Source organism: Bubalus bubalis, chromosome 11 (genome assembly GCF_019923935.1).
Source record: "Bubalus bubalis isolate 160015118507 breed Murrah chromosome 11, NDDB_SH_1, whole genome shotgun sequence".
NCBI classification, from domain to species: Eukaryota; Metazoa; Chordata; class Mammalia; order Artiodactyla; family Bovidae; genus Bubalus; species Bubalus bubalis.
The window spans coordinates 81,055,979-81,123,171 of record NC_059167.1 but is presented as its reverse complement, the minus strand read 5'-3'; the positions used below and the strand labels follow the sequence as shown (position 1 = coordinate 81,123,171).

At 46.4% G+C, this 67,193-nt stretch overlaps 5 protein-coding genes and 1 non-coding gene across 25 annotated transcripts in view; 3 read left to right on the top strand and 3 right to left on the bottom strand.

Annotated features, from left to right (window-relative positions):
* Window positions 1-4,948, top strand: part of HAUS4 (HAUS augmin like complex subunit 4) — a 9,307-nt gene extending 4,359 nt beyond the window's left edge. For all 6 annotated transcript variants that reach the window (XM_006066496.3, XM_025296075.3, XM_006066493.4 and 3 more), the window contains exons 3-10: window positions 88-230; window positions 322-453; window positions 792-926; window positions 2,324-2,420; window positions 3,353-3,498; window positions 3,763-3,893; window positions 4,251-4,319; window positions 4,461-4,948. In XM_006066496.3, the coding sequence (XP_006066558.2) occupies window positions 88-230; window positions 322-453; window positions 792-926; window positions 2,324-2,420; window positions 3,353-3,498; window positions 3,763-3,893; window positions 4,251-4,319; window positions 4,461-4,644 (1,037 nt within the window). In that variant the 3' untranslated portion in view covers window positions 4,645-4,948. The remainder of the gene's footprint in view (window positions 1-87; window positions 231-321; window positions 454-791; window positions 927-2,323; window positions 2,421-3,352; window positions 3,499-3,762; window positions 3,894-4,250; window positions 4,320-4,460) is intronic.
* Window positions 4,949-24,543: 19,595 nt separating this feature from the next.
* TRNAR-ACG lies at window positions 24,544-24,616 on the bottom strand. The gene has a single exon. It is a non-coding gene; the product is annotated as a tRNA-Arg (tRNA).
* A 308-nt stretch (window positions 24,617-24,924) lies between these two features.
* Window positions 24,925-32,638, top strand: PRMT5 (protein arginine methyltransferase 5). 3 transcript variants are annotated; one of them, XM_006066497.4, is made up of 17 exons: window positions 24,925-25,080; window positions 25,745-25,863; window positions 26,174-26,259; window positions 26,417-26,551; window positions 26,904-27,016; window positions 27,349-27,398; window positions 27,588-27,751; window positions 28,197-28,358; window positions 28,534-28,611; window positions 28,704-28,762; window positions 28,850-28,972; window positions 29,054-29,229; window positions 30,068-30,177; window positions 30,425-30,518; window positions 30,700-30,816; window positions 31,118-31,182; window positions 32,089-32,638. In XM_006066497.4, exons 1-17 carry the CDS (start codon window positions 24,971-24,973, stop codon window positions 32,239-32,241), a joined length of 1,914 nt encoding a protein of 637 aa, XP_006066559.1. In that variant the 5' UTR covers window positions 24,925-24,970; the 3' UTR covers window positions 32,242-32,638. The 3 variants fall into 3 exon arrangements, with proteins under 3 accessions (XP_006066559.1, XP_025151850.1, XP_006066560.1); XM_006066498.4 differs by having other exon boundaries at window positions 25,030-25,166; XM_025296065.3 differs by lacking the exon at window positions 25,745-25,863 and having other exon boundaries at window positions 24,951-25,080.
* Window positions 32,639-33,638: 1,000 nt separating this feature from the next.
* On the top strand, window positions 33,639-48,999 carry RBM23 (RNA binding motif protein 23). 7 transcript variants are annotated; one of them, XM_006066504.4, is made up of 14 exons: window positions 33,813-34,067; window positions 37,252-37,327; window positions 37,894-38,051; window positions 38,524-38,571; window positions 38,701-38,874; window positions 39,120-39,173; window positions 39,324-39,441; window positions 39,538-39,690; window positions 39,775-39,912; window positions 40,443-40,508; window positions 41,988-42,183; window positions 42,270-42,401; window positions 42,488-42,572; window positions 48,763-48,999. In XM_006066504.4, the coding sequence occupies exons 2-14, from the start codon at window positions 37,262-37,264 to the stop codon at window positions 48,794-48,796; spliced, it is 1,422 nt and encodes a 473-aa protein (XP_006066566.3). In that variant the 5' UTR covers window positions 33,813-34,067; window positions 37,252-37,261; the 3' UTR covers window positions 48,797-48,999. The 7 variants fall into 7 exon arrangements, with proteins under 7 accessions (XP_006066570.3, XP_025151853.3, XP_025151855.3 ...); XM_006066506.4 differs by lacking the exon at window positions 48,763-48,999 and adding an exon at window positions 42,657-43,688 and having other exon boundaries at window positions 33,835-34,067; XM_025296068.3 differs by lacking the exon at window positions 38,524-38,571 and having other exon boundaries at window positions 33,671-34,067.
* A 285-nt stretch (window positions 49,000-49,284) lies between these two features.
* On the bottom strand, window positions 49,285-58,735 carry REM2 (RRAD and GEM like GTPase 2). Of its 4 annotated transcripts, none has more exons than XM_044925290.2 (6): window positions 55,115-58,735; window positions 53,551-53,892; window positions 53,261-53,334; window positions 52,339-52,476; window positions 50,207-50,492; window positions 49,285-49,529 (listed from the first exon to the last, which is right to left on the bottom strand). In XM_044925290.2, exons 1-5 carry the CDS (start codon window positions 55,215-55,217, stop codon window positions 50,241-50,243), a joined length of 909 nt encoding a protein of 302 aa, XP_044781225.2. In that variant the 5' UTR covers window positions 55,218-58,735; the 3' UTR covers window positions 49,285-49,529; window positions 50,207-50,240. The 4 variants fall into 4 exon arrangements, with proteins under 4 accessions (XP_044781225.2, XP_025151857.1, XP_006066565.3 ...); XM_025296072.3 differs by lacking the exons at window positions 49,285-49,529; window positions 50,207-50,492 and adding exons at window positions 51,653-51,948; window positions 54,028-54,113 and having other exon boundaries at window positions 52,339-52,546; XM_006066503.4 differs by lacking the exons at window positions 49,285-49,529; window positions 50,207-50,492 and adding an exon at window positions 51,653-51,948 and having other exon boundaries at window positions 52,339-52,546.
* Window positions 58,736-58,889: 154 nt separating this feature from the next.
* Window positions 58,890-64,693, bottom strand: LRP10 (LDL receptor related protein 10). Of its 4 annotated transcripts, XM_025296062.3 has the most exons (8): window positions 64,110-64,693; window positions 63,664-63,708; window positions 63,498-63,533; window positions 63,019-63,154; window positions 61,714-61,904; window positions 60,581-61,598; window positions 60,102-60,231; window positions 58,890-60,005 (listed from the first exon to the last, which is right to left on the bottom strand). In XM_025296062.3, exons 1-8 carry the CDS (start codon window positions 64,138-64,140, stop codon window positions 59,418-59,420), a joined length of 2,175 nt encoding a protein of 724 aa, XP_025151847.1. In that variant the 5' UTR covers window positions 64,141-64,693; the 3' UTR covers window positions 58,890-59,417. The 4 variants fall into 4 exon arrangements, with proteins under 4 accessions (XP_025151847.1, XP_006066571.1, XP_025151848.1 ...); XM_006066509.4 differs by lacking the exon at window positions 63,498-63,533 and having other exon boundaries at window positions 64,110-64,692; XM_025296063.3 differs by lacking the exon at window positions 64,110-64,693 and having other exon boundaries at window positions 63,628-63,667.
* Between the last annotated feature and the right edge of the window lie 2,500 nt (window positions 64,694-67,193).

Sequence of the window (67,193 nt, the reverse complement as noted above, 5' to 3'; positions counted from 1 at the left end):
CCTTCCCATATCTTATGCTCAATTATATAAATTGAATCCATACTACTATCTTTGCTTTTTGGTCCCTATGGGGGACATCTCATTAAGTGTGCAGCAAACAGCTTCCTCCTTGTAACCTGAGTGAAGAGGACCTGTTACAGAACCCACACTTCAGCCAACTACTGCTGAGTCTCTCACAACACGTGGACGAGAGTGGTTTAAGCCTCACCCTGGCAAAGGAGCAGGCTCAGGTAAGGGCACTGGGAGAAGGGCTGACTGGGAGGAAGAAAAAAATCTTCTGAGAGAGAGGGGCTCCCACCTGGGATTTTTTCGGTTTTCCAGGCGTGGAAGGATGTTCGACTGCATAAGACAACATGGTTAAGGTCTGAGATTTTACAGAGAGTCATTCAAGAGCTACTTGTGGACTACTATGTGAAGATACAAGATGCAGATTTAACTTCTGAGGACAGAAAGGTGAGGCAGGAAGCAGGAAGTGAGCGCTGGGAGCAGCTGTAGGAATGACGGGGACAGCTGTGGCTTCCTTTGATTCTGTGATATGGGGGAAATGGGAGTTTTGAGTAACGGGTATCAAGAAAGACAGGGACTGTAGTTACGGGGAAAGAGGGGAGTGTGTTGTCAGGGTTTTGAAAAGGAGGATTGACAGGAGAAAGCACTGGCAGCTAGAAAGTTGCCAAAAGGGATGACATGTTTGAGGACTTTGAAGATGTGAAGAACTGCTCATGAGGATGGAGGAGGTAGAATGGGGAAAGTTTTATAGTAAATTCTTTTTTACTTTTTATTCTCTCTCCCAGTTTCACGAGACCCTTGAACAGCGGCTACTCGTGACCGAGCTGACACGGCTCTTAGGTCCCAGCCAGGAGAGGGAGGTGCCCCCACTGCTAGGGCTGGAGAAGGCGGACCTTCTGGAGCTCATGCCACCCTCAGAGGTCAGGGGCTGGGGGGACAGATGTTGGCACCAAAGAAGGGAAATGGCTTAAATTCTCCCATGTATTGAAACATTTCGTGGTTAAACTTTCTGTGAGAACGACACTTGTTCATGGTGGTAGAACTTAAGTAAATAAGAAAGAAAAACATTACAAGGAAGAAAGTAAGAGCTGAAATACTAAGTCTAGAAATAAATGCAGTATTAGTATATATAACTTGAAATATTGGGTTGGCCAAAAAGTTCATTTGGGTTTCTCCATGAGATGTTGCGGAAAAACGTGAACAAACTTTTTGGCTAACCCAATAAGTGGTATTATACCTCCTGTGCATATATAGAATATAATCTGTTTTCACTCAATATATTTTGGACTTATTTTCAAGTATATGGTTATTTTCAAATATATATTACTTTTCAAATTACTGTAAACAAGATGATATCCTCTAAGGCACTCTTATTTTTTCTTTTTAATTGAAGTATAGTTGATTTATAATGTGCAGAAAAGTGATTCAGTTAAGCCATATATATCAATTCTTTCTCAGATTCTTTTCCTTTAAGGGTTATTATAAAATATTGGAGTTCCCTGGGCCATATGTAGGTCCTTGTTGGTAATGTATTTTATATATAGTAGTATGTATATGATAGTCCCAAGATCCTAATTTATTCCTCTCCCCTTCCTAAAGCACTCTCTGCACAGTATCCAGGCATATAGTTAGTGCTCAGTGTCCTTATTATATATCACCAGTTTTAATCACAGATGGATTTCATTGTATAGATGTAGCATAATTTGCTCACCCTTATTGATGGATATTAATTTAAGGTTGTCTCCACATTTTTGCTAGTAGAAACACCATGATAGGAATGTACTAGTTCATACGTGTCTTTGTATGATTATTTCTCAAGTGTTAGTCCTTAAAGTGGGATCACCAGGTCACAGGCCACACACATGGTACACACTGGTACATATTGGCACACTTGCCGAGAGGCACTTCCAGTGCCCTAGGTCCCCACATTTTCATCAGCATGGGATCTTGACAGCCACTGTAGTCTTTGCTAACATTAATCTCCCTGGTGACTTGAAATTAAATTTCCCTGATGACTCTCGATGCATTTTCTTTTTTTTTTTTTTTTGCTAATTTTATTTATTTGACTATGCCCGTTCTTAGTTGAGGCATGCAAGATCTTTAGTTGCAGCATGTGGGATCTAGTTCCCTGACCAGGGATTGAACCCAGACCCCCTGCACTGGGAGCACGGAGTCTTAGCCACTGGACCACCAGGGAAGTCCCTTGATGCATTTTCTTTGGTTATCACTGAGATTGTTATCATCACGTATTCATTGACTGGATCTTCCAAGTTCCGGCTGTCTGTCTGCATCTCCCCCTTCTCTTCTGTGGCTGCAGGATTTTGTGTGTATGAGAGCCCGGCTCCCACTGGAAGTGGAGGAGCAGCTCAAGAAGAAATGCTTCACTGTGCTCTGCTACCACAATCCCAGTTCAGGTGCGTGCCGGCTGTGTCCTGTTCACAGCTGGCCTTCAGGGTTCCTGGGCTGCTCTTTTGAGAATAATGTGTTTGAGTTCTAGATTTGGGACAGAAGCTGGGAAGCATTGGAAATGTTTACTTTTTTGTTCCCTTGCTGGTAGAATAAGAGTGAGGAATTTTTTTATTTTTTTATTTTTTTTATCCCCACCCCCAGCCCCCGCAAGAGTGAGGAATTTTGTGTGGATTCCCTTCGTTTGGCCAGTGCTGAGTGGCAGTGTCCTCTTGCTACACAGAAGGATGAGTTCTTTAGAGAATCAGAATGAAGCAGGGAGGAAAGTTCAGGCTAATAGGTGTCCACCTTGTCTTTGTTGTTAAGTTGCTAAGTCGTGTCTGACTCTTTGCAACCCCACGGACTGTTGCCCACCAGGCTCCTCTGTCCACTTCTCAGGCAAGAATACTGGAGTGGGTTGCCATTTCCTTCTCCAGGGGACCTTCCCCACCCAGGGGTGGAACCCACATCTCCTGCATTGGCAGGCAGATTCTTTACCACTGAGCCACCAGGGAAGCCTCTTGTTTTGTCTTTATTTCTGTGATTTAAGAATCAAGGGCCACATCTGGAATTCAGAGTAAGAGTGAAAGTGAAGTCACTCAGTTGTGTGCGGCTCTTTGTGACTGCCAGGCTCCTCTGTCCATGGAATTCTTCAGGCAAGAATACCCTTCTCCAGGGGATCTTCCTGACCCAAGGATTGAACCCCGGTCTCCTGCATTGCAGACAGATGGAGAGAACTTAATTATGAGAACTGGGCTGTTTTTATCAGGCCATCAGAAGAAAATCTGTAAGGAAGACAGTATCTGTAGGGCTGGATGTAGGAGAGGGGTACTGAGACATGGCTTTCAAAAGGCAGGAGCAGTTAGGGTTTTCCCATCCAGCATTCTGTTTCTTTGCCCAGATTTGGACAGTGAAACCCTGAAAGCAGCAAAGGTGTGGAACCTCGCTGAGGTTCTGGCAGGTGAGAAGCAGCAGTGCCAGGCTGCCAAGAGCCAGCAGAAGGAGCAGATGGTGCTGCTGGAGAAGAAGAGTGCCACCTACTCCCAGGTCTGGCAGGGCAGTGGGGTAGCCTCCCTTCTCTTTTACCCTGACCCCAGGGGCCCCTCTAGGGAAGCCAGGGATTTTTTTTGGTCATGCCGAGTGGCATATGGATCTTCCTCAACCAGGCATCGAACCCGTGTCCTCTGCAGTGGGAGCACAGAGTCTTAATCACTGGACATCAGGGAATTCCTAAGCCAGGGATTTCTGATCTGCCTTCTTTTCTGCTGTCTTTTGTGGCTGCCCCCTTCCTCCTGCCTCCTGGGGGCTCAGGTGCTACTCCGCTGCCTGGCCTTGCTGCAGAGGCTTCTTCAGGAGCACCGGCTGAAGACTCAGTCTGAGCTGGACCGCATCAATGCCCAGTACCTGGAGATCAAGTGCAGTGCCATGATCCTTAAGCTGCGGTGAGCTGTGACCCCTGTGGATCTGAGAGACTCCGTCTTACACCCCACCCCTCCAGCCCTCTCCCTCATCGCTTTCCTCCCTGCCGTGCCTGACACCCTGTGGGTGTGCTGCAGTCAATGTCACATAGCCCTGTTAGCCTTTGGATTACTCTAAAGCTGTCAGCATTCTTGGGTCTTTCATTTTAAAGCCTTCTGAAATAGGTGCTTTGCTGTGAGCTAAATTGCTCAGGAATTTGGAATGACTTTGCTTGTCACTGCTCAACCCATACGTTGACCATGGGCAGGTCCTGTGTCCCATTCCTAAGTCTGCTGCTGTCCAGGATCCTCAGCTTGACATTTCTTTCCTCCCCTGGTCAGGATGGAAGAGCTAAAGATTTTGTCTGACACTTACACTGCTGAGAAAGTGGAAGTTCATCGTCTCATTAGGTGAGAACTCCCAAAAGCCTGATACGGCTCTTCCACACACCCCGCACCCTCCAGACTCATTCATTTTTGTGCCTTCCCATTTTTGTGTATTTTCTGAGGAGCCAGATCCTTCTATTGTATCTCTTGTGCCTGGGTTCTTAGGGACCGTTTGGAGGGAGCCATTCGCCTACAAGAGCAGGACATGGAGAAGTCCCGACAGGTCCTGAACACCTATGAGGTCCTCGGGGAGGAGTTTGACAAACTGGTGAAAGAGTACACCCAACTCAAGCAGGCGACTGAGAACAAGCGCTGGACCCTCCAGGAGTTCAACAAGGCCTGCCGCTGAGGGTGGGTGGGGCCAGGAGGCTTGGCTTCTGCAGAGGAACCATCTGCTTGTCTTCCTGTTGAAAGGACCACCTCCACCAGAGGCCACCTTCACTCAAGGGCGTGTGGGGACCCTTGTCCAAAACACTATCCAAAACTCTGTCCAAAACAGAGTCCTTTAGGCACTCTTCTGGTTTTTCTTCCTTGTTTATAAGGACTGAGTCTCTTCTAGAAAATGTAACAGATTTGTATCATTTTATGTACAGTGATTTGTGTCAGCCCTGTATCCTATTTGATTATCTCCTAAATAAAGTGGTGATGTTGTACCTTAGGACTTAAGTCATTTTTGTTTGGACAAAGATAGAAAAAGAACATCAAAGTCTATATGGATAAAGAGGGAGACTTGAGTGCATGCAGAGATGGCTCCCTAATGCTTACTGGAAGGGTGAGGGGTAAAAGGGCCAGCCTGGCATGTGGGGTTTTAGAGGCTTCATTCTTAGATAGCAGAAGTGGACTAAAACTGGGCTTGCTCTTGAAGAATTAGTCTCCAGACTAGTACTAGATACTCAGATGGATAGGAAACTATTCTGTCACTATGGCTCTAAGTGGGGCAGGAATGATAAAGCTGCTGGGCACCCAGCTAGGTTACAGGAAGGGACACAAGGCATTTGTGTTCTCTCTTCCCTCTGACGTGGTTTGAGGGTTACTTCTTTCTCTGAGAGCAGAGGGTGGGAGAAGATTACCCTGAGGAACCAAGTTCCCTGGTCTGTTTAGCTTAGAAAAAGGCAGGGCCCTGACTGGTGGGGACTACAGGGGACTTCCCTGGTGGTCCAGTGGTTAAGACTCCATGCTTCCACTCTAAGGGGCATGGGTTCAATCCCTGGTGGGGGAACCCACTTCAAAAAAAATCTGAACAGGAAATAAAGATGTCAGCTTTAAAAAAATGCTGAGGTTGGGGGTTGCTGCAAGCAGAAGCCCAAGACCACCCTCATTGAGAAGGCCCGACTCAGCTTCTCAAACCACTTTCCAGGGAGACTGTCTCAAGATGCTCTTTTGCTAAGATCATATAATGATGGTTTTGGATTGATCATAGGTAAAATTAAGGTCTTTGACTCAGCTTTAAATTTTTCTGTACATTGTGCTTGCTTCCATTTATCTGTAAGTGCTGGCCCACACAAAATGAACAAGCATTTAGGTTGTATGGTCAGGCCATTCAAGATAGCCGTTCTCTTGCTTTCTGTACCTCCCCTGCTTGACCAGTCCCTGCTTCACCGGCACCCGACTCACATGAACCTGCTTACCCCTTAGATCAGAAGGGCTCCGCCTGCTAGCTTATTAAAGAAAAACATCTGCCTTTCTAGGTTGTTAACCTGAGGGGCTGGGAGGGATGTGGCCCAGCTACTGGTTTCCCTGGTAACTGATGAGCCAGCCTGACTTAATTCCCCCTATAAATGGTAACCTCCTCCTCCCCCTAGTGAAGACTGCTGTCATGTCCGGCCTGCCCTCTGCCGTTGCAGGGGTGGGGGGTGTTTCTCTGGCACCCTTGGCTGTGGATATGTAAAATTCCCTGTCCAAGAAGCCTGTCTCTGTCACTGTCTCTGGGCTCTTTCTTTGGTTTCAAGGCTGAGCTACTATGAGGCTTGCAGGCCTGTGAGGTCAGCCCAGTATCGATTAATGTAAAAACTCTAAAACAGTCCACATTGCTTAGTTATATGTATAATTTTTAACCTATTTCAGGGAAATGTTTTCAAACCTACAGAAAAGTTGAAAGAATAGTATGATAAGCACCAGGATACTTTTTATTCTTCAATTTTTATTTTTAACTTTCAAAATGTTTTTATTTTTTGGTTGCTCCACGTGGCATGTGGGATCTTAGTTCGAACCTGTGCCCCCTCCATTGGAAACACAGGGTCTTACCTGGACCACCAAGGAAGTTTCTTTCTTCAATTTTTAAGTTATTGTTGATTTACAATGTTGTGTTAGTTTCAAGTGTACAGCAAAAAGTGATTCAGCCTTCCTGTTCTATACAGTTGGTCCTTGTTTTTTATCTATTTTACACATATCTGTTAATCCCAAACTCCTAATTTATCTCCCCCCACTTTCCCTTTGATAACCATATGACTGTTTTCTACATCTTTGAGTCTGTCTCTGTTTTGTAAATAAGTTCATTTGGATCATTGTTTTAGATTTCACAAATAAGTGATATCATGGTATTTATCTTTCTCTTTCCAACTTACTTCACTTAGCATGATAATCTCTAGGTCCATCCATGTTGCGACAAATGTCATTTTTCATTCTTTTTTTATGGCTGAGAGATATTTATATGTATATATATATGTCACATCTTTATTCATCTGTCGATAGACATTTACTTTGCTTCTACATGTTGGGTACTGTAAACAGAGCGCCTATGAACATTGGGGTACATGTATCTTTTCTTTTTTTTTTTTTTAATTTATTTGACTGCACTGGATCTTAGTTGCGGCACATGGGGTCTAGTTCCCTGACCAGGGATTGAACCCAGGCCCCCTGCATTGGGAGTGTGGAGTCTTAGCCACTGGACCACCAGGGAAGTCCCACATGTATCTTTTTTAATTAGAGTTTTCATCTTTTCCAGATACATGCACAGGAATGGGATTGATGGATCATATGGTAACTCTATTAGTTTTTAAAGGAATTTCCATACTCGTCTCCACAGTGGCTGGTATCAATCTACGTTCCTACCAATAGCACAAGAAGGTTCCCTTTTCTCCACACCCTCTCCAGCATTTATTGTTTGTAGATTTTTTGATAGTGGCCATTCTGACCGTGTGAGATGATACCTCATTGTACTTGTGGTTTGTATTTCTCTAATAATTAGCAATATTGAGCATCTTTCATGGCACCAGGATACTCTTAATCTATATTCAACAATGACTAACATTTTGCTTTTCTTTCTCTCTCTCCCTCTTTTGTCTCCTCCCTCCTCTCTTTTTATGGTGGTTTAGTTGCTAAGTTGTGTCTGACTTTTTGCAACCCCATGGACTGTAGCCCACCAGGCTCCTCTGTCCATGGGATTCTCCAGGCAAGAGTGCTGGAGTAGGTTGCGGGTTCCTTCTCCAGGGGATCTTCCCCACCCAGGGACTGAACCTGGGTCAACTGCATTTCAAGCAGGATTCTTTATCAACTGAGCCACCAGGGAAGCCCACTCTCTCTTTATAGAGTTATGTAGACTTTTTTTTTTTCCCTGAACCATTTTGTAATAAGTTGAAGACATCCTGACATTTCATTCTGTAAACACTTAAGCAGGCAACTCCTAAAAATAAGGGGACTCCCTGTATAACTAATAAAATGGTGGTCCAGTGGTTAAGACGCTGCACTTGCACTATAGGGGGCTTGGGTTCGATCCCTAGTTTGGGAATTAAGATCTTGAGCACTGCAGCCAAAAACTAGGGAAAAAAATCAATAATTTCATAATAGTTATTATTCAGTCATATTCAGATTTCTCTAGGTTTTTTTCTTGGTCTAGGTTCTAATAAAGATTCATACATAACATTTGGATATTCAGTTCAGTTCAGGTGCTCAGTCGTGTCCAACTCTTTGAGACCCCATGAACTGCAGCACGCCAGGCCTCACTGTCCATCACCAGCTCCCTGAGCCTATCCAAACTCATGTCCACTGAGTCAGTGATGCCATCCAACCATCTCATCCTCTGTCGTCCCCTTCTCCTCCTGCCTTCAATCTTTCCCAGCATCAGGGTCTTTTCAAATGAGTCAGCTCTTCTCATCAGGTGGCCAAAGTATTGGAGTTTCAGCTTCAACATCAGTCCTTCCAATGAACACCCAGGACTGATCTCCTTTAGGATGGACTGGTTGGATCTCCTTGCAGTCCAAGGGACTCTCAAGAGTCTTCTCCAATACCACAGTTCCAAAGCATCAATTCTTCCGTGCTCAGCTTTCTTTATAGTCCAACTCTCACATCCATACAGGACCACTGGAAAAACCATAGCCTTGACTAGACAGACCTTTGTTGGCAAAGTAATGTCTCTGCTTTTTAATATGCTGTCTAGGTTGGCCATAACTTTCCTTCCAAGAAGTAAGCGTCTTTTAATTTCATGGCTGCAGTCACCATCTGCAGTGATTTTGGAGCCCCCAAAAATAAAGTCAGCCACTGTTTCCACTGTTTCCCCATCTATTTCCCATGAAGTGATGGGACCAGATGCCATGATCTTCGTTGTCTGAATGTTGAGTTTTAAGCCAACTTTTTCACTCTCTTCTTTCACTTTCATCAAGAGGCTCTTTAGTTCTTTACTTTCTGCCATAAGGGTGGTGTCATCTGCATATCTGAGGTTATTGATATTTCTCCCGGCAATCTTGATTCCAGCTTATGCTTCTTCCAGCCCAGTGTTTCTTATGACGCACTTTGCATATAAGTTAAATATGCAGGGTGACAATATACAGTCTTGATGTACTCCTTTTCCTATTTGGAACCAGTTTGTTGTTCCATGTCCAGTTCTAACTGTTTGACCCGCATATAGGTTTCTCAGGAGGCAGGTCAGGTGGTCTGGTATTCCCATCTCTTTCAGAGTTTTCCACAGTTTATTGTGATCCACACAGTCAAAGGCTTTGGCATAGCCAATAAAGCAGAAATAGATGCTTTTCTGGAACTCTCTTGCTTTCTCCATGATCCAGCGGATGTTGGCAATTTGATCTCTGGTTCCTCTGCCTTTTCTAAAACCAGCTTGAACATCTGGAAGTTCACAGTTCAAGTATTGCTGAAGCCTGGCTTGGAGAATTTTGAGCATTACTTTACTAGCGTGTGAGATGAGTGCAATTGTGCAGTAGTTTGAGCATTCTTTGGCATTGCCTTTCTTTGGGATTGGAATGAAAACTGATCTTTTCCAGTCCTGTGGGCACAGCTGAGTTTTCCAAATTTGCTGGCATATTGAGTGCAGCACTTTTACAGCATCATCTTTCAGGATTTGAAATAGCTCAACTGGAATTCCATCACCTCCACTTGCTTTGTTCGTAGTGATGCTTCCTAAGGCCCACTTGACTTCACATTCCAGGATGTCTGGCTCTAGGTCAGTGATCACACCATCGTGATTATCTTGGTCATGAAGATCTTTTTTGTACAGTTCTTCTGTGTATTCTTGCCACCTCTTCTTAATATCTTCTGCTTCTGTCAGGTCCATACCATTTCTGTCCTTTATTGAGCTCATTTTTGCATGAAATGTTCCCTTGGTATCTCTAATTTTCTTGAAGAGATCTCCAGTCTTTCCCATTCTATTGTTTTCCTCTATTTCTTTGCTTTGATCACTGAGGAAGGCTTTTCTTATCTCTCCTTGCTATTCTTTGAAACTCTGCACTCAAATGGGTATATCTTTCCTTTTCTCCTTTGCTTTTCGCTTCTCTTCTTTTCACAGCTATTTGTAAGTCCTCCTCAGACAGCCATTTTGCTTTTTTGCATTTCTTTTTCTTGGGGATGGTCTTGATCCCTGTCTCTTGTACAATGTTAGGTTTCTTTAATTTTTTTTTAAAATAGATCATTCCTCCCACTTTTTTTTTTTAATAAAATTAACTTTCTGAAAAATCCAAGCCAGTTACCTTATAGAATGTCCCATTGTCTATTTCCTGTGGTGGCAAAGTTGTTCCTTTCCTGTCCAATATAGTAGCCACTAGCCATAAGTAGCTATTTAAATTTAATTAAAATGAAATAAAATGAAACTTTCAGCAGGTTGGTGGTTACTATATTAGTGCAGACAGATAACATTTACATCATTGCAGAAAATTCTATTGGACATAGCGCTATAAGCCTACATTTCCTGTAAACTGGAAGTAGGTCTTCAGGCTTTATTAGATTCACTTTAAACATTCTTGCAAAGAATACTTAATAGATGATATTACGTACTTCACATTACATCACCCTAGAGCCACATCAGGTCAGAATATCTCACTATTACTGACGCTGAGTTTGATTCTTGGTTAAGGTGGCAACTGCTGTATCTCATAAATAAAAGCACATTTTCCTTTTGTAGCTAGCATCTGGAAATGAATATCAATCATCTCAAGACAGTTCTTCATGATAATTTACTATGGCATTCAGCATTTCCTCATTTAATTAGATGTTCATCTTGAACCATACTAGATTTAGGTATTTGAAATAATAAAGATAATAATGAAAAAAGAAATGGACCCTGTCCTCAATATTCATAACCTATAGACAATAGTAGACACACAAAAAACACCTAAGGATATCAAGTAACAGAAAGTGCAAATAAATGTCACTAAAAACCAAGAGAATTGAATCAGGAATCATAAGGTAGAGCCGTGGTAGGGAAAGGCAGATTTGATTCGGATTTATACAGGCAAGTTTGGGATAGAATTTTGGAAAAACTGACAAAGATGAAGAAAAGGGAAGGAGTAGTATGTGAAGGTATGGAGTTAGGAAGAAGCAAATCACGTACCAAAGAAAGCCTTGTTTGTCATCTTAAGTTAATAAAATTCTAGAAACATGTTCCATGGCTTCAATCAAAACTCTGGAAAGCTGGTGTTGGAGAAATGTTTAGATACCCAACCTCCTGAGAAAGCAAACTGGCTTCTAAGGCAGTTGTTCCCAGCCTAAGCTCCCTAAATGGCATGGGGATGGACAGTCAGGTGTTTCTTCTGTTTCTAAAAGCCTGATGAAAATTGAACATTTGCCTGCCACAGGGGTGCATAAGCTACTTACAAAAAATCTTCATAGGCTGAAAAACAAAAATACTGTGCTTTGAAAAAATTTTTTTAAAAATTCAAAACAAAAGTATATAGGGACTTCCCTGGTGGTCCAGTGGTCAAGAATCTGCCTTGCAACAGAGAGCTGTGGGTTTGATCTCTGGTCTGGAAATCAAGATTCCCACATGCCCCAGAGCTGCTGCTGCTGCTGCTAAGTCGCTTCAGTCGTGTCCGACTCCGGTTTAGCTAAACCTGGGCACTGTAACTATTGAGCCCTCAAGGATCTCACGTGCTGCAACTAAGATCCTACACAGCCAAACAAATAAAAGAAGTGTACAGCGTAAAAGACTGAACCACACCCCCCCCCAACACACACACACCCCATTACTCCTATCCACCTCCTTAGAGCAACCAGTTTGGTGCATATAGCACCAGACTTTTTCTAAAAATATGCAAACAAACATACAGAATTATCAGCTCATATTACTGTTAAAGTATGGCTGTATCATAATTTAACTTCCCTTCATGATGGATATTTAGATTGTTCCCAATTTGCTCTATTACAAAAATGTTTCACTGGATATCATTGCATATGTATCTTGCTCAAGCACCTTTGCTTTTTTTGGTATTATAGTAAATTGGTATATTAATTCTAGCTATTTCATGAAAAAGTGAATTAATTCCTGAGCTTATGAAGGTAATTTGGCAGAAAAAGTCTTTCAAAACAGTTGCACAATTTGAAGGGACACAAAGTGGCAAAGGGGCACAAAGAGTGTTCAGTGCTCCTGAAGGGAGCCCTCTATGGTTTGTCTTGGCCCTTTCCTTCTTCACAGTGACTGATGGTTAGTAGGCAGAAACTTCTCTGTTGTGGAGGTGAGAGGGGAGGGCAAGCAAAGGAGCTGAGTGAGAGCTGAGGGTTAGCATCTTGGACCTTCTTTGCACCTCTCCCCCTCACACTTTTCGGAAAAGATTTGCCTTTACAGTCTCTCCTTCATTCTCCCACACCTCTGTCTCTCTTGACTTGTCTCTCTTCCATCTGATCAAGAACCAAGGAGTCAACTTATCATGAATGAGGTTAGTGAAAGTGAAGTCGCTCAGTTGTGTCCGACTCTTAGCGACCCCATGGACTGCAGCCCACCAGGTTCCTCCATCCATGGGATTTTCCAGGCAAGAGTACTGGAGTGGGGTGCCATTGCCTTCTCCGATTTTACATGCAAATTACTCAACAAAGATTTTTAAAGCACATCCTATATTAACAGAACAGGTCCTACAAACCTGTAAAAAGAATTTACCCTAAAGAATCTTTTATATTCAAGTGGCCAAGGTCCAGCCACAAAGTGGCTAAGGCCTGGTCTCAGAAAAGTACAAGTGAAATGTAGAGAAACCTAAACGTACTATGCCTGTTGAAGAGAGAATGTAAAGCAAACGTAAATGATTAACCCAGAGTTTAGAAGAGGGTTATCCAAAGAACAAGATCAGGGCTCTCCAGAGACTCCAGACCACCCAGCTGGAGCCAGGCCCTGAACCAGAAGATCTCCCCAGAATCCTGCCACCTTGTGAGACCTGTCGGCATGCTAACAGGCACCCTTCCCCTGCCCCTGCCCTCCCGCCCCGACTCAGGTCCTCATTCTGTGTCCCTGCAAATTGTTCTAACTCTTCCTCCTCTCATACAACACTGCCAAGTTAATGTTTATGATTCTGATTAGCTATTCACAGGTAGTTTGTGATTTGCACTTCATGTTGTCATTTCTCTCTTGAAACTATATCAGGTCACCCTACTGTGTACCAAACATAGCACACATGGCTGAGCTGGGGATTCAAGCCCTCACGATGCAGCTTGACTTTGCAAACTTTTCCCACCACACACGTTTTCTGCTCACCCTAAGTCACCTCCCCAGTGGGCTTACTCATCCTTCCATGCCTTTCTGTGCTTGCTATGGTTCTACCTACCTGGCTGGCTCTGCTGGAAAAATCCTATCATTTTGGAGGCCCACCTCTAGTTCTGTTTCCCCATTATCATTCCAACTAGAAAAGGTCTCCGTGTCATTTTACATCCACTTCTTTAAGGTGCCTGTCGTCCAGACCTTGAATTTCATCACCTATTGGGCAGCATGTTTAATCTTATCTACAACATCAGAGGGCCGCTGGTTGTAAAGCATGTGTCCTCAGTCTTTGTGGACTCCTTTACTCTCTATGATTTTTAAGGACACCAAAAGAGATTTTATTTATGTTAAGCCTTATGTATAGATATTTATGATATTAAAAATTAAAACTGAGAGACTATCATCAGTCTTTTCCTGAAGGATATCAGGGAAAAAAAATTATTCGGTTTTACTAAACACAGAGGTTTTTTCAATATAATTCTTTGCCGAGATGGAGTTAGGCAGTATCTGAGCTCTAGTTAGTCACAACTGCTTTGATATTTAAATATGATCTTGATTAGATCTCGGTTTTATAAAAGCAGAACTCAATCCCTAGTGGCAAACATAGAACTGAAAGTGCTCTATAAAAAAATTTTTTTATTGAAGTATATGTTGTATTAGTTTCAGGGATATACCACAGTGATTCATATATATATATATAATATATGAATATATATATACTCATGTAATATATGAGTATATATATAAAAAGAATGTATATATACATTCATATATTGTATATATATGTACATACACATTCTTTTTCAGAGTCTTTTTCCTTATAGATTATTACAAAATACTAATATTTTGTAATATTACAAAACAGTTCTCTGTACTATACAGTAGGTTCTTGTTATCTGTTTTATATATGGTAGTGTATATATGTTAATCCCAAAGTCCTAATTTATCTCCAACCCCCTTCCCCACCATAAGTTTATTTTCTATGTCTGTAGGTCTATTTCTGTTTTGTAAGTAAGTTCATCTGTATCTTTTTTTTAGATTCCACATAAAATGATATCATATGATATTTGTCTTTCCAAAAGAGCTTTATGAACATGTCACACGTAAGGAGGCAGCAAAGAGGAAGGCTTAAATGGTTTTCTAATATTCCTTGAAATTTTATTTTCCTCCTCCTACTACAGATAAAATGCCACTGAGTAATATCAAGTAAATGAATTAAAAGCCTGTCTTTTAAAAATATATATATTTATTTATTTGGCTGCACTGGGTCTTAGCTGTGGCATGTGCGATCTAGTTCCCCGACTAGAGATCAAACCCTTGCCCGCTGCATTGAGAGTGTGAGTCTTAGCCACTGGACCACCAGGCCTTAAGAATGGGAACTCTTTATTCAGAAAACATTGAAGATAATTGCTGGAAGTTTACTTGAACATTATTTTAAAAACTATTTAAAGACTGAAGAGATGAATACAATATAGAATGGTTTTAGTTGTCCTAGAGAAAAGCAAAGAAAAAAATCCAGGTAAATTACATTTGGCTTTGAAATATGGTTTGACATTTACATGTTGAGATGATGTATCTGACAGTCCAGACATTCACAATATTTAAGAAGCTGAATATTTTCCTGATCAAAAAAGGTTTCAAAAACTGAGAAAACATGCACCCCAGTGTTCATTACAGTACTGTTTACGAAAGGTTTCAAAAACTGAGAAAACATGCACCCCAGTGTTCATTACAGTACTGTTTACGTAAACAGTACTGTTTACATGGAAGCAACCTAAATGCCCATCAACAGAGTAATGGATAAAGAAGATGTGGTACTTTCCAATATCCAGTAATATTAAATGGAAATATTACTCAGCCATTAAGAAGAATGAAATAAATGAAATTATTACTCAGCCATTAAAAAGAATGCAATAATGCCATTTGCAGCAACAGTGGACCTAGAGAGCGTCATACTGAGTGAAGTAAGCCAGAGAGGGAAGGAGACTATCCTATGACATCCCTTACATGTGGAATCTAAAAAGAAATTACACAAATGAATTTGCTTATAAAACAGAAACAGACTTCCAGACTTCCAGAAGGAGCTTATGGTTGCAGGGGTTGGGGTGGGGGAGAGGATGAGGGGCAGGGATAGTTAGGGAGTTTGGGATGAACGTGTACACACTGCTATATTTAAAATGATGACCAACAAGGACCTACTGTATAGCACATGGAACTCTGCTCATTGTTATGTAGCAGCCTGGATGGGAGGGGAGTTCAGGGGAGAGTGGATACATGTATATATGGCTGAGTCCCTTCACTGTTCACTTGGAAGTATCACAACATTATTTGTTAATTGGCTATACCTCAGTACAAATAAAAAATTTTTTAAAAATTAAAAATAAGTAAATAAATAAAAACTGAAAAAATTTTAAATATTAATTCATTAAAAAAATGTCCATTGCATGTTAACATTAAATAATACATTTTAATTAAAAAACTGTATTTTCCAAATCAAAAAGAATGTATGAGAAGAGTGATATTGTTTTATATTTTTGCAAATCTCCTTGGTATCTGACTTAATAGAAGACAGCTGGATTCTCATATCTGCTTTCTGTTACAATAAGTGGCTCTAACTGAATAAAGTAAGTCAAATCTGGTCTCACACAGACATGGAGGAGATCCTCATATACTTCCTAAAAGAGTCTAAGAGAGCCCCAGGGTCCTTATACCACATTTGGGGAAACATCATATTGTAAAAGAAAAAGCAATGGGTTGAGAATCAGAAGAAATGGATTCTTATTCTGGCTCTTCCTATATAGCTGAAGTATAACTTTGTTCAAAACACTTAACCTCAGTTTTCTATCTACAAAATGGGTATATTAATAAGTTCTAGTATGTCCTGAGCATTAGGTGAGATAATATATTAATATGTAAAGTACCCTGCATGTGGTAGAGCTTAATAAACATTAGTCTGTCCAGAGAAAGACAAATACTGTATAATCTCACTTATAGGTGAAATCTAAAAAGCAAACTCATAGGAAAAGAGATCAGACTTGTGGTTGCCAGAGGTGGAGAGTGGGAGAAGGCTGAGTTGGAGGAAGATGATCAAGAGGTACAAACTTCTAGGGGTTTCCCTGGTGGCTCAGTGGTAAAGAATCCAGCTATCAATGCAAGAGACAGGAACTCAATCCCTAATCCGGGAAAATCCCACATGCCTCGGAGCAACTAAGCCTGTGGGCAACAACTGTTGAGACTGGGCACCCTAGAGCCCATGGTCTGCAAGGAGAGAAGCCTCCCCAATGAGAAGCCTGCACACCACAACTAGAGAGTGGCCCCTGCTTATCACAACTAGGAAAAAGCCTTCGCAGTCACGAAGACCCAGCACACCCAAAAATACATAAATACGATTATATGTTAAATAAGAGAAAAAAAAAAGAGGTACAAACTTCCAGTTATAAGTTATTACTAAGGATGTAATGTATAACATGGTGACTATAGTTAACATTGCTGTATGATATATGCTATGCTATGCTAAGTCACTTCAGTCGTGTCCGACTCTGTGCGACCCCATAGACGGCAGCCCACCAGGCTCCCCCATCCCTGGGATTCTCCAGGCAAGAACACTGGAGTGGGCTGCCATTTCCTTCTCCAATGCATGAAAGTGAAAAGTGAAAGTGAAGTCGCTCAGTCGTGTCTGACTCTTAGCGACCCCATGGATTGCAGCCTAACAGGCTTCTCAGTCCATAGGAAAAGTTAAGGGAGTAAATTCTAAGAGTTCTCATCTGAAGGAGAAACATTTTTTCCTTTCTTGTTTCTTTTCTTTTTACTGTATCTATATAAAGTGATGTTAGCCCAACCTGCTGTGGTAATCATTTCACAATGTATGTAAATCAAACCGTCATGCTGTATGCCTTAAACTTATACAGTGAGGTTGTCAATTATTTCTCAATAAAACTGGAAAAAAAATGAAAAACAAACAACAAATCCAAAAATAGTAGCTTGTGGAGGAGGACTGTTAAGGCATTGCTATGAGTGAGAGTGACTGCTGAAGATCGGAGAGCTAGAGGGTCCTACAGAGGAGAGAGACCTTTCATAGGTCTTCAAAAGAAAGAAGACTAGAAACAAGCAGAAAGACCAAGGAAAGATCACAGATTTTATACATTTTGAAAAAAATGTTTCCCATATAGTAAAAACATGCTTACTATAGAAAACTTGGAAAATACATTTTCTCTGCACATACTGAAGTTATTCTGTATCATGAACATTTCTCCATATTATTAAATTTTCTCTGACAACACTGATTTCAATGGCTGCTTAAGATTTCATTGCATGGATGATTTATTTGACCATACCCCTATAAGATATCCAACTTGTTTTACATTTTTTGTAATCACAGAAAAATGTCGCACTAAGCATTTCTCTTAATGACTCTTTGTCCTCAGTTCAGTTCAGTTCAGTTGCTCAGTCGTGTCCTACTCTTTGCGACCCCATGAATCACAGCACGTCAGGCCTCCCGGTCCATCACCAACTCCCGGAGTTCACTCAAACTCATGTCCATCGAGTCGGTGATGCCATCTAGCCATCTCATCCTCTGTTGTCCCCTTCTCCTCCTGCCCCCAATCCCTCCCAGCATCAGAGTCTTTTCCAATGAGTCAAGTCTTCGCATGAGGTGGCCAAAGTATTGAAGTTTCAGCTTAGACATCAGTCCTTCCAATGAACAACCAGGACACCTTTAGAATGGACTGGTTGGATCTCCTTGCAGTCCAAGGACTCTCAAGAGTCTTCTCCAACACCACAGTTCAAAAGCATCAATTCTTTGGCGCTCAGCTTTCTTCACAGTCCAACTCTCACATCCATACATGACCACTGGAAAAACCATAGCCTTGACCAAACGGACCTTTGTTGGCAAAGTAATGTCTTTGCTTTTTAATGTGTTATCTATGTTGGTCATAACTTTCCTTTCAAGGAGTAAGTGTCTTTTAATTTCATGGCTGCAATCACCATCTGCAGTGATTTTGGAGCTCAAAAAAATAGTCTGACACAGTTTCCACTGTTTCCCCATCTATTTCCCATAAAGTGATGGGACCAGATGCCATGATCTTAGTTTTCTGAACGTTGAGCTTTAAGCCAACTTTTTCACTCTCCTCTTTCACTTTCTTTTTTTTTTTTTTTCTCTTTCACTTTCATCAAGAGGCTCTTTAGTTCCTCTTCAGTTTCTGCCATAAGGGTAGTGTCATCTGCATATCTGAGGTTATTGGTATTTCTCCCGGCAATCTTGATTCCAGCTTGTGCTTCTTCCAGCCCAGCGTTTCTCATGATGTACTCTGCATATAAGTTAAATAAGCAGGGTGACAATATACAGCCTTGATGTACTCCTTTTCCTATTTGGAACCAGTCTGTTGTTCCATGTCCGGTTCTAACTGTTGCTCCCTGACCTGCATACAGATTTCTCAAGAGGCAGGTCAGGTTGTCTGGTATTCCCATCTCTTTCAGAATTTTCCACAGTTTATTGTGATCCACACAGTCAAAGGCTTCGGCATAGTCAATAAAGCAGAAATAGATGTTTTTCTGGAACTCTCTTGCCTTTTCGATGATACAGCGGATGTTGGCAATTTGATCTCTGGTTCCTCTGCCTTTTCGAAAACCAGCTTGAACATCTGGAAGTTCACAGTTCACGTATTGCTGAAGCCTGGCTTGGAGAATTTTGAGCATTAGTTTACTAGCGCGTGAGATGAGTGCAATTGTGTGGTAGTTTGAGCATTCTTTGGCATTGCCTTTCTTTGGGATTGGAATGAAAACTGACCTTTTCCAGTCCTGTGGGCACTGCTTTTGCTGGCATATTGAGTGCAGCACTTTCATAGCATCATCCTTCAGGATTTGAAATAGCTCAACTGGAATTCCACCACCTCCACTAGCTTTGTTCGTAGTGATGCTTTCTAAGGCCCACTTGACTTCACATTCCAGGATGTCTGGCTCTCGGTGAGTGATCACACCATCGTGATTATCTTGGTCATGAAGATCTTTTTTGTACAGTTCTTCTGCATATTCTTGCCACTTCTTAATATCTTCTGCTTCTGTGAGGTCCACACCATGTCTGTCCTTGATCTAGTTTGTGAATATTGTCTAGGATAGCATTCTAGAAGGAAAATTAGAGATGGTATGTCTTAAAGTTAAGATCAAAGGCTCTGAGTCAGTTGACCTAGGTTTGTACCCCATTTAAACCCCTTCTTAGAGGCGCAAGTCACTTAACCTCTCTAAGACTTAGTTCCTTTACCTATAGATTAACATTTCCTACATCACCAGGTTCTTGTGAATGTAAAGTGCTTTTCATAGAATCTGACACAAAATAAGGGCTCAATAAATATTAGCTGTTATTATTATCATAAATTGAATTCATATATTTATCACACATATATACACAAGCAACTGGTCTGTTTCTAGACTATTAGTTTAGCCTTTTTACTCTGTCTCTTCTTGTACCCACTGCACATCGTGGCCTTTTATTTATTTATACAGTGCTTCTCTCATAAAGGGTTTGAAGTAATGGACTAAAAATGTCAACCAAATTCCCTCTCCTTCCTCTTCTTTATAAAAATTTTTCTTTGGTTTCTTGTCTGCTTTTTTTAAAAAACAAACAAACAAACAAAAAAACAAATGAATGTATGTATGCTAAGTCGCTTCAGTCGTGTTTTGACTCTTTGCAACCCCATGGACTATAGCCTTCCAGGCTCCTTTGTCCATGGAATTCTCCAGGCAAGAATACTGGAGTAGGTTGCTATTTCTTCCCAAACCAAGGATTGAGCCTGCGTCTCTTATATCTACTGCATTAGCAGGCAGGTTCTTTATCAGTAGCGCCACCTGGGAAACTCACCAGTGAATGGTAGAATCATTTAATAAAGTAACAAAAGATTCCATTAGACTTGTGATTAAATGTAGAAAAAGTGAGAAACTATTAAGAATTGACATCTTTATAAGATTCATTTTTTTCTAAGAACATGGCTTGTCTTTCCATTTTTTCAGTCTTTATATCTGTCAGCAAAATTTTAGGTTTTCTATATATAGTTTCTTCATATTTTCCACTAAGGTTATAGGTAAGTATTTTATGGTGATATTATTGTTACCTCTGTGAATGGTTAAGAAACTAATCACAATAGCTAATGTATATTGAAAGCTTCCTATGTGCAGAAAGGTTCTAAATGCTTTACAGTATTAACTAATTTAATGTTCATCATAGCTTTATGAGATAACTATAATTTACATTTTCATTTTGTGGATGAAGAAACTGAGGCCAGAGGGGTTAGTTCAAATGGTTAGTAAATGGATAAATAGGGCTTTAACCTCTTGTCACCTGGCTCTACTGTCTATGACCTTAACTACCATGTTATTGGAATATTTTTATTAGTTATGTCTTTTAACTGGTTGTTCTTAGTTTATAAGAAGGCTAAGATATGTTTTATATTTGTCTTGTATCAAGTGGTGTCTCTGAATGCCATTATTAATTCTTATCATTTTTGAATTGGTTCTCATGGATTTTCTATATACACAATCATATCATCTGCAAACAATGATAAATTTGCCTCTCTCTTTCTAAAAGTTATAACTCCTTTTTGAAAATTTCCAGGCTTATTGTATTGGATTTTTTTTAGAATAATATTAAATAACACAGTGATAAGACATTCTTGTATTATTTTATATTTACATGAATTGTTGACTTCATACACATATATATGTGTTTATATATAAAGAATATTAAGACTATTAAAAATGTTTTAGAGGGACTTCCCTGACTCCACATTCCCAATGCAGAGGGCTGGGGTTCAATCCCTAGTCGGAGAACTAGATCCTGCATGTGGCAACCAAGACCCAGCCCATCCAAATACATAAATCAATAAAAATAATTTTAAAAAAAGAATGTTTTAGAAAATGGATTTACTTACCATGTTCTCTTTGATGACTATTACAAATGATCAAATGTTTTTCTTGTTTGCTTTACTTTTGACTTATCATATAAATAAATTTCCTAATACCTAACCTGTGTTAATTCCTGGGATAAACCCTGTTTCTGGTATATTATTATTATGTTAATATACTATTGACATTTATTGTTAATCTCAAATATTATAGGATTTTTACATTTATATTCCTAAGTTAGGTAAGTCTATAGGTTTGCTCTTTTGGAAGGTCCTCCTTCTGACAGGTTTTGATATTAGGTATATTCTGGCCTCCTAAACAATTGGGTAGTTTTCCATCTTTTTCTATGTTCCAGAACAGTTTCTACTTTCTATTCATTTTGACAGATAAATACTGTATAATAGAGATGACAAGGAAGAGAATGCAAATTGGCACAGATTATTTTGCCTCAGTAACTCTGCCACTTTCATAGCTGGAGGACAGCCTTGATTGTGAAGAAGCAATTTGGAGCAGTAGGAGGGTCAAACGGGCCATTATTTTGGGGTTGAAGAGTGCGGCTGGCTGGGCAGGCACAGAGGTGAGTGAAGGTGGGCCTGGGGAGGGAGACCAGTGTTGAGGGAGGAGGAGAGCCCAAGAGAAAGTGAAAGGAGAGTTTACAATTCACTGGCAGTATTTAAACAAGGACAGAAAAACAGGAGCAGGTAGAAGGACTGGGCCTGAAGATGAGGAATGCTGGAGGATTATCTGGAAGTGGGTACTCCTTTCCTTCCAGAAACATTTCCAGAGCTCTGACCTGTTAGTCACTGGCTCCTGGAGAAAGCAACATTATTTCTCACCCACCAAATCCCTATCTTCATTCCAGTAAAGGCCTACATGCTATAGCGTAACAGTGACTCACATAGTTCTGAGCCCAAAAGTTCAGCATGGAGAGCAGAGGAGAGGGAAGCAGAGGATAAGACAGAACTGATTAACTCTGACTTTACGCCTAGGGCCAAGCCCTTTAAAAGGTTCTCTATTTCTTTTTCATTCATTCCCTTTTGTTCCTCTGTAGCTCATATAGACAGACCCACAGTCCGTGCTGTTCTTTAAGACAAAGCAAAGTGTTGTAGAAGAGGTGGAGAGCAATGTGGTGTGGAATTACCTGGAACCTTTGGCATCATGCTTGCCACACAGTAGAGATCATTTCGAATGAAAAAACAAAAACATCTCAGATGAATGAAATTCAGCCAATCTAAACTTACTTTAAGGTCAGTCAGAAATTCTAGGCTCTTTTTAACACAAAACCTTTTGAAAATTATTTTCACTGATGACAAAACTGACATTACGATTTCATAGATTTTCTTCTCTCCCTTTCACCCATGGATGGGTTAGTTAACAATCAACAGAACAGCCACCAGCCAGCTTGACATCAGGAGGAAGATGCTAGGAACACAGATGGTCCACAGCCCAGATAATTAACTTTTTCTGAAGACGAACATCTCATAAGTCTTCTGTGAATATAGAGTTTGGTTGGGCACAGCTGGGGCAGAGAACAACAAGCAGGCTTTCCCAACAACTCTTCTTCTTCTTCTAATGTCGGCAGAGAATCACCCACTTCCCGTCAACTCCCTACTCTTAAGATCTTCAGGGAAGAATTCAAAGAAATACTGTAGACACTTCACCTTAAAGGAGGGAAAGAATAACTCCCTTCTCCTTAAGTGTGGAATGCACATAGTGACTTCCTTCCAGAGTACAGGATGGAAGGGGTGGGGGGGAGGAGTGTAATTTTTCAGTGGAGAAACCTGATAAACACTAGTTCTACCAGGTCATAAAGGTCAATATTAACAGTCAAAAATTATGTTGATGGTATGTACTTTTGATATGATGTGATGAAAATGGCCACTCTACCTCTGTGATCTTCCTCCCCCAAACCCATAACCCCAGTCTAATGAAAAACCCCATCAGACAAATTCCAGTGGAGAGATGTCCTTCAGTATACCTAACCAGTATTCCTCAAAACTATCAAGGTCATCAAAAATAAGGAGCACCTGAGAAACTGTCACCGCCAAGAGGAGCCTAAGCAGACATGAGAACTATATGTAATATGGTATCCTGGATGGGATGGCGGGACAAAGAGAAGACATTAGGTAAAAACTAAGAAAATCTAAATACGGACTTTAGTTAATAATAATAATAATACATCAATTCTGGTCCACCAATAGTAATAAATGTATCACACTAATGTTAAGATGTTAATAATAGAGAAAGCTGTAGGAAGACATGAGAGAGCTGGCTGTGCTGTACTACCTGCTCAATATTTCTATAATTCTAAAACTGTTTTAAGAAATAACGTCTAGTAATAAGAAGAAGATAGGATAAAAGTACCTCCAATTCTTAAGCTTCATAGGCATTTTCTTATTTCTTTAGTTTTCTAAGCTTTATCTTTTTTTTTTTTTTTTAAGCTTTATCTTTTGGGGGCACGCACTAAATACATTGCACCCAGGACTCCTTATAGCTTATCCTATCCATACCCATTCCGTATTTCTCAGAACTCTGATCCCCCACGGGCTACGGTCATCTCATCCAGTCTCGTGGCTAGTCACTACCTCTCGTCTGGCGATTTCCAAATCTCGTCTGGTTCAGATCACTATTCATCCAACTCTCTATTACACAGCGCCCCCTAGGCGTCAAATTCAGCATTTCCAAACCGAAACCCTGATTCTCCCTAAAAGAGCTTCTCACTTCCTGTAGCACTCAAAGAGGCCAAAATCTTGGGCTTCACCCACAGACTTCCCTTTATCAGGCTTCCTGTCAGTCGGTCACTAAGTGATCTCCTGCCTCGGGCCTTTCGTATTGTGTTCTCTATCCATCCTCGCTGCCAGGCCCTCAACACCGCTGGGCCCCTGCCTTCAGGTTCTCTTTCTCCTCCCTATATCTTTCTTGGCTTCATTCTTTTCCATCCCTGTAGCAGCTGTTCACAAAGGAAAATGTAGAGATTCTCTCAAAAGGAAAATGTTGAGATTCTCTCAGGTCTTCGCCAGGCTGTTCATAACTCCTCTCCACTGTAATTCCTCACCATGAGTTTGTTTGTTTGTTTTTTTCCTTCCTATCTTAGTGTGTGTTTAGATATTTATTTACTTTTTGTTTGTTTGAAATATAGAATAGAAAGGAATTGGTGGCTAAATTGCCACAATCTATTTAAAAATATACTAAGGCCCACACAAAGCCCAGTTTAGTCATTACTTTAATTTTCTCAGGATTTTGAAGGACCTAAGTAGAGACACAGGAACCACCTTTGAATTAGGCAATGGAAAAAGCTGACATAAAATGGCTGCAGAAAGCAATAAAATTATGAGCTAAAAATGAGGGTAAGAGGAGATTATAAGGAAATTTAGAAAGGGAAGAACGGGAGACTTCCAAAATACTGCTTATGACAGTATTGCATGGGATGCAACAAAAACGCACGCGTCCCACCGAGCCAGCCAGGAGTCGAACCTGGAATCTTCTGATCCGTAGTCAGACGCGTTATCCATTGCGCCACTGGCCCCGAGACGGCTGTGGTGGCCCCAATGATGACACTTCAAGCTTATACTGCAGGGCTTCATGGGACGTGTAGTCTCTGCACGGAGTTCTACGAGTACCCGAAGCATTATGGGAGATTAAATTCGTCAAGAACCAGACCCTGAGATTGGTGATTTTTCCGAAGCCTCGCCGTACGTCACTGTGCAGCCCGCGGATTGGCGAGAAGAGCCACTCCCCACCCCTCCTCCTCCAGCTCCAGAGCCGTGGGAGACGCTCTGGTTGTTAAGGTGAAACGTCCCGCCTTCTGGGGGCTTTTTTCCGGCTTTGTGATTGGCTGCTAGCTTCAGGGAATCTCGGCGTGGATTGCGCGAGGGAAAAGATGGCGGCGATGGCGGTCGGTGGTGCCGGTGGAAGCCGCGTGTCCAGCGGGAGGGACCTGAATTGCGTCCCCGAAATAGCTGACACACTGGGGGCTGTGGCCAAGCAGGGGTGAGGGCCTGGACCTCTGCGAGCTGAATGCGGGGTCCGAACTCGGGGACCGAGAGGGACAGACCAGTCATCCCCGAGAGGCAGGGGTGAGGGGGTCGAAGTGGATGAGACCAGGGCGGGAGAAACCATTTAGTCCTTCGGGAGGAGAAGCCTCGGGCCCTGGAGCTTGAGAGGAGGGCGGGAAACTTATTGGGGGCGTGTGGTCACTGAACCCCAAAGTCGGAGGAGTTATCAGGTAAACTCAAAAAGGGGGCGTAGAGACCTCCAGGGCCCTGGAGAGCGAGATTACCGTATGAGATTGGGAGACATAGGAGGTTAGGGAGAGGAGAGCTAAACCTTGACGGGGGATACTTGGGCAGTACTGCTGCCGATCTGGATGTGACAGTCTCGGAAAACCAGTGACAGCAGAGTAGAAAGTCCACGTGGTGTGGATATTCATCTTTTCTCTTAACTCATCTTTTCCATGGCTGTGTCCTGGCGAGAAATTGAGGCACAGTGCAGCGGAAGTGATATGCCCCAAGGTTGGCTGAATTCAGCAGTCTAGTCGGGTCGCTGGTGGCAGCTGAAAGGGTTGTGCAGAATCAAGAGAGCCAGTCCAATTACTTGGATCTCTGGGCACTGCTGCTGTCTTTACATGACGATTCTGGGTCTGTCGCGGTTGTAGGTTTGATTTCCTCTGCATGCCTGTGTTCCACCCGCGTTTCAAGAGGGAATTCACTCAGGAACCTGCTAAGAGTCGGCCGGGCCCCCAGACACGATCAGACCTACTGCTGTCAGGAAGGGGTAGGGAGCATCCCACATGCCCCTTAATTATTAGAGGCAGTAACAACTTATGCTTTATCAGTGCCTTCCTCCTCTTCCTTTCTTGACTTGGATATATTGGTTCACCCCACGGATATAGATAACTCGTGTTCTCTGCTTACCTACCTACTAAAAGCCTTAGTTCCCTATTCTGTCAGGCTCTCCTGTATCTGTGATAGAAAAAGACTTTGTCTTTCATCTCTAACTCTATTCCCTGTTAAGAACTAGAAATTGAATGAGTAAAGTGCTGAACCTTATTTAGTCTTTGTCTTTCTTGGGTGGGGGAGTGCAGACTGGAATACACTAATTGTGGGAAAGCTTTCTCCATGGATTCGTCCAGACTCAAAAGTGGAGAAGATACGCAGGAACTCTGAGGCGGTAAGACTGACCTCTTCACTGACTCTAAATATCTGTAAACAAGCTGGGTGGGGAGAGCACTTTTTCCCTACTCTGTAACTTAGTAAATTTGATATAATGCAATTAAAGCTATTTGAGCTGCTAGCTCTTAACTTTATCCTTTTAATCTCTATTCCAGGCTATGTTACAGGAGCTGAATTTTGGGGCATATTTGGGTCTTCCAGCTTTCCTGCTGCCCCTAAATCAGGAAGATAACACGAACTTGGCGAGAGTTTTGACCAATCACATCCATACTGGCCACCACTCCTCCATGGTATGGCGAGGGCTTCCTTTCCTGCTGCATATTATGATAGTCAGGCTGTGCTAAGTATCTTCTGGTTCCTAGCCATTCAGTAAAGGGTGCATTTGGGAGAATTGAAATGTCAGTACTGCCTACCCACAATAAGAGTGGTAAGCAAAGTATTATAAAACGTACAGAATATCAGTTATTTCCCGCAACTTCCAGAGATAAAAGACAACATATAATCACAACTTGGGAAAAGGATATAAGGGGATTAGCTTGAAATCTGGATCAAGATCTTTTTAATTGAAGGAAGCTTTCTGGACCCAATGGGTTCAAAACAGTTGTAAATAGGGTGTTGAACCTATTTATTATTCATGTGCAGTTCTGGATGCGGGTGCCATTGGTGGCACCAGAGGACCTGAGAGATGATATAATTGAGAACGCACCAACTTCACACACAGAGGAGTACAGTGGAGAGGAGAAGACATGGATGTGGTATGTTTCCTTTTGCCGCCATATCTAGGGTGGAGGGAAGTACAGAGTGGAACCTGTAGGAAGGTCTCCCTGAGGTGTGGTGATTGGTGGGCCATATGTATTTGATGGGCTTCCCTGGTGGCTCAGACAGTAAATGGTCTGCCTGCAATGCCGGAGACCTGGGTTCAATCCCTAGGTCAGGAAGATCCCCTGGAAAAGGAATTGGCAAACCACTCTAGTATTCTTGTCTGGAAAATTCCATGGACAGAGGAGCCTGGAGGGCTGCACTCCATGGGGTCATAAAGAGTTGAACATGACTGAGCCACTAACTTCTGTGTTTTGACTCTGCACAGGTGGCACAACTTCCGGACCTTGTGTGATTACAGCAAGAGGATTGCAGTGGGTAAGTCCACAAAGATCCTGGGATAGGTTATCTTTCTCTGAAGTCCTGTGACTAAAAATCAGGAGTCTCATGTATACTTGGCTGCTGGAGCATACTTTCTCCATGCTTTAGTCTGACTTGCTCTTAAGGAGGAGACAGATCTTGATTCTGGCCTGTGTGATTGACAGGTCTTTGTTTTCCCTTTTGTAGCTCTTGAAATTGGTGCTGACCTCCCATCTAATCATGTCATTGATCGTTGGCTTGGGGAGCCCATCAAAGCAGCCATTCTCCCCACTAGCATTTTCCTGACCAATAAGAAGGGATTTCCTGTTCTTTCTAAGATGCACCAGAGGCTGATCTTCCGACTTCTCAAGGTGTGTAGTGGAAGGGTTCTAAAGGTGTTCCAGCTAATCTTGTTTTACTCATATACGTGTGATGGGATTTTTTTTTTTTTGTTTTTTTTTCCTTTGTGGGGCTGACTCTTCCTCTCTAATTTCTGGAGTGCAGTTTCAGCAAAGTTGGGGGCCTTGAGAACAAAAGAACAAATAGCAGTAGAAGCCCCAGAAACATTTCAAAAGGAATCGGGTATCATGAGAACTTTGCAGAAAGTTTGATCTAAGAAGTTCCAGCAATGATTCATGGGGTCCCTTGTGCCAGGTGATGCTTATGTGGTATAGGAGGGCTCTTGGTGCTTTTGTTGGTATTCAGAGGTATTTGGTGATCTGGGCCTTATTTTATGCTGGAGCTCTTTGACCATAAGCTTCAATAATACCCTCTTGGTTCAAGGACTGTGTCTGATGGTCTTACTTATTCTCACAGTTGGAGGTACAGTTCATCATCACAGGCACCAACCACCACTCAGAGAAGGAGTTCTGCTCCTACCTCCAATACTTGGAATACCTGAGCCAGAACCGACCTCCACCCAATGCCTATGAACTCTTTGCCAAGGGCTATGAAGATTACCTGCAGTCCCCACTCCAGGTGGGTCTGAAGTGCACTAAGAGGATGGAGGTGGGGAGAGGAAATGTATCTTGAGAGCAGGTACCATAAAATCTCACTGGAGCTCAGGGGACAGTAGGAAGGTTTTGGTATTCTGGTGCACTGTCCTTGCCAAAAAGTGGCTAACTTACTCTGTCTTTTTCGTCTCATTCATCAGCCACTGATGGATAACCTGGAATCTCAGACATACGAAGTGTTTGAAAAGGACCCCATCAAATACTCTCAGTACCAGCAGGTACAGTGTGGGTCTCAGTATCAGGCAAAGGGCTGGGATGACCTGGGTGAAGATGGCATTATAGCCACAGGGTCTTCCCTCCTGCCCCCCAGGCCATCTATAAATGTCTGTTAGATCGAGTGCCAGAGGAAGAGAAGGACACCAACATCCAGTGAGTGCTCTCTGCCTGATTCCCAGAGATGTGTGTGCCTGCCTTTCTACATGTACAGTCAGCTTGACTGCTCCCTCTGTTTCTTAGAGTGCTGATGGTGCTGGGAGCAGGCCGGGGGCCCCTGGTGAATGCTTCCCTGCGGGCCGCCAAGCAGGCTGACCGGCGGATAAAGCTGTACGCTGTGGAGAAGAACCCAAATGCTGTGGTGACGTGAGTAGCAACCTTGATGCTGGGAAGTTTGGCCCCAGTGCCAGTTTTCTTTCTCCTCCTGACTCGTTTTATCTGTTTCAGGCTGGAGAACTGGCAGTTTGAAGAATGGGGAAGCCAGGTGACAGTAGTCTCATCGGACATGCGGGAGTGGGTGGCTCCAGAGAAAGCAGATATCATTGTCAGTGAGCTTCTGGGGTCCTTTGCTGATAATGAACTGTCACCTGAGTGCCTGGATGGAGCCCAGCACTTCCTAAAAGGTGCCTCCAGGCTGGGGTGTACTGAATAAGGGGATTGGATTATCAACTGGGAAGGCTCTGGGGTTGGGCAGGGGTGGGTGTGGCAGCAGCTTAGAAGAGGTTACAGAGTTTAGGGGAGGCAGGGCAGACTTGGGTCAGTGTCCTTAGCAAGTGACACAATCTCCCTGAACCTCAGGTGTGGGTGTTCACATCTGTAAAATGAGGGGAGTGGACCAGAGCAGAAACTTTTAAAAACTATTTAGTCATTTATGGCTGTGCTGGGTCTCCGTTGCTGCATGGACTTTTCTCTAGTCGGGGAGAGCGGGGGCTACTCTCTAGTTGCCATGCATGGGCTTCTCATTGCAGTGGCTTCTGCTGCAGTGCACAGGTTCTGGGGCGCGTGGGCTCAGTAGTTGTGGTGCATGGGCTTAGTTCCTCCTCTGCATGTGGGATCTTTCCAGATCAGGGATCGAACCCATGTCTTCTGCATTGGCAGATGGACTCTTTACCACTGAGCCACCAGGAAAGCCCCCAGAGCAGAGATTCTTAGTCTGAGATCTGTGGACTTCCTGAACTGCCATGATATGTACCTTGGATTTAGCTTTCATCACTAGCTCAAAGGAAAGAAAGTTAAGGACCATTAGATTAGAATACTTTGGGTTCCTTCCAGTTTTACTCTTATGTGACTCTAAATTAACCTGCAAGTAGAATGCTTTAGGGCATGAACACAGGGCAGGGTGGCCTGGGAATGTGACACATGGAGCTGCCTGGGTCTCTTTTGATGTGGGAGGTCTGGGCCTTCAGTACAGATGCACCATTTCCATCCCCTGGGAAGTAATGTGCCCCTTCTGCTCTGCAGATGATGGCGTGAGCATTCCTGGGGAGTACACCTCCTTTTTAGCTCCCATCTCCTCCTCCAAGCTATACAATGAGGTCCGAGCCTGTCGGGAAAAGGACCGTGACCCTGAGGTAAAGAGCCACTCTCTTCTGGTGGTCTCTTCTCTCTTTAATGCTTTTCTTTTTCTCTGTCAGCATAACTGTTTTCTTCCACTGGAGGAGATAAAGAGGTGAAGGAGTTGGGGATGTGGGAAAGTAACTGAAGTGAAACTACGTTTTTATCTTTGTCCATGTCGTTAGAGCTTGGGCTGCATTCCCTGAGGAATTAGGTAGCGCTCGCCTGTCTTCTTCAGATATCATTTTTTCTCTCTTGGGACAGGCCCAGTTTGAGATGCCTTATGTGGTACGACTGCACAATTTCCACCAGCTGTCTGCACCCCAGCCCTGTTTTACCTTCAGCCATCCTAACAGAGGTGGGTTCCTGCATGGCTGTCCTCTGACTGAATGGGGAGCTCACCTCCCTGGTTTCTTCCCTTGCTCTCCTGGGTCTATCTGGCCTCTTATCTAGGCTTCCTTTCCTGGTTCCTGCTTATGCTTTACCAAGTTGTCTACGGTTTCTGGTTCCTCATCACCCACACAGCTCTTCCCTGACAGATCCTATGATTGACAACAATCGCTACTGTACCTTGGAGTTTCCTGTGGAGGTGAACACAGTGCTGCATGGTTTTGCAGGCTACTTTGAGACTGTGCTTTATCAGGACATCACTCTGAGTGAGTGTCTGGGGCAGTGGATGGGGGTTTAAGAGTATGCTACCTGGGCAGCTTATGTATTTAATACATGTTGCATTTAGAGTCACAAGGTACTGAGCAATCAGTGAATGGAGATCTTTGATGACTTGTTTCCACGTTTACAGATGAGACTGTCCTCAACCTAGGCAAAAAACTGTCACGGAGACCTCATTTTGTTGTTGTTGTTAATTTTTATTGGAATATAGTTAAAACAATGTTGTGTTAGTTTCAGGTGTACAGCAATCAGTTATTCTCAATTTTTATCATTATTTTGTCCACTTAGGTATCCGTCCAGAGACTCACTCTCCTGGGATGTTTTCATGGTTTCCCATCCTCTTCCCCATTAAGGTAGGTCTCACCTTAAGGCTCCTCGGGTTAAAAAGTAACTTACGGCATTGATGTTCTGCCCCTTTCCTCCTCCCAGGATAACGCTTGGCTGTGACCCTTGTTCTGTGGCTCTCACGTGCAGTTGTAGATGTTGGGATATTTGCAGTGGCCTTCCACCTGGCTTCCCACACCTACTTAGGCTGTTCTTCTGTCCATTCTGTACCTGGAGCAAGAGTCTTCTTTTAAAAGCACAAATGTGATCCTGTCTCTCTCTCCTGCTTTTAAAACCCTTCAATATCTTTCCAGTTCCCTTAGGATAAAGTCTGTTTTGGCACATGGCATGTGGGATCTTAGTTCCCTGACCAGGGCTTGAACCCACGCTCCACACAGTGGAAGTGCAGAGTCTTAACCACTGGACCGCCAGAGAAGTCCCAGGATAAAGTCTTAAATCTTCCTTAGACTTGGTGTGATCTAGTTTTCACCTGCCTTTGCAGCTGCTGTCCTTTGTTTACATTGCTTCAGTCCTTGGACCTTCTTTTGGTTCCTCTAATACCCCATGTTCTTTCCTGCCTCAGGGTTTCACATCTTTGTCCTCTGCCTATAAAGTTCTTGACTCATTTTCTGACCCAGGTGACTTTATCTTCCAGGTCTTATTAGACATTCTTATTGTCAGATAATTTTCCCTGACCTCATAGACTAGGTTAGCATTACTTTTCATAGGTACTGTCCCTGTTCACAGCATTCATCCTACTTTTGATTATTTGTTCAGTGTCAGATTGTTCAGTTCTGATTATTTGTTCTGATAGATTTCAAACCTCATGAGGGTTGGAATGTTATGTTTGATCATTATCTCCACACTTAGCTTAGTACCTTGCCATGTAAAATTTATTAGCTCCACCCTGAACCTCCCTATCTTTCTTCTTATAGCAGCCCATTACTGTGCGTGAAGGCCAGACCATCTGTGTACGTTTCTGGCGATGCAGCAACTCTAAGAAGGTGTGGTATGAGTGGGCTGTGACGGCACCGGTCTGCTCTGCTATTCACAACCCCACAGGCCGCTCTTACACCATTGGCCTCTAGCCCTGCCTGCAAGTGTCTGGAGCCTTGGAAGCAGCTGCAGATTCTGTTCCTGTAGCACAGAAGGTGCAGTACACCATGGGCTCTGATTTGCCGTGCCCATCAGAGAGGAACATTTCAGTCTGCTTTCCTACCTTACGTCAAGATGGCAAAGGAGGAGAATTGTGGGGCTCACGCCACCTATCTGTGAAGACTTCAGGCCTGAGCATGAGGAATTCATGTTGGATCTGTGGCTACTCCAACAGGCATTCAGCCTCAAGGGCTCCCTGGGATAGCTCTGAGAACATGTGTATTGAACAAATTTTCAGCCGTCTTCCCTGTCCATCTATGTTCCTATTTTGATGGTTTTGTGTAAGGAGGAAATACAAATAAAATGAGGTTATGGTCTTTCCTGCTCCAACTCTGCTGCCCCCTGCCTCTGCTGCTTCAACTGTTACTTACGCATATTCAGATCTTTGCTCTTATCCAGTACTTGAAGGGGCCTAGATTTATTTCCTATTTAAGAAGCTTAGTGGTGACTCTTGGACTCCCAGGTACAAGCCTTTCTGACCAGCTACAGAGAGGTCTTGTCCTTTAGGACCTGGTTAGGTTCTTTTCTGGGGAGGAGGCATGGAGTTTGCTGCCACGGAGAGAGATGGGGTAGTGAGTGAAGCCAGCTTCCCTTCCACCTTCCTGAGCTGCTGCACTACCAGCTCCTCTGTTACCTCTTGGGAGTGTTAACTGGAAGTCATCCACACTTCTCCAGCAAGAAGCCATTTATTTTGTTTGGATAAAAACACAGGATTAGAGTTTGAAGTCCTAAGAGGTAATCTAGTTCAAGTCTACATTTTTACAGAAAAGGAATTGGTATAATGATAAAAAGTTAATATTCAAATCAGTACTCAAACGGTTCCTGTGAGTTCATGGCCGTCTCCCATGTTTTAATCAGCTACGTTTTTGGCAGCTGTATTAGGCAGTTGTCTCTGGGAGTTCTGGAGGCTCCTGGAATGTGAGGGTGGACGTCAGATAGACGGCTGAGTACAGCTGCACCCAGTCACCTGAGAAACTGCCTGAAGTTTACCCTTGCAGTGGGAGCTGTTGGGGGCACTGATTTCAACTGAAAAGTATATGAGATGTGGAAGATAAACCTGTCACAGACTTGAGGTCCAAGCGCTGAGGGCAGGAGGCAGCGGTTGGGAAGGTTGTACAGACAGAATGGGGGATGTGGAGCTCAACACCCCTCCCCTAGGGAAGCAAGTGCAGTTGCTCTCCACAATGCTGTTCTGGATAAGCCCGACTTGAGCTCCTTGGCAAATCAGTAAGGATGGGCAAGGACCTCAACTGCACCTCATTACCTCGCGGTGTTCGCCCAGACTACCACTGTGCTGGGAGCTGGGAAGGACGGTTCTGTCTCAGTTCTCTGACCGGTTTCCCCGCCTTCCGCAAATCGTTTAACCAATGAGAGCAATAGGCGGGTACCTAAGGACGTTTCTGCTTTCCTTGAGTCCCGGCAAGGTTAACCAATCAATGGGAACTTGACTGTTGCTAAGAGACCTTTGAGTTTGGCTCCACCCACACTTAGGATTTTAGCCAATGAAAATCTGTACTTTGGACTGTTGCCGCGAAACCAGCGAGATAAATTCCAGCGGCCGACTGTCTCGGCGCCTGCGCAGATTGGGGAAGGTTCTGGAAGATAGTGGGGCTGCCGCCATTTTGCGGGAAGAGGAGCGGCTCCGGCTCTAGTGCTGCTTTTACTGCCGAGTCTCTGGAAGATAGCGGTGCTTCGTGTACCCCGCCACACCCAAAGGAACAGGGGGAACCGGGACCCCCGCTGCGGGGACCCGGAACTGGTAAGAAACCCCGAAACCGGGTTCCCCCCGCAACGTCACCTGTGCGTGACGTTGCCGCGCGGCCCCTCCCCTTGACGTCACAGGCAGAAAATGGAGTCGAGAGCAGAGTCAGGTAGACTTTTAAAATAAAAAAAAAATTAAAAAAAAAAAAAAGTTTTTGTTTATTTTGACCTGGAACTGTTCGCTGCCTAACTAGTCACTGGCACGATTTTAGGAATCGGCACCCTCGTGGCTGTATCCTTAAGCGATGAAGATGTTTCAAGGATCCGAATGACTGGTCTCTTGGTCCCCGTAGCCCTGACGTTCAGGGTGTTCCACACTGTGGAGGGAGCATCGACCTACCGCGGTCTCAGAGGACTCGTGGGATCCGTTTTCAACCCCTAGTGGCGCCAGAGAGAGATGAGGGAATTGAGCTTTCTTCCTCAGTCTTCCTTATGTGAAAGACTTACGTTCACTATGTTGGCGGCTCTGCCCACATACTCCGTGGCGGTAGAGGAGCATAGGGGGGCCACAGAGGAGGTTTTAGCATCGGGACGCTGGCCCTCACAGAGATGCTGCCAGTTACTTACTTGTAGGACCGTTTTTTGAAGCGTGGCCTTGGTTTGTTACACATGGGAATGTTTTTGTCTTTCTCACTGTTCTTGTGCTTAATTAAGCTGTCTTCAGTTTGGAGATGTTTGTGCCCAGCTCAGTGACCAGACCCAGGAGGTGGCGCTGCCCCTCACCCCTGGGACTCCAGCGTTTGGTGAATGAATTCTGTCTCATTGGGACTGACTATATTTTCGCTCTCCTGTGGCCCGGCTGCATTGGGGCCTAAGTGCTGCCTTGGGTCTAGTCTGTGCTGTGACAAGGTCCACGCAATATCATGATGGTGTGTCCCTAATGCAATTTTTGGAGCAGGGTTGGAAGAAAGCAGTATAATGTTTTAAGATATGGTATTGAATGGACTTTGACCCATAAGTTAGAACTTGAAGAGTTCGAAAACTCTGGACCTGAAAGCGCACAAGTGTTTGGTACTTTATGGCAGCCTACTCTAGTGTTCTTGCCTGGAGAATCCCAGGGACGGGGGAGCCTGGTGGGCTGCCGTCTATGGGGTCGCACAGAGTCGGACACGACTGAAGCGATTTAGCAGCAGCAGCAGCAGCAGAAAGATAGACTAAACCCAGCAAGATTCCAAGTTTCAAAGTGTGCTAGTGTTTTATATATGTGTGTTTCTAAATATATCCATTCATTTGTTTCTTAGGTCTGAAAACTTTATTCCACACGTAGGGGTTCCTTTGTCAACTTATGCGAAAGTTGTTGCATATCTTAAGTTATCCTTGCACAGTACTAGCACTCAACAAAGAGCAGTGCTTGAAACTAGAAAGGCAGGCTATAAAAAACAAAGAGGAGTGTTATGACACTTAGAAAATTTGTATAGACTTGGCAGTCAAATGACTGAAAAGAACAGAGTTTGTAGATCAAAAACTTATTTATAGAGCCATTTTTTCCCCCACCATAGGTCAGATAGCATATATTAAAATCAGCCTGGTTCCTAATATTTTGAAGCATATACTGTATTTTTTTTTTTTTTTGAAGCATATACTATTGTGAATTGGTTATCTATATAAGCCACACAATAAGATGTGACTAATGAGACTGATTCTTTTCATATACCTATAAGGACATTAATTCTCCAGATGAGTGTATATTTAAAAATAGACATCTTGGCATGCTGTGTACTTTTCTTTTTTAAGAAATTTCCTTTTAAGTTTAAGTTACAAGCCACATGAGAGAGTGGTAACCTGAACATTAGAGTCAGAAGACTTCTGATCAAGGATCAGCTCCTCCATTTGAGCTTTGTGACTTTGGGCTGTTCACAGAACCTCCATTTTTTCATCTGTGCATTAGATCCAGTATTGCCTGTAGCATATGTTACCATTGATTACTAAATAAATGTAAGATAAGAGATTGAGTTCACTGGTTTTTAGACACCTATTTGATTTTGGTTTGGTTTCTATTTTAAGCCTTAAATTTGGGTCCAACTAAGTTTAATGTTGGCCGCTTCCAAGAATCTTACCTTTGTAACATGTTTAGCATAGTGCCCAGCAATGTCAGGTACTACAACTGATAAATATGATTACTTTTATTAAATCATCAAAATAGGCTGTGGACTCTGTCTCCAGTCAAGACAGCATGATTGGATGATGCATTAGCTGCTTTAAAAAGCTGCTTTTACATATCTTGTGTATATGGAAAGTCTTAATTATAATTAGCCTCTGCATAGAAATTCTTCAGATTAGTTTTTTTTTTTTTTTTTTTTCAGTTTTATTAAGATATCAGTGACATAGAATAAAACTATACATGTTAAGGTGTACACTTTGGTGGTGTAATTATTTTGAGATTTATCTGTGTTACATATTTTGATAATTTTGGAGCAGTAATCTTTTAATAATTTATCCTGTTGATTTCGTTTGGTATCTTCTGTTTTTATTTGACAGACCTGTGACAAACAGACTTGAGAAAGACCATTGCTAAATATCAGAGCTTGGGGTAGGCGAGAAGTCCTACTGTATGTGTCGAGACAGAAATGCTTCAGAGTGGGACTGGTTAAGCCATCTTAATCACAGTCTTTTTGAAGTACCCAAACTCTAGTTGGTGTTGTACAGAAAATGCTTAATGATGAATCCCCTCATTTTTGTGTGTTTGGGTCAGGCATGTGGGGAAAAGCTTAGGACAAATCTGCATTATTCTGGTATTACTTTGTCTTGCTTTTAATTTTTATTCTTGTAGTCTTACCTTTTTAATGGAATATGTGCCAATTTAAGTTTAAAGCAATTATTTTTTCAGAATTTTGAATAGTGGAATGGAGGCCAAGTGCCCACTATAAATAGTAAGTATGAGTACCTGCATTTTCTTTTAACAGGAAAAGGAAGGACCATATTATATTTTGTCTCTCCCTAGACATCTAATTTTCTTCTAGACCCTGACCGTTTATGAGCCACAAAGCAGAACTAGTTCAGATCTGTAAGATGCAAAAATAAATGTAGGGTAAACAACAGCTGGTAAGATGTTTGCTTTGGAGTTCGAGAAACAAAACTGTATATTCTGATGTCTGTTTCTTCAAAGGGGGAGGGAATGTGGGGTGCCGGAAGGGAAGGAAAAATATAAATGAGGTTCTTATGTATCGATATCTTTTCCCCAGATCTGCTACAATGGCATCCGATGACTTTGATATAGTGATTGAGGCCATGCTGGAGGCTCCCTATAAAAAAGAGGAGGTAATATTCCCTATCTCACTCTTGGAATTGGGTTAGTAAGAAAAAGCAGTTGTGGCTCATCAGTTTCAATGTTTTAGGAATTTTCTTTCTCTGTTCATTTATTATGTACAGTGGCTATTCATGAAAGGTATAATCTTTCAGTAGTCACTGCTAGAGACCAGTACTCAAAGGCCATACTTGCAGAAAGGGCCCCGAAAACTGGGGGTGAGGGGGCAACATAAAGTTGGGATGGGAACCCTTTGCTCACAGCTGTCAGTGACGCAGAAGAAAGTTGCTACATCTCAGACGTAACTCATTTCTCACTCTCCTGGGAAATAGGTGTTGGTGGAATGAACACATGTTGGATAACTAATGTTTGACATTAAAATCTCATCTCTTCTTTTTGGGTAGTTTCCATCCTTCTCTTACTCTCTTTGTTAGGAGATCTAGGTGCTCAGAAACTGTTAAGATAATTGAGAGTTTTAATTTCATGAGCTTTCTTGTCCACTTTTGTTCTTTCCTTGCCCAATGGAATCTGTGTGTCTGCCACCTGATGCCTTGTGGCATTTTCCTGGTGAACCCCTTAGGATGGGCAGCAAAGGAAAGAGGCTAAAAAGGACAGTCCCAGCAACACGACCAACAGCACCAGCAGCATTGACACCAGTGGCTGTGGTACCGACGGGAGCAGCGTCACTGATGGGACCAGTGCCACCAATGGGAATGGCACGAGTGGGGAGGCAAGCAAGTAAGTGTGGCATGGGGAAAGTGGGTTGGCCACTTGGGGAGGGAAAACAGCTTTGTCCATTATAGAAACAGCTGGAACAGAGAGGTGGTTGTTCATAAGACTTTCTACTTGAGTAATGGCTCCACTGGGTTATGGGAATAATGGTGATTTGGTGTAATGATCTTCCAGTGTAGACTTGTGGATCAGTCCCAGTTTTGATGTATTTCATTTGAATAAAATAACAAAAGGATCTCTGATTTGAAAACACCAGATACTGTTCTGTTCCATGGAGGGGAAATGGCCATTTCATATACCTGACAGTGTTCAGGGCTGTTTGTAAACTGATGTCATACCATTGTCATGAACTCCTGCCATACTGTCTTCTAGATTTTGGTCTTTTGCTGGTTTTTTTTCCACCCTAGCCTCACTGTCATTTGGTTTCCTTGGGAGAGATAATGAAACCTCTGTAATAAGAGTTGATACTTTCTCACAGGAAGAAGAGGAGTCAGAGCCATAGTAAAAGCAGGGAGAGAAAACGCAGGTCAGTCATTCTGGGGACACTTGGGTTTTGAGAGTTATAAATGGAAAGATACCAGGGAAAGCTATACATGAAAGGCCAGAGGAGGTTGGTTGGTTTTTTAAGGAACTTAATATTCATTTTTATCCATAGTCGTAGTCGAGACCAGGATCGTCACAGGCGGAAAAATAGTCGGAGCCGAAGTCGAGATCGGCAGCGTCGCCACCGCAGCCGTAGCTGGGATCGTCGACATAGTAGTGAGTCACGAAGTCGAGACTGGCGTCGTGAGGATCGTGTACACTACAGGAGTCCACCGCTTGCCGCTGGGTATCACCTTTGCTAATAAGATCACCTTTGTATTCTGGGTAAAACCAAGTGCACCGTGGTCCCTGCTTAAGGGTGCCTGTATCCTGTTGTTGGGATGGGCAGGAGACCCAGTTACTGGAGGGGTGATACTCAGAACTTGCATGTGTGATGAGGTACTGTAATCTTTTTTTCTCGTGGTGGAAGACTCAGCACTGGGCCAATGTGAATAGAGGTGGTTTTCAGTTTTGTTGTTCTCTGTTCTGTAGGCATAGGTATGGACACAGTAAGAGTCCTCATTTCAGAGAGAAGAGCCCAGTCAGGTGAGTTGATAATGAGCACTCTTTCAGGGACTGTGAATTATGAATAAAAAGTGGTTTGAGGCAAACCACAGGAATGTGTAGATCTTGAGGGCAGCTGAAGAAAGATGACCAAGTATTGGGAGGGACGGTCTCAGCAGTTGTGCTCTGCAGGGAGCCCGTTGACAACCTGAGTCCAGAGGAGCGGGACGCCCGCACGGTGTTCTGCATGCAGTTAGCTGCCCGCATTCGGCCTCGAGACCTGGAGGACTTTTTCTCTGCTGTTGGCAAGGTAACCCTCTTCTCCCTCTTAGTTAGCTTGGGGTAGCCTGTCTTCTATCCATCCCCCTTTATGCCCAACTCAGGATTTCCGTTCTGCCCTGGATAGGTTCGAGATGTCCGTATCATCTCAGATCGGAACTCACGTCGGTCTAAAGGCATTGCCTATGTAGAATTCTGTGAGATACAGTCTGTGCCGCTGGCCATTGGGCTGACTGGGCAGCGGCTGCTAGGAGTGCCTATCATTGTACAGGCCTCACAGGTGAGCAGCCTGAGAAATGGACTTGAGAAGATGGAGTTGAATGTGGTAGGTGTGAGCGTAACCTATCATTTCCTCCTTCCACAGGCTGAGAAAAACCGCCTGGCAGCCATGGCCAATAATCTGCAGAAGGGCAGTGGTGGACCAATGCGCCTTTATGTGGGCTCCCTACACTTCAATATCACCGAGGACATGCTCCGGGGCATCTTTGAGCCCTTTGGCAAAGTGAGTAGAAAGAGAGGGGAACCTCTGAAGAGAGTTGGGAAAAGTGGGGAGGGTGAGTGTACCTCCTCATCTGTCTGATCATGGTTAACCCACTGCATGTTTCATAAGGGCCATGTGGGTCCCTCCTGGGAAAGTTGGCTCCATCTCTGTATTCTTACTGCTCAGGAGATAAATTAGGCACTGTGAAATCAAATAGTGGGGTCCAGATTAAGTAAGATGAGTCAGCAAAAGTGTTTTAGAAAGAAATGGCTTTTGTCTCTCTTTTTAAAATGATTTGGAGAGATATAATAGGTTGGTTAGAAAGATAGAGGTGTTTAGAACAATCTAAATAGGGGACTTTCCTGGTGGTTCAGTTGCTAAGACTCTGTGCTTCCACTGCACAGGGCACAGATCACAGATTCCATCCCTGGTGGAGAAACTAAGGTCCTATGTTACACATGCTATGCATAGCACAGCCGAAAAAAAGTCTGGGTAGGAAAGATCAAAGGTGTGGCTTAGCTAGAAGATTGTTATTTCTCTTTATTTTGCAGATTGATAATATTGTCTTGATGAAGGACTCAGAAACAGGCCGTTCCAAAGGTTATGGTTTTATTACGGTGAGTCTCTAGTCTTTAACTTTTAATTTTAGTTTAGGTTTGTCCACTTGTCTGATTTTGTAGCTCAGCTTCATCCTCCTCCCGTAGGAACGGTCTTAATGACCCATAAACCCTGCTGCCTGAAGCTTGGACTAGCCTTCTGCCCTTTGAGATGAATGCATTGCTTGAGATCTTGGCTTTGCTCCCACACTCTGTCAGTGGCACTGGTATGGGGTGTCCAGGAGTTCAACCAGCTTCCCTGGTGCTACAACTTGCTCTTTGGGTAATAGTAATAATTCCAGGCTGCAGCTGAGGTTGGGGGATGAGGGAGGTCAGGTATGGGCTTTATTGTAGATGTGTGTTATAGATTTGGTATATTTTCATGATGAGGTGGGAATAAGAAGTTATATACTTCCCTCTGTTGCTACCCTGATTGAAGCAGTTTCTCCACTGAAAAATACTTTCATATTTAAATACTATCGTAGGGAAAATAGTGAGGCCACCTAATAGTGGGCAAGTCTCACCTTTTCCTGACACTCCAACAAAACTGTCTCCCATAACTGGTTCTTCCATGTGACTCCAGGCTGAGGACTGGTTGCCAGCCACAAAGTCTGATAGAAGCTGCTATGTTCTGGGCTCAATCCAGGCAGCCTACACCCCCACAGTTGCCTGCAGGGCAGAGGGGAGGTAGGTTATGTTCTACCATGGGAATTGCTCATCACAGAAGTATCCAGTAAAAGCAAGCCACCTACATACACCACCTGCCTAGGAACTGTCATTACCACGTGCCAGGCCCTAGGGCAGGTAATACCAGAGTAAATAAAGCCAGCTGTGAGGTTCACGGTGGCAAGTACCTTTTTTAGCTCCACACGTGACTCAGATTCAGAAAGGTTCCTCTGGCATCTTTCTGCCCTTGTGTTACTGCCTTTTAGGTCAACACCCTTGACACATAAACAGCAGATTAGGAATCCTCATTATGTCAGGCTGCTGCTGAAAGGGACTAGAGAGTTAGAGGCCCTGTGGCCAGTAGGCCAGAGAAGTGGGGTGGGAGTGGGAATGCAATCTTGCTTTCAGTACCAGGCTGTGTGCCCTCTTGAGGCCGTGCCTTTCCTAGTTCTTGACTAAGGACTGAAACTTACTAGTCCTGAGGGCTGAAGTGAAACTCAGGAGCCTTGGATCTCAGCCTGTATTACTTCCATCTGATATATACCCATTTGTGAAACAGCCAGTCAGGCGAAGTTCCCTACAGATAACACACTGTTAGGTTCTTAGTGGAGCTGGAAGATTGAAAAGTGATTGCCCTTGAGTCAGCTGGAAAGGGTTCTTGTCAGAGAACCATTTGGGAGGATGGGATCCTAGGTGACATTCCTTGGGAAAGAAAAGTTTGAGCCACAATAAGCATGTGATTTTCTTGGGACATTAGGACTAGGGAGTGTTCGTGGGGCTTTGAGAGCATGTCTGTGGCCAGGAGGTACCTGATACGGCCTGGATTTCTTGTAGTTCTCTGACTCAGAGTGTGCCCGACGGGCCTTGGAACAGTTGAATGGCTTTGAGCTTGCTGGTCGACCTATGAGGATTGGCCACGTGACCGAGCGACCGGATGGTGGCACAGATATCACTTTTCCTGATGGAGACCAGGAGCTAGACCTGGGATCAGTGGGTGGACATTTGCAGCTCATGGCCAGGTTGGCAGAAGGTAGGTTTCTTTGTGGAGTGAAGAACGTGGGGTTGAGTTTTACATTTAGGGTTAGGACTTAACCCCGTCTCTTCTTTCCCTCTGAGGCTCTGGAATCCAGCTGCCAACCACTACTGCTGCTGCCGCTGCTGTGGCCCAAGCTGCTGCTGCTCAAGCTGCTGCCCTGCAATTGAATGGAGCAGTTCCCCTGGGTGCCCTGAACCCAGCGGCCCTGACTGGTAGACTTGAACTTGGGGAAGGGAGAGAAGGGTTAGGCCTGGAAGGCAGGAATACTCTGCTAACTCTCCGTGCCTCTCTGTTCCAGCTCTGAGTCCGGCCCTGAACCTCGCCTCCCAGGCAATTGCCTCCCAGTGCTTCCAGCTTTCCAGCCTCTTTACCCCCCAAACCATGTGAGTCACAAGGCCCAACTCGCATCAGTGTTTATAGTTATTTTCTTTCCTTCAGCTTCTATTTACATCTTCTCCTTGCCACAGGTAAATTAGTGGCTCGGTCCACTGCCTCCCTGTGCCTCTGGGTCCTGCCACTCCCTGCTCCACATCTACCCTTCCATGGCCCCTTCTCTCCGTTTTGTGGACCAAGCCATTCTGAGGGCATGAACACTGACGGTGGGGGAACTGGGGCCCCCCTTAGGCACCAAGAAGGGCTCCTACCCACCACAGCCCTGGTGGGAATAGACTCTGCTGATCAAAGCTGCTGATCGAAGAGAACAGCATCTTCATTTGCATTGAACATCTGTTTCTCTGTGTTCATCATCTCCTGGGATGACCTTCATTGTCCTTCCCAACCACCTCTTACTGATTCTTCGAGTCCTACCCCTTTGGGAAGGCCATAGGGCATTAACTGAGGAAACTAACTGCTCTTCTTCTGTACCTTTATCCTGCAATCTGTCACAGAAATCCCCTGAAACCTCTGGTTTGTGAGGACTTTGGAGTGTGAGGGGTTGAACCTTGCTGCTACAGGGCCCTGGAAGGTAGTGCGGACGTGTGCGTTGGGAAGCCTGCCTTAGACCTCACCTTGGGGCCAGAACTGCTTCTGTGGGCTCAGGATCTTGCTGGGAGGTGCAGGAATAATCTGCCAGCCATTTTGGATGTCTTTGGGGGCATTCAGGAGTTTAATGAAAGATCGGGTACCTTTCTGGTACCATCCAGCTTTGTGTAGTTGTCTTTTCCTTTGGCCCAGGGTGGGAGTATGGAGGGGAGACTGCTTCTCTCCACCACTTCCCTGGGCCTCTGGAGACTGGGCTCAGGCCCAGCTGTTAAAGCCACTCTTGTCCCCTCGCTGGACACACATGAGCCCTTCTCACTGGATTTTATACCCTGTGTCTGTGTACATAAATATAAATAATATATATATATATATAAACTTTGTACAAAAGGCATGTCCCACTGTTGTGGCGGCTGCTGCCCATATGTGTGTGGTCTCAGTCCGTTAGTGTGTCTGTCTGATGTTAACTTCTGAGCCAACGCCACAAATGGTTCTTGGGATATAAAACATTTGTAATGTCATTGTGTTTTCTTTCCTTAATTTTTAAAAAATCTGATCTTTTGGAAGAAAAACAGACAAGACACACACCCTGTCTGTATCTGCTTTATACTCCCATGGTCTTCATGCCCTGTGGTCTCCACCTCTGTCTTTATCTTAATTATCTCTAAACATACCTGCCCATTGGACAGACTCTCCAGCTCTGGCTCTACCTGGGGACAGATCTTGCCTTTCTACCAGATGGCAGTGTGACAGTAGCACATTCTGCCCTTCTTCTGAGGGCGGGGGGGGGTGGGGGTGGGGGGGTTGTGATCCTGAGAAGCGTAAGTACTAAAGAAGCCTCCTCAGCTCACCATTCTTATCCTCTTGATCTCTGTGGCCTGCCTTTGGACCTCTTTGTGTAGAAATCCAATCTAGTATCCAAAGGGGTTTGGGCATTATACATCAGGGCTCCCCTAGGCCTTAGGTCTGTAATTGTTCGTCCTTTCAGTCCCCTCAACTCTTGTTTCCCGTATGGCTCAGCCTGGGACAACACAGGCCTGGGCTGATCCATGCATTCCAGGGAGCTGAGTGTTCTAGGCATGGCCTTACCAAAGGTGAGGCACACCTTCCTCTGCCTGCTTTGTAAGGCTTAGGACAGGGGGCAAGCCCAGAGCCTGGGTCACCAACTGCGGACCAGCCAAGAGAAGAAGGTCTGAGGTTCCAGGGACAGAGCTGAACCTCAGACCTGTCTTCCTCCTGTGGGCCTCCTCCATTCTTTACTGGTCTCTATGGCAACAATGTTAAGGCTTTATTGTCATGCTAAAAATATGGATAATTGCTGCTAGGTTTTTTAATTTGTCAGTTAAGGCTTCTAAACAGAGTGCTGGTTTTTTGGTGGTGAGCTTCTGAGGTTGCTCTTGACACTGAAGTGTTAAGTACATGAAACCTACTTGTGGCACAGAATGCCACTGGGACTCCGGAGGGATTTCTAGACTGCTGCAACCTCACCCACTGTCACCCCTACCCCCTCCTTATCCTTGTTTGCTCTCTGGACCTGAAGAAGGGAAGGAGGCTGCATTATTTTTAGGTAGGAGCAGCTGGCTGTGGCCCAGTCCCCATGTAGTTATTGATTGGGATGCTAATGCATCCTGAGCTCAGTACAGACTATTTGTATACATCATCCTAAGGTTGTGGACCAGGTCTCCTCATGGCAGTCTCAAATGCCTTCAGACTACAAGTACCCACAGGCCTTGCCTCCTGCCTCAGGTGGCCCAATCACTACTCAGTTTCCTTATATTTCCATGCCTGGCTGTGTTGCCTTCCTGCACTGTGGGTCCTTCCACCTCAGTTCTTCCTTGCTCTCAGATCCTCATGTAACATTTTGCAGGAGAAAGACAAGGATGAAAGTAAGGGGATGTCTAAGACAACTTCTGTTCTAGTGTTAACCCATGTAAGGTGACAACATCTAATGGGTGACAGTGTCACTGCCTGTGACTCAAGGCCTTCTTATTATTCATAACTATAGGGGGTGGTTGGAGTGTAGAGAAGGGGGCAGTAGATAACCCCTTAGCTCAGCCTAATGTAAAGAAGCCTCCCTCAACCTCCTGCCTGAGCATGGTGGCTAAGGTGAGAGGAGAGATGAGACTGTTCAAATCCTTTCCCAGTGCAGTTACGATTTCCCCACCAATCCTCAGCTCTAAAGGGGATTTTCATCTGACTTTTGGCTTACAGCTTCCACTTTTGTCTTCTCTGAGGCAGCCCTGTTCTTTAAACTGCTGTATTCTTGACATTGGGATTCATCCTATTTCCTTCTTAGACTCTAACCACTCCTAGATGTGAGCTACCATGGAAGCAGTGCTGTGACTTACGAACCTTAAGTCTTTGCGTTTTGCACTTACGAAAAAGGGAAATGAACTAATAAAAACTTAAAGGAAGATACTCTGTCATAGCCCCTCTTTTCTCTTCAAATCTGGTGTGAATCAGGAAGTGTTACTTGGACAGTGAGAAGAGGCTATCCTGGCTGTGAAAAGTGAGTGGTGGGAGGTAGTTAACAATAATGAGAATTTATATTTATGCAGCATTTATTGTGGGTTAGGCATTGCTCTAATCATTTTAGTCATTTAATCCTCACAAGGACTCTCTGAAGTATTCTTCTATCATCTTCACTTTGTCACTGAGGAAACTGACACCCAAAAGGTTAACTAACTTGTCCCTCGATTATGTAATTAACAAGTCTGGGATCCCAGTCCAGACAGTCGAGCTTCAGATCCCTTGATCTTAACCTGCTTCTCAGCATCACTGTGAAAGCCAAAGCCTCGGAGTCATGGGGAAGTGTCACTTTTTCTGTCTCTATATCCATACTTCTCAGTATGTCTTGACTTTTTCCACTCCATGTCTACTGTCTTGTTCTTTCTTGTCTTACACTGTCTTATTCTTTCTGCTGGTCAAAAATCCTGCTCTTTAAGATTCTGATGTTTTCCTAGTTGAAGTTTATTTTCCTTTCAGTATTCTTGGTCCTATTATAGTTCTTATTCTGACTTTATTTACAGTTCTTTGTAAACTGTTACTCGGTGGTTATATCTTGATGAAGTCAACCATAGATGTGTTATTTTCATTATTGTTGTCTTTGCACATATTTTATATCTGTTGAGTTAAATTAATCCCCTCTCAGTTCAAGTCAGACCTAGGCTTCCCAAAAGCTATCCCCTGTAGCCTGCTTAGCTCAGCAGCCTCTTCCATTTCTTCCTCACCCTTCTAAAAGAGAAGGCAGCTTTACTCTTTTTGGGGTTACCATGGTAGCCTATGATGCTTTCTGTCTAAAGTGCTGCTACCACCATCAGAGACTGATGTTTCCTTGGCAACCAGGTGAAGTCAGTAGGCATGAGCTGAATGCAGGAAAGGAACTCTGGTCTGAGAAGCTGTGTATCTGAATTTTCTGGCTTCAATTATCCCCTCTTCCCTCCCAACTTTTATACACTATATCCAGAATTGATTGCTCTCAATATGTGTTCTTGATTGAAAGAGCTCTGTGTGAGGTGAAGTAGACCAATTAACTCAGGTCATGTGAGGAGATGGAGGCAAGAAAAGATCTGATCAAAGATCACTTTTAAAAGTTGGATGAATTTTCTTGGCTTTCCCAGATGATCTGCTCTCAAGAGCCCTTAAGGAATTGGCTGGAGTTACTGGAGACCCATTAAGCAGTTATTTTTGAGGGCATTGGGTGGATGAGGTGCATGAAGATTGTAAAGGAGCTAGTCAGTGCTGGATTGCAAAAGAAGGGAAACAATGACCTTGGCAATCAGAGAACTTGTCAGATTTGCCAGTATTCCAGAAAGGATGGGAACTTCAATCAGCTTTCAAGCATCTTGAAACCTGCTTGTTTAAAATGAGTGGTGCTGAGAATCTGCCTCCTCCTCCCACTTCCTAGACCTGACCAAGACAGGGTACCTCCACCCTGCAGCAGAAATATCATACCGTGGAACACCACCATGTGGTTCAGATCTCTCTCCTGCCACAAACCAGCTGAGTCAGCTTGGGTGTTACTTCACTTCTGCAACTCAGACTCCTCACCTGTAGAAAGGAAATGATTACAAAAGTTCCTGTTGCAGGCATGTCCTGAGGATTCATTGAAATGATGCATGGAGAGGGCTTAGAACTGGCTGGTTTGTCCTCATTCCCATTCCTGGGAATGTCTCCACACTTGGCTTTCTACCTGCTTCAGCCTCAGAGAATGCTCGAGATTTACAGGGGGTGATAGGGCCCTACCGATGACAGGGCAGTGATGAAAATAAACCTGAACTGTTCTGGGTTTAAGTACCAGGCTCACAAGGCCCCGGGTCACCCACAGTCAGGCTAGCTTTCAGGAAAACCAGTCATCCCACTGGTCCAATCTCCTTTTATACTTGAATACTCTACAATGGGATTACAACCAGATGGCTTTGGAAAATCAAGGTGAGTCCCTCAGGTACCTTCAGGATACCTAGCACCCTCTGCTTGGTCTGGGTTGGAAAAATCCCAGAGCATTCTCTGTTACCGTCCTTTGTAAACTGCCCTCCTAATCTCCCCCAAGCATTCCTATAGCACCTGTCTTTCTTGGTTTCCAGAGCCTAACTCTACCTGCTCTGGCAGTTCAGAGTAAGTATTTTAAATCAGCATTGGTCCTCTGCCTAAGGTTATAATTGGAACAAAAAAATGGGAAACTAGTATAAGACCATCCTTAGGCTAAAGTTGCCAATCTTCCCCTCAATACTCCCCAATAAAGAAATCCAATAATGGGTCTCGTGAGTCCTGTGGGAGGTATGTTGGACTCTGTGGACCGCAACTTAAACGTGTATGCCCAGAGCAGGCTATGCTTTGAGAGATTCGAACATTACATGGTGCCTGAATAAGGGGCCGGACACAGGTTGCCAAAAAACATTACTTCCCTATACTCCAATAAAAATTTTAAATAATTTTTTTTTTAAAAAGCATAATTTTCACTGCTCACTTGTTTACTTACGAAGATATTTGCATTTTATCTAGCCTTCATCACATCTTGTAGGATGTGGGATCTTAGTTCCCTGGCCAGGGATTGAACCCATGCACCCTGCAGTGAGAGTGGAGTTTTAACCACTGAACCACCGTTATCCTCATTTTAAATTGGGAGAGCTGAGGTTCAGAAAGACAGGAGAGGTTAATAGTGACTTTCTCCATAGACTTCTGAGTGCCAGCTAAAAAGGCTTGCATAGCTCCATCAAATTTGTATTCACACCTGGAGTTTACATGGTCTCTAGGTTGTAAAGGCATGACATCAAGACTCAAATTCCTTGAGTATATCCATCTGAGAGCCCCCGGATGATAGAGGACTAAGAAGCAGGATGCTCTTAATCTGGCTTTGGGGCCCTTTTACAACTTGGATGCACCATCCCCCCCAAATTGTGCTCTGTTCTATACAATGAGGGTCTCTGCCTCATCATGTGGCAGGCTGCCCACCATTTCTTTTGTACATTTTCTCATGTGGTTTTGCCACAAGGTGTTTCTTTTCCTTCTTTCCCCCTTCTATCTACAGCCTATGTATAACCTTCAAGGCCCAGTTCCTAATATATGTGTTCCAAATGTTCTTTTTCTTTCATTCAGACTTCTTAGAGTGCTTGTTACAGCCTGCAGTTAGAATGTGGTGTAGTTTGCTGCTGCTCCGGCCGTGTCAGTGCTTCCTCCACCTGGTCTCTGCTCTCCAGCACGATTGTAAGCTGCCTGCGGGCAGGGATAGCGTCTTGTTTTCTCCGTAAGGCCCACCGCAATGACTTGCATATACAGTACTTGAGTGGAACAAGCATTTGTAGATTAAAGATTAAAAAGTCCAGGAAAATTTTACTTAGACTGATGCAGATTGGAGTAATGTTAGATAAATTAAAAGATGTATGTGTGGATGGACTTTCTGGGAGTGAGGATTTAACCCAGAAGACTTGTGGAGCGTCCTTCCAGGGCTCTGGTGGCCTTTCAGTAGACCTTGCTCCAGTCTCTAGAGGAAAGTTAGATGTTGCAGGGCAGAACTGTAAGCACAGGCCTAGAGCAGAGTGCTCTTGGCCAATGAGGAGGCCTTGTGGGCCAGGGTGGGTGGGGTTCATAGAGATTGGGCAGGGGCTGGGCTAAGGGAGCAAAGACCCCAAGATAAAATTACAGTGGTTAAGAGGATATGAGGGCAGAGAGGAACTTACCTGGTTCAGGCAGCTCGGCTCCAGGCCCCTTTGCTGGTCTCTTAACGGTAGCCCAGGTCAACAGCCTGCTCTTACTTCGCCTTGATCATAGAGAGGATGAAGAGCTGGCCAGGCTCTCAGAGAAGACCCCATCTCTCCGAAGTCTGGCAGGAGCAGGGCTTCAGTTTCCGTCTGTTCTGAGCTCTTCTGTAGGCGTTTGGAGGGAACACACAGATGGGTCGGGCTGATGGAACTGGCTGAGTTGGGGGGAGGGAAGCTTGTAGCGTGTGTGGCTCCCTTATGGGGGAGGTCCTGCCATCATCATCTTTAGAATTCTACCACATGAAAGACACTCGGCCTTTCAGTTCCTCACCCTCTCCTCCAGTGACATTTGACCACTGGTAACCCTCCTCCCTGGGCAGTGGCCACCACTTCTTTGGCAGCTACATCCCTACTGTGCTTCATCTGCCTGTGCTCAGGACACTCTCTTTGGTCCCTCTTTTTTGGAACAATGAAGCTTTGTTTTGTTTAAAATTATTTAGTTTATTTAGCCATAGGTAAAAACTCAAAAGGCAGAGAAAAGAGCTTACAATGAAAAGTAAACCTCCGAACCTGTCCTCCCCCTACCCGTTTCCCCTTCTCAGTAGTAATCAGTACCATCCTGGCTGGTGATTTGTTCTGTCACAGACCCCTTTGGAAATCTGATGAAATTCATGAACCTCAAGTGCAAAGTTAGATACAATCACCATTAAATATCAAGCAGACATGAGTGGAATCCCAGTTCTATTGCTTATTAACCTCAGGCAAGTAAAAGAGGTAGTAACACCTTATAGTCATTCAAGAATTGAGATAAAGTGAATAAAGTCCTAAGATCATCATCTCACCATCCGTGCTGGGCTGGTTCCCCTTGGCTCCTCCTCAGCTGCAAGGACTCAGGAGACATCCTTCTTTCCATCGAGCCTTGGGAACCTGGGTAGGGTGGAGTGGAGGCCTGGCCCCCAGATGCTCAGGTAGCTGTATCCTCTGTGTAGGCGTGAAGGGAGTTGCTGCCTCTGCTCTTTGTTCAAACTCAAGGCTCAGGCAGCAGCAGGCGTGGGCGTCCCCAGGAGAGGCACTGACAGCTTCAGTACTCACACGGGCCTTGCAGGTGACAGCTGGGGTGGTGGGGCCCTGCCAGGGAAGGTGCAGGACGACCCCATTAAACCCCAGCTGATGGGCCTCCCTGTTGGAGGTGGGCCCCACCTTGAACCATCCCAGGTCACAGCTGAGAGTAGTTCTTGGCACAAAATGTAGCCTCCAGCCTGCTCCTTGCAGGATTAAGGGTAAGGAAATGGGGACTTGATCACTGAGTTACCGAATTATTCTAGCAGGTCCCTACTCCTCTCCAGGCCTGTTTTTTCACTGGCAAACGGACAAGTTGGACTCTGTTCTCTAGGGACCTTTTTCGCCTTGTCATGGACTACTCAGACTAAGTTCCGGAGCCTCCCTAGAACTGTTAGACAAGAAAACTTAGGCTCATAGGTGCAGGGAACCTATATCCATTCATCCCTTTCTTAGGAGCTTTGAGAACAGAGAGTCAAAGTGAGCAAGTGCAGTAGAAAAATTCTTTATTGAAAAGAGAAAGGTGGTCCCCTTGGTGGTGCCTCCTGGGTCCTGGCCAAAGGCAGGTTGCCACCCCTCAAATCTTCAGGCAAAAGTCTCTGCGCGCCTTACCTTTAATAACCTTAAAGGGGAAGTGCCGTGGTGCCACGTTAAGTCCCAGAATCTGAAGAACACAGGTTCCAGGCCCTTGCCTTTAAGAACTTATTAAGGGCAAAGTGGACAAGTGCAGCAGATCAGAGATGGGACGCTGTAGGAAAGTCTCAAAGAGGCTCTGTGACTTTAAGAATCTCTTACGATGAGGCATGTTCGCGCTGAGTACAAAGGTGGGAAACTAAAGAAGTCTAGTAAGCTCTCTTCCAGTTTTTGCTTTTAGCATCTCTTTACAGGAGAGGTGGTCAAGCGCGAATTAATAAAAAAGAAAATCCCTTGCAAAACTACTTTCCCCCCGCCCGCCGGAAGCCGCCCCGCCCACTGGCCGCGGCTAGCCCTCCCCGGGTCCGCGTCTTCTCTTTCCAGGAGCCTGGAAGCCGGGAGGTAAACGAAGAGCGCGTGGAGCGGGTGGGGCGACGCCCGCCGGGGTCTGGGGGCGGGGGGCCCGCCTCCCGCGGTCACAGCCAGGTGTCCCGGCAGTTTTTGGTTTCCTAGACGGTCTTCATGGAGGAAGCCGGGCGACGGCGGGGCGGGGCTAGGGGGCGGGTAGAGAGCGCGGTGACCATGGCGACCACGGCTCAGAGCACGGAGAGGTCGTGGCACGATCTGGAGCGCTGCTTAAAGAACTTGGCGTTGCGCGGCACCAGGTTGGCAAGGAAGCGCTTGGCCTTCTTGGTGAGGCTCTCGCGACGCGCAGGCGGAGCGAGGCCCTCGGGGCTGCCCCACTCGGGCCGCGGGCCCCCGGCGCCATTCCGGCCCCGCCGCAGCCGGATCTGGCGCACCGCTCCTTCGAAGAGCTCCCTCGTGTTGTGGTGCAGCGCGGCCGACGTCTCGATGTGCTTGCAGCTCAGTGTCCCTGCCAGATGGCGGCCCTCTACAGGAAGGGACCTCTTCAGGCGCCCGCCCGCCCACTGGGCTGCGCTGGGCCCGGGATGGGGGCGAGGCTGGACCTGGGGGCTCCAGGGCATGCAGTGAAAAGGGATTGGGGCAAGTCTCTTGCACTGAGGGAACACGCAAGGATCAATTGGAGGGCGATGGTAATGCGGAAGGGGAGGGAGTAAAGGGCCTTCAGAAGAGGTGAGGGGGAGTGAAGAGAGGGTCTCAAGCCCTAGGCGTGGGTGGGCATTGAAAGTCTGCCCTTAACCTGGGGCCAACTGCAATTTTGTGCACCTTGGAGGGTAAAAGGGCCTTATGGAGAAGAGATGACCTGGAAAGGAGAGACCCCTCTGAGATCGCAAATATGGATGAGGTTCAGGGTACTCACCCTCCAGGGAGACCTCCCGGGAGCGGGCCAGGTCACTCTTGTTTCCAACAAGGATGACAGGCAGGTCGTGGTGGGGCCTCCCAGCCCTGAGCCGAAGTAGGGTCTCTGGAACTTTGGAGAAGCTTCGTCGGTCGGTGACTGAGAAGACGATGAGAAAGGCATCCCCCGTCTGAAGGCAGTGGTCCCGCAGCCACCCCCCTGCATCCCCCTGCAGATGGGCAGAGAGTTGTGGGATGTCAGGGCTGGGGGCACAGAAGAACCTGCCCAGCACCTGCACCTCAGGGATGAGGCACCAGGATGTGAGGGCAAAGCCATCTGCTTAGGACACAGAGCATTCTGCCAAACACATCCAGTACTGAGTGTGTTTGTGGAGGGGGGAGAAGTTTGTAATGTGAGCCCCACATGGGCAAATGGGGGACATAGGATCCTAGACTAGGGTAGTCCATCCTACTTTCTTATGCCTAAGCTCTTCAAAAGTGAATGCTATTCAAGTGTATGCAATCTGGCCCCTCATTTCTGCATAGTAATCATTTATGTCCATATAGTCACAGGGCCTCACTTTTTTTTCCTTCCCTGACATTACAAAGCCCCGAGCTCCTGTCCTGTCAGATCAGTCTCTTCTAGGCTAAAAAATGTACAGAGTGGGTCTATTTCAGGGTTTCCAGCCTGGCTTCCAGCTGCAGAGTTTGTCAAATTCAGATCCTAACATTCCCTCTGGGTCAGAAGATCCTGGAAACCAAACAGCAGTTCTCAATGCTATGGAGTGTACATGGGTGTCAGCCTTTGCTCTCTGAGACCATATATATGAAGGGTCAGGTTCCATTACTGTTAAAACCAGGGTACCAGCCTTCAGCCAAGACTTTGCCCCTCCTCAGTTCTTCCAGGTTTCATCATCTGCTTGCAGCCACATCTTAGTTCTTACCTGTTCCCAGATGTCATAAACAACTAGAGTCACTTCCTCCTTATCCACCATGATGCGTCTCTCATAGGTGTCCTCTGTTGGGAAATAGAGACAAGGAAGAGAGCCCATTAGGAGGCTCCCCAACACCTGTAAGACCTGGTAAACAGGGACCCCCTCCAGAGAGGTTGCCACAGAAAGCACTGGAACAGTTTCTAGGTTCTGGGCTCCAGGACTGCACATGCTTTGAGCTCTTCCATCCCTGACTAGGGCTCCAGAGGTGCCCTCAACCCTTGCAGGGCTCCCCCAAATACCTGGGTTCTCCAGCTCGTGAGCACTGTCTCCCTGGAGACCACCGAAAGTGCCTGCTAGGGTGCTCTTGCCCACGCCGCTCTCCCCCACCAGCATGACCTTGAAGATGCCATCCTTTTGGGTGGGGGCTGCCTCCCCTGAGCCCAGGGAGTCAGAAGAGCCAGAAGATGAGGCTTGAGGTGGCCAGTCAAGTTCATCTACAGCCTGGGCCCGCCGCAGCTGGTGCTTGTAGGGGACAGGCATACTGCCTCTTCGTCTGGGGGCCCCTAGGGCAAGGGGTAGCCCGCCCCGGTCCAACCCTGCCAACAGTTTCTCTGGCTTCTTCAGCAGTGTGGCATCTGCTTCTGGGGGGGCAAAGAGAAGGAAGCTGTGAGTGGGGTAGGCCTAGCCATCTGCAGCAGGCTCAGTTCTGGCTGTTCCAGCCTCAGAGGCCCCATCGATGACCATGACCCAGAAGGAGCTGATAATTTTTGTCTGACCTCTTCCATAGAACACCAGAAGCCTGAACTGGTGGGGCTCCCAGGAGCTGACCTGAAGGCTTGCCCAGTGTGGTTCCAGCCACAACCTGTTCAAAACATGCCTCATGCAGGGGAGGCACCTGTGCACAGGCTCACACACCCACTCACACTTCACACTGACACACAGTCACACCCCCAGACTAGGCCTCTGGCCGTGTTGGGGAGAGGGGCTGCCACTCCTTCCACTGAGAGGCCCTGCCCTCTCCCGCTTCCTGCACCGGCTGATCTCCACACTGGGGAGGGGCCCAGGGCATGGGAAACGAGCTACTGCCCTGGTTCTGGGGGTGGGTACTGACAAGAGTCAAAAACTTTGTGGGGAACCGCTTCCCAGGGAAGGGCCTTTTCTCTGATATGTGTGTGCTGGGTCTCCATGGGTGTGTGGGAGGGGCTGCCTCTTCCCATGGCCCTGTAGGGATGTGCCCCGGTGCATGGCTGTGTGTGAGTCTTACTGCACCCCTGGCTGTCCCTGTGAGTCCCAGACAATATTCTGTTCATGGCTAGGTGGAGGGAGGGAGGGAGGAAGGGAGAGAAAGCGAGAGAGCGGGAGCAGGGAGAGTGACAGTGCACGGGTCAGGGTAACTGGAGGAAGGAGACACAACAAAGGGGGATGCAGAGAGGCTGGAAATAGCCCAGGATCAATACTTGACTGGCAGCCAGGGCGTCCAGGAGCCAGAGAAACCCTTACAACAGGTCCCCCAGGGCAGGGTCCCCCTGCCCGTGATTCCCAGGCTTGTGGGCTGGCTGCCCCTTGTCTTTCCCCTTTCCCTCCTGCCCATCCCAACCTCTCAGTAATGAGGCAGACCTAGGGGCTAAGTACCAGTTTCTCCAGCAAAGCCCTGGGTGATGGGTGAAGGGACATTTAGGCAGCCCCTCTCTACCCCCGCTACTTAGCCCAGCCCTAGTGTGGGCAGGTGGCTCCCTCATTTCTCCAGTGGCTCTTCCCCTCTTGTTGGGTTCAAGCTCCTTCAACCCCTAGTTCTGACCTCCCCACCAAAGCTTCAGCTCCCACCTGCATGGTTTCAGCCAGAACCTGCAGCTTAGCTCTCACCTGGTGTGGGTGTCTCTGGAGGGGAGGCCCGGTGGCTGCTGGAGGGGCAGAGTGCTGTGGTTTCCGTGTCGGTGTCCATGTCGGTGTCGAAGTCCATATGCATCGTTGTGCGTGTGCAGCCCGGCAGCTTGCAGCACCCGCTCGCTCACTCAGCAGCACTGTCAGCTTTTCCCTTTAAATACCACCCCCCCCACCATGCTCACCACCCCCCACACCTGGGGAGATAGCCCCGCCCCCTGATGAGGTCACATATGCTAATAAACCGTGATGTCAGCGGGATTCCCTCCTTTCTGCCCCCCCTTCCTTTGTGTAGCTTCCTTCTGGGAGCACACCCACAGCGGAGTCTGGTTAACATGTGAACAGAACAAAGTCAGAGGGGCAGAAGAGACAGGTTCAGAGAAGTGGGGAGAGGGGTTATGGGTAAAGGAGCTGAGGATGGGAGGAAGCAAGGATCCAGGACCTGGGTGGTCTTTCTCCAGGAGCTAGGACTATGTGTCATTGTCTGCATATCCCAACCCCTTAGCCCAACGTTCAGCCCAGAGTGGGTGCCCAGTAGCTAGATGGAGGGGCTAAAGGAAGAAACCAAAAAGACAGGGACAGGACAGCCACCCTGCCACCAAGCTTTCCTGTTGCCCCCTCCTTCCACCTGTCGCCCCTTCTGGGCTAAGACCCACAAAAGTACCCATTTCCCAGCCTGGCCGCTAGGCAGATGGGGGCTTTGAGGAGGGGGACATGGCGCTTTGTTTGGGCAGCTTTGGTTTTTTACTTGGTTCCAGTGGGTACAAACCACTGTGGAGACTTCCCACCTGTCCCTCCGTGCCAGGCCCACCTGCTCCTGTTAATCAGAGCAGGAAAAAGGGGAGGGGCAGCTAGCCATCTGGAAGTTCCCAGTCCAGAGGTGGGCAAGCCCCCTCAGTGCTCTCTGGAACAGCCCCAGGCCTTCTGGGCTATACCGGGCGGACACAGTGACACCCACCTCTCTGGGGGAAGCCAAGATAGAGGCACCGCTCTACTGTGCCTTTTCTGCCAGGGCCCTTTCACTTTAGGCTCCCATTCTTGTCTTCCTGACATCCTCAAGGACCCAAGCACGCATTTCAATTTACTGGCCCCTTCTCACCCCATTTTTGTCAGATGCTGTGCTAAGCACCTTCCTGAATTATCTTTCATCCTCATGACCCTGAGGCTCAGAGTGATAGGTGAGTAGCCTGTCCTCCAAATCAATCATGCAGCTGGAAAATGGGGACACCATGATTCCCACCCAGATCCTTCCAGTGCCAGAGACTATCTTTCATCTCTGTCTTTGTCTTAAATATTCCAGCTGTCTCCTATTACTGGGAACAATCTTTATTGCCATCTTCAGTGGATTTTTCCGATTGAAGCAAATAGTGATATGGGGATTACTAGTGCAGTATGTGGATGGAGGTCAATTACAGGCAACAGTGTAGGGTCTAGCGGAAGCAGAACTATTAAGCAGCTACAATCCTCGTGTACTTCACAGGATAGACTTACAGTCCTCAATCACAGCCTATTTGTCCTTAACTTTATTCACAATTTTAATGTTCCACCTGTGTTCCTGTACTTGAAGATTAGAAGTACATCTATAGCAGCTAGTGACCCCTACAGTAGCTAATAGTAAGAGAAACAACATCACAGAAAACTTTTAAAGCAGTCCTTTTAAAAAGTGGTCTAAGGTCATCTAGCATTAAGGCGAATAGCTTTTCTGACACTGTTCACAGCTTCTGAAGACATTGCTGCAGAGTTCTTTGGTTTCTGAGTGATCCTCAGCTATCCAGAAGGATTTATGTTATATTGCAGATGTGCTGAAGATGAGTGTAATGTTTTAGAATGACTTCCTTCCAAAATGAGTTTTTTTAAAGTTTTAAATTATAAAGGGGTGAGCTTTATATATCTGGAAAGCTCATTTAGATGGTAGAATTCATTTCTATGATACTAGATAAGAGTGCCAGTGTCTGCAGAGCCCAGCGAGGACTCTTGACCATGACTTCTGCTGGCTCTCAATCTAGCCTCAGGCCACAGATGCAGGCTGGGTTTCACCTTGAACCATCATCTCTCTCATCCCACTGGTAAGTGGCTGTGCACTTGCCCGGCTTGATGCTCCCTCAGGAATTGGAGGTTCTGTATAATAATGGGACAGACTAAGATTTGAAACTGAGCGGATCCAGGTTTAACTCTGCCTCTCAATAGAGACTGGACCAGTCTTGTAATTCTTCGGAAGCTGCTGTGAGCCTGTGAATTGGGGCTGTGGTATCCATGGCACAGCTTTGTTGTGAGGGTTAGCTACACCCGATAAAGGGTCTAGCAGCAGGTTCCCCTGCCATTTGGTGCTCCACAGCCTCAGGCTGTGTGGCTGGGTATCCCTCTCCCCTCCCAGCACGGCCTGGAGCTTGCTTTAGGCCCAGATTCTGCTCCTTAAGAACCAAATTCTGGTATCTGCTCAGATTGTCTGATTCTCAGGCTGATTCCCATCTCATAACTGAGATCACCTCCCTCCTTCCCACCAAGGGCCTTTGCTTGAGTCCCATGCCCTGGTACAGGGTATCTTATCTTGACAGGATTTGGAGTCACCTCATTTCTTTTTCCTTGGGCCATGGTGAAAATAAACTTGGGTGACAGCCCCCCAGTGTCTCACCCTTACCTGGATATGAGCCTCTGTCGTCATATCCCATTATGCCAGTACAAGGTCAACCCCGTCTCCCTGCCACTGGGGCTTCCCTAGGCTCCTGCTTGCTGGAAGGAAATGCTGAACAATTAGTGCTGGGTGTGAGGACATTAACAGGGTGTAGGCAACAGGGCCCCTCCAGCAGAGGGGTGGGGATAGGCCAGGCCAGGCAGGAAGGGGAAAATGAACCTAAGGGGGAGCCCATTTCTCTGGGGACTGATTCTGTTAGGGAATGCCTCAGCTCTGCTTCTGTAGGCATCACACCAACTTTCATAGGCTCTTTCTAAATCCTTTGTCCCCATTAATTTTCCTTTTAAACTCTGGGACAGCTCTGTCACCTTGCCTACCACAGACTGGTAAGCAAGTGTATATCCCAGAAGTTCTCACGGTCATTCCCTCCATTACCCTCTCCAGCTCTTTGGGGCCCTCCTACAGCCCTAGCCCTCACTGTCTGCTTAGTTTGCTTATCCTGTGGCCTCTCACCTTGCCTAAAATCCACAACTCTATTCCAACTACTGACAGCATTCTTTAGGATCTAGTTTGGACCCTCTTCCAGAAAGACCTCTTGGATTTGGCCAAGGTGATGCTAGCATCCTCATACCCTGAATGATGATTTTTCTCAGGACGCATCTTTGTCTGCTTTGGGGCATGCTGGACGAGAGTTCATCTGTCTTGCTTAGGACAGACTGAAATGCTTGGTGGGGTGGAGGATGGGGGGCAGAGTGCTTCACCAGGGACAGTCTGCTTCTGTGATAAGTGATCTGAGAGTTCTCCATAAATGGGAAGTTTCCCAGCTGCAAGGCCCCGCTGGCTCACGACTTCTGAGAGCCTGGCAGTAAGGAGGCTTGGTGCTCACTGCTGGTGTCAGGCACTATACAGATGGGCCCCTGGCAGTAAGTGGAGATGGAGAGGCTTACTCTTGGGGTTCCTAGAGTTTTCTTACCCTCTGAGTGGTATAAAAACTAAGGATGGGTGATCTGAAGATAAACAGGAAAAGGGCAGAGAAAAGGCCTTCATAGTGAGGAGCAAGGTGAGGGGAGCATAAGCTGAGCTAGGTAGAGAGGCGGGGCCCAGGAGCACAGCTCACTTACAGTCTGAAATTTCTGATTCCTTTATTTTTCAACCTTGGCTTCCTGGGCAACAACCTAGCTATGGGACAGAAGCATTTGTTGTGCTCTTTTTATGAGCCAGGCCTTGTAGGAGGGATCACTGTTGGCAAAACCTCAGGCCCTGCCCAAATCCTCCCTTGGGGGCTGGAGGTCTCCAGCTAGTTGGCATTCTGGTGCTTAAGGCCACTTTTGGATGGGTTTGGCAAGGATGGAGTGTCCAGGCCCATGACCCTTTAAGAACTTTACTTTTTAAAAACAGCCACCAACCAGTGGCAGTGTGGGGAGAGGGTGGTGGTGGACTGTGGTCTCTGGCCACGCGCAGGGGGGGCTCTGTGAGGGCCCTCTCCCTGTCTGAGGGACACCTAACTTGATAGCAGCTACCTGGGATCAACAGGAGGCCCATCAAGTCCCCTCAGACTGAGGGACAGGGAGGGAAGTAGTGGATGGGAAGCTGAGCTGCCCTCTGTAGGGTTGCTGTCCCTGTGAACAGAATGCCCAAGGGAGCTAGGTCACCTCAGGCCAGCAGTGGCTCATCCTCCGCTTCGACCACCCAGACCCCAGGTTCAGCCAGTGGCACCAGCAGCACATCGTCCTCATCCTCTGGGGACAGGACTGTTGTGTGGGGTCCAGGTGACGCCCGGGTTGGTCCAGGGGGCCGCAGGCTGGGCAGGAGGCGGCCTCGCAGGGCCTGTACCACTCCAGACAGCAGTGATGGCTCCAAGGGCACCGCAGGCAGTGGCCCTGGGGCTTCAGGGACAGTAGGGCAGGCTGGGGATGTGCTGGCAGGTGGCAGTGGAGCCTTGACAGGCAGCGGGGGTGCCTGTTCCCCATCTTGCCCACCCACTGCCCCGCCCTCTTGGGCTGGACCTGTGCTGCCATCTAAGGTCTCAGGAGGAGCAGTGGATGGTGTGACCTGGGATCTGGTTTCAGGGGTCCGGGCTGGAGGGTTGGTTCGGGGAAGCAAGCCCCAGCGGCGAAGACGGCGCACCAGGCGGCGCATAGAGCGGCCCCGCTGGCGGCGGCGGGCACCAGAGGTGCTCCCTGGAGTCATGTCCTGGCGCAGGATCTGTAGCAGAGAACGCAGATTGCCCAGAACAGAGTTCTGCAAGGAGAGGAGGAAGACATCAGAGTTGGAAGGGGTGGGAACAGCCACAGGCGTCTGGAGCGGCAGGTGTTCTGGTTGGGGAGGGTGACTTACATCATTAGGGTTCTCTGTAGGGAAGTCCTCTACAGGGGGGATGGCGCCCTGGGCAATGAGCTGCCCATAGGAGGGAGGCGCCTGCTGCTGCACAATCTCGGCCTCCATCCGGGAGAGGGGGGCGAAGATGCTGGAAGGCATGACGGCTGCTCAGTCACAGGTGCCGGTGACCAGAGCTGCCTATCTCAGCCCAGACAGGCCTCTTTACTCCACACCCAGGCCAGGATACCCGGCATTATGCCCTGGCTCTCCAAAGTCATCTGAGGTCTCCCTCCTTCCTTGAGGTGGCTTTCGAGATCTAGATCTGTCCCTCCCTCAGAGGAGCACACCTGCCCCCAAGTGAGAGCCCCAGGAGTGCAGCCAGCAGCTGGCCACAGAGCCTGTCCCCCACGTGCGCATCCTCAGGCCTCCTGTGGCCACACGGGCCCTGCCCCACCCTCAGGGCCCACTTCTCTACCGCCAGCTGCACTCCCACTGACCTGTACTCCTGGGTGCGAATGGCATAGAGCTTGCAGGTGCAGCCCAGGGCGATGACCAGCAGCAAGCCGCACACGAGGCTGCCAATGACGGCGGCGGTAATGACCTTGCGGGGCAGGGCGTAGGAGCAGTCCCACTCGTCACTGCCATCAGCACAGTCCGGCTGCCCGTCGCACACCCACGTCTCATACACGCACTTCTCATCCCGGCACCGGAAGTTGCCTGGCTGGCAGTGGCGACAGCGTCTCTCGTCTGCTCCATCGGCACAGAAGGTCTGGTAGTTACAGCGGTCAGCGGGCAGGTAGCAGGCTGTGGCCCCAGGGGTGCCGGCGGCCCCACAGGGGTAGTGTCCAGGTGGGCAGCTGGGGCAGTTCTCCTCGTCCGTGCCATCTGCACAGTCCCATGAGCCGTCGCAGCGCTGTGCCTCGCTGTAGCAGCGCTCGCCGAGGCCTTCGCTAGCCCCCAAGCCAGAGCTTAAGCCGCACGGTCGGTCCCAAGGCAAGCAGTAGCCCCGCACATGGTAGGTGGCATTGAAGCCCCGACCAGTGCTCCAAGGGACTGTGCGGTAGTCCACTGTGGCCTGGCCAGACAGCGTCTCCACAGTGACAGCCTTGCCATTACTGAAGCGGGTGAGGCTGCGCAGCAGTCGGAGGGTCTCGAGGGGCCCCGCGCCGTCATATACACGCACTGCATCGTCATAGCCTAGATCCAAGGCCGTGAAGCGCACTGCCAGGCGCCGGCCATCACGTGGGTCCAGCAGCCAGCGGCAAGACTGGGGGTGGGAGACTGAGGCCAGGTGTGAGTATCCGAAGGAGGAGAAGACCCCATAGAAGTCTTCTAAGGTGTGATTGCAGGGTGGGGTGAGGACAGGGGCTAGGGCCAAGTCAGGGAAGGGGTCTGAGCTGCAACCTGCCTCGTCAGAGCCGTCGCCACAGGCGTCGACCCCATCACAGCGCTGGAGCAGGGGCACGCAGCGGTGGTTCAGGCACTGGAACTCCTCCTGCAGGCACATCAGCCAATCTGCAGAGGCACCACGGAGAGGGGCTGTGAAGCACTGGGGCAGGCCGGATCCTCCCCTCCTCCCTGGGGCTTCCATTGCCTGTTCTAAGTGCCACATCAGCCCTGTCCAGCCCACCTTGGCTGTAAGAGAGCAGGAAGCCCTGGCCCATGGGAGCTCTGGCCCCGACATAGCTGTAGGTGATGGTGACGTTGCCTCCAGGCAGTTGCAGAGGGCTGGCAGGTGCCTCGCACAGGGAGATCTGCGGCTGGATGGGGGAGCGCAGGGTTAAGCGCTCTGAGCCACAGGCCAGATGCAGTTTTTGGAACCTACAGGGGTGAAGGAGAGCAGGACGTAAGGTATTCCTGACCGCTGCTGGCTTCGTCCTCCCCCGACAGTTGTCAAGCCTCTTCTACCCCAAGCAGCACAAACACCTGCTTACCCGCAATCCAAACGGTCAGATGAAAATGGAGTTGGCCAAATTCCTTTGTAATCAAGGCAACAGCCCTAACAGGCCCATGGTACCTGAGACCATGAGTACATCTTAGAGCCTCTTGGAAAAACTGCCTTGTGCTCTGGACCGAGTTAGAGTCATTGCTTCCTGCTGTTGCAGCACTGTCACCCAAGCATGGTGCCGGCGGCTACCGTAAGCTTACTTAACCAGAACTCACCATCCCTCCCAGTGCCCAGTGGTGAGACCTGAGATCGCTGTAGCATTCTGATCCCTCTGCTCCAACAAGCTCTCCCCAGATGGCCTCTCTTTTCCCCTATTCTTTTCTGGGTAAACTTATGGGAAGTGAACTGTGTGAAGCAAACAGCCAAGTACTTAATGTGGGCCCCAACCCCACAGCCCAAGGTTGGAGGAGCCCAGGGAGACCTGGACTGTTTAAAAGATCTGAGGAGGCTGAGGAAGGTTCTGGAGTGACTGTTGTCCTTCAGAGATGACAGGACCCAAGCTAGATGTCCACTCCAGTCCACCTGCAATTCATTGTGTCTGGCCCCAAACAAGCCAGGCTTTTAGGGCAGATGATGCCAAATCTAACTCTCCTCTTTCCCGTGGACAGGATGGAAGCTCCATGGAGAAGTGCTCCCCGGAGGCTTCTCCCTGGTAAAGGCGCGGGAGTAGGGGAAAGGTCGGAGAAGGCAATGGCACCTCACTCCAGTACTTTTGCCTGGAAAATCCCATGGATGGAGGAGCCTGGTAGGCTGCAATCCATGGGGTCGCTAAGAGTCAGACACGACTGAGTGACTTCGCTTTCACTTTTCACTTTCATGCATTGGAGAAGGAAATGGCAACCCACTCCAGTGTTCTTGCCTGGAGAATCCCAGGGACGGGGGAGCCTGGTGGCTGCCATCTATGGGGTCGCACGGAGTCGGACACGACTGAAGTGACTTAGCATAGCATAGCATAGGGGAAAGGTATAGGGTTGTGCCTGCACTCACCTGACCGTTACCGTCTGCTCCTTCCTGCCCAGGATGAGCCAGGTACAGTTGGCAGGGGAGCTGCGGCTGTCCCGGCCCACAGGCCTCTGTAAGGTGCCTTGCACTTCCAAGAGCACCGCTGGTGGGTCCTCACAGGCTAGAGAAGAGAGGAATGTAGGGGCATCAATCGAGAGCCCCTTACCATCACACCCCTGCCCAGGCTTGAGGTCTTTGAGGGCCTGGGCTCTTCGCAAGGATCACAGACACTCCCCCGCCCTAGCCACACACACACTACAGGCCTAGTCTTCAGGCAGCCCCCTCTCTTCCCTCATCATAATTCCACTTTACATATCAACACCACAAACAACATGAGGTCCGCTTTGTGCCAGCCACTGGGCCAGAGGAACAGGAAATACTGTTTCTATCTTCAGAGAAACTACATTTTGGCTAGGCAGATCAAGGATGGATATTTGGGGAAAAAGAAAAAAGTACATAACTACCAGCTGAGGGCTTACGCTGGGTCTCAGTTTCCCCATCTGTAAAAAAAAGGGTGGATGACGTCCACTCTAAAACTATGGTAGGTACTAGAGGAATTCAAGGAAGAGAAAGTCTTGAGTTCTTATTACCTACCAAGGCCATGGGACCCCTGGGGCATCCTCTACTCACCAGGATTCGGGAAAATGATCCTATCTGGGTGGGCCACAGTGCCTCCTAGAGGAAGAGCAAGAAAGGGCAAGAGTCATGCTTCCGAGTTTCCTTCACCTGAGCAACTCTAGGAGGAAAAAGAGCCATTTGCGGCTTCCGGGTAGTTTACAGGAAAGGGTGGTGGAGCAGAGGAAGACAGCGGTGTGTGACCTCGAAAGAAGGTAGGGCAGCACGGCCTATGGAGTGGGTACAGTGATTTACGGAAGTCAGAGGGAGACTGGGGGAACGGCTGGAGATTTCCCCGAGGCTGGGGCAGGCAGTGCCAGGGCGGCGGCAGGGGGTGGAGGGCACGACCGGGCAGGTTCAGGTGAGGAGCCGCGTAGCAGGAAGGGAGCTAGAGCTCTCTGGGCCGGGTGAGAGCCCTGGGAGCGGGGTGCTGGGCGAGTAGTCTTGTTTCGGTTTCTTACCCAGGAAGAGGAGAAGGATGGCCGGCAGCATCGTGAGCCGTCCGGAGGTGCAGGAACAGTCCCGGAGCTTCCGTCGTTTATTCAGTGGGGAGGCGGCGCCGCTCCGGGCGTCCTGGCTCCCCGGTGCCGCCTCCCCGAGAGGGCTCCATGGCCCAGGCTCCCCGACCGATGCTCTAGTTGCCAGGGCTGGGGACGGGTTGGGGGAGGCAGCGGCCCGGGTGCAGGGGCGGTGCCTCTAGCCAACTTCTGAGTTGTTTTTCCCGGCCGCCGCCGCGCTCTCTCCGAGGCCAGTCCCCGAAGCCCCGGAAATCGGCTCAAAGCCTGACGCTGGGGCGCGCCCTCGCCTAGAGCCCGCCCGCAGGCCGCGAGCGCTCAGGTCCAGGCCTGGCCGCCACCTGCCGGGGCTTGAGGCCACTTCCTCTTCGGGCCAAACTTTACCGACTATCAGCCCCCAGCGCCGGCCCGGGCGCTGCTCAACTTCTCCAGCGCGTCCAGCCCGCGGAACGCGGCAGAGGAGTGGGGGAGGGGTCAGGCGACTCCGTCCAGCGCCCAGTCCCTTGCCCAGACGGTACCCCCGCCGGCCCTAGGGTTGGAGAAGCCCGGGCGGAGGAGGGGGCGGGTGACGAGCCTGGCCACACCCCTGCCAATCAACGCGCGCCCCGCCCACCCACCTACCCGTCTTAACCCTTTTTCGGTTCTGCCGAGTCTTGTCACGCTGGCTTTTAAGGCGCTCACCCCTACTTTTAACTCTGCTTTGTTTAGTCCTTTCCGTGTAACGTTACAGTACACGTTTGTCAGAGGACCACTGCTTATTCTGTAACTGTCATGTCTTTCCTTTGGGTCCTTAAGCTCTTGGTGCTTCTCTCGGCCCAATGTCTGGGATCCGGTAGCATTTTTTTTTCGTGCGCCTCTATTACATCAATTACCACACCGTGTTATAACTATTTGTTTACTCTTTCCTGACCCCGCCCCCGCCCCGCCCCGCCCCTTCTGTGGAAACTGAAACTTCCTGTAGGTTGGGGCCTAGACTGTTTACCTTTGTACCCACAATGCTTCTCGCCTGCTGAGACACAGTAATTCAACAAACGAATAAATGGTGCCTTCTCTACTTGCTGTCTCTGTGACCTTGAGAAAATTGTTTAACTTCTCTGTGCTTCTCAAAATGGGGTTAATAATGTACAATTCCCTCTTAAGGTTATTGTCAACATTTAGGGAGGTAATGGAACTTGAACATCTAGGAAGTGCTTCATACCTGCTAGCAATTATTAGTCACAAGAGAGATTTCTAATTTATGTGGGCTTGGGATTGCTGATTTCCTATAGCACTTACAGGTAATAATAGTAAACTATAAGAATAGCAGATAGTTTTTGAGCTTTTTTGTACATTTCAGCACAGATCTAAGCACTTTTCGAGTATTTCCTCTTTTAATTCAGGTGGCCAGAGTGGTAAAAAAAAAACCCTCCTGCCAGTTCAGGAGCCATAAGAAATGTGGATTCGATCCCTAGGTTGGGAAGATCGCCTGGAGGAGGGCATGACAACCCCACTCCAATATTCTTTCCTGGAGAATCCCTTGGACAGAGGAGCCTGGTGGGCTACGGTTCATAGAGTCGCACCGAGTCTGACACAACTGAAGCAATTTAGAACATATGCATAGTCTTGTGAGGTACTTATTATTGTTACTCCCATGTTACAAGTAAGGAAACTCTGGCACAGACAGGTTTGGTATTGCCCAAGACCATGGATCTAGTAAATGCTGAAACAAGGGTTTGAACCTAGTGTACATTCAGAACCTCTCTACAAATGGTACAAACAATTTTCTATTTGTGACATTTGTTGTTGACATCAGTTTTGATGTATTCAAAACTGAGACCTCAGCAGGGCCTGAAGCCATAAATTTGGGCATAAAAAGGCCCTTCTTCCACTTGGATCTTGGTCCCATGCCAAAGAACTTGGTTCCTTAGTCCCTCTATACTCCCTACTGCAACCCTTGGGATTATGATAGGTGAAATTGAATCCTAAATGTGGGAGGATGGTGTTGAACTACCAGAAGCAGGGCAAAGAGGCTGGGGAAATTAAAAATATTTAAGTTCTGAAAGTGATCATAGAAGTTTTAGTTAAATGCTGGCTATGTTCTCTATGCTGGGTACTTGGCAGATGCCTGAAACTTGTAAGACTTTAATGTCAGGGAGCTTACAGTCTAGTTGAAAAAAGAGAGGTCAGACACATAAATTTAAAGTCAGACAGCCATGGTAAGTACCCATGGAGGTATACTTGTAGGAAGTTTAGAAGTTAATTTAAAAGTGAAACAGGAAAAGTGATGGTGAGATGGGTAGAGTTTTAAGGGGCAGGAGAAGGAGGAAGAGAGACCATGGTCTGCGATACTGAATAAACTAAGAGTTAGAAAAAAAAATCAAGATCTAGGCTGTTGGGAGCAGTCATCATCAGAAAGAAAGAAATGGCACCAAGTTAGAACAAACTTTCACTCTGTAAATATTTATTAGAGTGCCTTCAAAGTGCAAGGCCCTGTGCTAGCCATGAGGATTAATATTTAAGAGTGAATTTGAGCCAAAAGAAGATGAGAAGAAATCAAAGAGAACCTAGGTGCTTATAACGAGTTTAAGCTTTAATTTGATTAGTGAGTTGAAGTGTTCAGGCCCATATAAATCCCCATAGATCATCAAGTACTTTTAGAAATGGATCTTTGTGGGGAGGGAAGTGGGAGGGGGGTTCAGGATGGGGGAACACATGTACACCCATGGCTGATTCATGTCAATGTATGGCAAAAACCACTACAATATTGTAAAGTAATTAGCCTCCAATTAAAATAAATAAATTAATTTAAGAAATGAGAAAAAAATACAAAAAAAAAAAAAGAAATGGATCTTTGAAGATGTTCCTGGAATACTTTCAGAAATTGTGAAAAATAGTGGAAGTACTGAAAAATGGGCAGATTTCTGGTTTTAAAGATGACAATATCTAACTTTGAAAGAGTACTCACCATACGCTTGGCACTGTTTTCATCACTGCACATGTATCACCTCATTTAATCTTCACCAAATCTCCAGGAAGTAGGTATTACTTTTG

Bases quoted from the DNA above. Each gene is read 5' to 3' on its own strand.
- PRMT5 (XM_006066497.4), top strand. From the start codon at position 24,971: ATGGCGGCGATGGCGGTCGGTGGTGCCGGTGGAAGCCGCGTGTCCAGC. The intron at 26,552-26,903 runs GTATGGCGAGGG...ATTCATGTGCAG, and splicing joins CTGGCCACCACTCCTCCATG to TTCTGGATGCGGGTGCCATT. The intron at 30,817-31,117 runs GTGAGTGTCTGG...TTGTCCACTTAG, and splicing joins TTATCAGGACATCACTCTGA to GTATCCGTCCAGAGACTCAC.
- RBM23 (XM_006066504.4), top strand. From the start codon at position 37,262: ATGGCATCCGATGACTTTGATATAGTGATTGAGGCCATGCTGGAGGCT. The intron at 37,328-37,893 runs GTAATATTCCCT...TGAACCCCTTAG, and splicing joins CTCCCTATAAAAAAGAGGAG to GATGGGCAGCAAAGGAAAGA. The intron at 42,184-42,269 runs GTAGGTTTCTTT...TTTCCCTCTGAG, and splicing joins CATGGCCAGGTTGGCAGAAG to GCTCTGGAATCCAGCTGCCA.
- REM2 (XM_006066503.4), bottom strand. From the start codon at position 55,217: ATGCATATGGACTTCGACACCGACATGGACACCGACACGGAAACCACA. The intron at 52,547-53,260 runs GTAAGAACTAAG...GCCCATCTGCAG, and splicing joins TTTATGACATCTGGGAACAG to GGGGATGCAGGGGGGTGGCT. The intron at 51,949-52,338 runs GTGAGTACCCTG...CCCTTCCTGTAG, and splicing joins CCGGGAGGTCTCCCTGGAGG to AGGGCCGCCATCTGGCAGGG.
- LRP10 (XM_025296062.3), bottom strand. From the start codon at position 64,140: ATGCTGCCGGCCATCCTTCTCCTCTTCCTGG. The intron at 61,905-63,018 runs GTGAGTGCAGGC...TCACCCCTGTAG, and splicing joins GAGCAGACGGTAACGGTCAG to GTTCCAAAAACTGCATCTGG. The intron at 60,232-60,580 runs GTCAGTGGGAGT...CATGCCTTCCAG, and splicing joins ATTCGCACCCAGGAGTACAG to CATCTTCGCCCCCCTCTCCC.